This window comes from Scyliorhinus torazame, chromosome 4 (assembly GCF_047496885.1).
Source record: "Scyliorhinus torazame isolate Kashiwa2021f chromosome 4, sScyTor2.1, whole genome shotgun sequence".
NCBI lineage: Eukaryota > Metazoa > Chordata > Chondrichthyes > Carcharhiniformes > Scyliorhinidae > Scyliorhinus > Scyliorhinus torazame.
In genome coordinates, this window is record NC_092710.1 from 163450012 (window position 1) to 163522100 (window position 72089).

The window sequence follows — 72089 nt, forward strand, 5'->3', positions numbered from 1 at the left end:
ATATGAACATAGGTGAGGCGTACTTCACAGCCGTCTGTAGAATTCACATATTTCACTGTTTTAGGATAGGTCAATGTTTAAAAACAATCGAGCTTCCAGACTGCCTGTCTTGATTTTTCTTACTGGACAGCAGGGAAGATCAAAACTCAATGACCACTATCAAGTTCCCATAGTATCACAATGACCTGCCCCATCCAAACTAGCTGGTCTCAGAAGTATTTTTCCAGTGGTCATGTGAGTGAAGCTAGTTTCAGGGACTGTACCCTTATTACTCCAAGGCCGATCGTAATCAACAGTCATCAGCCAGTCTGAGAGCCAGACTCTGAAACTAGCTGCTCATCAACAAGCAGTCAAAGTACTTAACCTGTTCCAGTTTCAAAGTTCACCTGAGAACCAACCTTCTAGGTATAAAAAAAACCTGGTAACCTGCTGTGTACTGTTTGCTTTAAAACAACACTCACTTGAACTTTAAACCATCAAATCCATGTAGGAAACCACAGACCAGAGAAACCAGAAATCATAAACTAGAGAGAATCAATTGAAATCTGTAAAACTGAAATATCTTTATTTGTATTTAATCGTTGTGTGTGTTTGCGTCCATTGCTATGTGTGTGTGTATGTGTCTATGTGCATGTGAAAAAGAGAGAGAGACTGAGGGCTGGATTCTCCAACCACCGATGCCGAAATTGCATACGGCGCCGGGGCGGAGAATCCAGTTTCACACATGGAATCGAGACCAGCGTGTCCACCACCTGCAGTCATTGCCAGAGGCCCACCCCACTATTCTCTGCCCCCGACCGGCCAAAGTCGCAAAACCTTATTTCTAATAGAGTCCTTCCGGTCGGGATACTCGCGTGGCAGCTGCGGACTCAGTCCACGGCCGCCATGGTCGGGGTGGGCCAATTGGAGGTCAGGGAGGGCCTCATACGGTACTGGGCCTTTATTTTGCAGGCTGTCGAGGTCGGGCACGCGGCCAATCGGGGGCACTATTTCCACGGTCCAGGTCCGTCAACTGAGTCCGTCATGGAGCATGGCTCGGCCGCTGGAGGCCGCCGCCGCGCGCATGCACAGCCTCTGACCCGGAAAGCGGGGAGCCGTATCTGCAGTTGGAGCTGCGAGCTCCACGACGGCACCCCACTAGACCCCTACAGGGCTGTGAATCTGTGGCCTTTTGACACCAGTTTTTCTGGCGTAAAAGACCACGGTTTTCACGACGGCGTGGGGACATAGTCCCTGAAACGGAGAATCCAGCCCAGAGTGTTTGATGTAATGTTAATTCAGGGTAAGTGTGTGAGAATAAATAACCTCTTTATTTTAAATTCATGAAGGCTTGCTGCTGAATAGTTTAATTGGAGTGCACATTCCAAAAGTAAGTAAAGAGAGGTATGTTTGCATAGAAAACATACTGATTACAGATAGTGAGAGAGCAATACATTTTGCCCGTGACAAATGCAATCTTTCTGTGCATTATATTTTTGTTCGTAATGAAATCGATCATCAAGTTTTTTCATTACTGTGTTACACTTCTGAATCATCCATGAATTTCAATGATGCAAAATATCCTTTGCTCTGTCACTCATCAGATATATAAGTGTTTTTATTTCTCTAATTTTAATTCCATGTACTAGTCTTGACATGATATATTAGCTTTCCCAATATTTTATTTCAGCTTCACCAGTACATTCATTAATTGTTTAAACATCAGAGCCATGAACCCTGGACCAAAAATTTAATCTGGGAAATTCTCTGCCAAAGGCAATCAAAACATCCCAGTGATTTTCCACACGGATCTATAAATAGTCAAAGATTCCACTCTCTGTAGAGAAGTTAACGTAATTGTCAGAAGAGCTAGAGGGGAGATGAGGAGAATTATTTTATGCAGCAAGCTGTTATGGTCTGCAATGCCTTGCCTAAAATGATGGTAGCCATGATGTGGAGCTGCCGGCGTTGGACTGGGGTGAACACAGTAAGAAGTCTTACAACACCAGGTTAAAGTCCAACAGGTTTGTTTTGAATCACTAGCTTTCGGAGCACTGAGGAAGGAGCAGTGCTCCGAAAGCTAGTGATTCGAAACAAACCTGTTGGACTTTAACCTGGTGTTTTAAGACTTCTTAAAATGATGGTGGAAGCAAAATCAACAATAACTTTCAACAGGAAATTGAATAAATATCTGGAAAGGAAAACAATTCCACTGTCAAAGGGAAAGAAAAGGGGAGTGGACTAAAGTAACAACTCTTTCAAAGAGCCAGCATTGGCAGGGTGGGATGTATATCTTCCTTCCCTGTTGTATCATTTTAAAATTCTAATCAGCTGTTTCACAACTTCCTATCACACTCAGGATATCTTTTTTCACCATTTTCTCCATTTTGCTTGTGAATATTTTTAGTCATGTTTAACCATAATTAATGAAGAAAAAACAATTATCGATTACACACAGATAGGCAAATATGTTAAAGATCAGTGTCCACCATGTTATAAGTAGAAGCAGATTGGTTAGTTGTTAACTTAATTGCCTGAATTACTTTCAGATGTTGAAATGGCACCAGATGATACTTATGGGGGCGATTCTTCCCAAACGTTTCCAAGTCTGGTAGTGAACGGGAACTGCCGCAAGCTTCCCAGCACTCAGCCTTACAAGACCGTCACCGCAATACAACATTAATTGGTCCACTGAAGGAGGCCCCACAGGTTTCACGCTGCAAAAAACGCCAGCTGATTCGAAGGGACTGTGCTCACCAGCCAGCCCGCTAACAAGGTAGAGCAGCACTTAAACAGGTGTTGCACATCCAACCCCACAAGGTTCGCAGCCATGGCGCCAAGACGACAGGCCTCACGGTTCAGGGATGCAGATTTGCCAAGGCTCCTCGAGGTGGTCAAGACCAGGAGGGATGTCCTGTTCCCCAAGGGTACTGGAGGGTCAGCCACAGGGCAGCCCATGCCACCTGGCAGGAAGTGGCATAGGCTCCCAGCTCAGGCAGTGTCACCAGGAGGACCGGCACCCAGTACCACAAAAGGGTCAATGACCTACACCGGGCCGCACGGGTGAATTGCCCCCCCCCCCCCCCCTCCACCATGAGATTGCACCTGGTACCGCTTCCACCCAGCATCATGACCTGTCCTGGCCCACCCATGCTGCCCACGCTGCCCACTCCCCAAATCCCTCCCCAAAATCTTCTCCCCCCTCCCACCACAATCCCCACCCCAACCACCCCTCCCAGAATCAGCCCCTCCCACCCACACTGAACCACGCGTGCAGCTAATGATGCCCTCCCTGTATCCCCACAGGGATATCTGTGGCACATTCTGGTGAGCACCACACAGTTGCTGATACACGATGGCAGCAGTAATGCCCAGGCGAGACAGCAGTCGGAGGTGTGCTGGATCCTCTACCCAGCTGTGTCCCAGTCAGGTTCTGAACCTCTTGAACATGTTTACCCAGAGTTGATACAGGCGTGATGGTGCGGCTGTGACATTCAGAGGGGGATGTCAGTGACCCGCCAGCAGGCCCATAGCCGATTGGAGGACTCCCAGAGCCTACGAGCGCAGGAGATGGCGCCAGCAGTATGTGGCACCGAGGCCAACACCACGAGGGTGACAACCGCAGTGGAGAGCCTGGTGCACAACATCAACAGCATGAATGGAGATGTCCAAGGCGTCGCGCATGGCTGAGGGCCTTGGTAGACTGTCCAACTCAGTGGGGGTCGTGACCCAGTACCAGACTGACCTTGATGTGCCACTACAGGACATGTCCCAGTCTCAAATGGGAATAGCCGAGGCGCAGTGGAGCTTGTCCCAGTCACAGGTGGGTATTGCTGAGTCACTACAAAGCCTGTCGCAGTCACTGACGAGCCGAGGGCGTTGACACCATGGTGAAGACATTGGGGAGCTGCTAGGACTGGCAGAGCCAAATAGTGCAGGGGCAGCCGAGGCTCGATCCAGCTGCCCCGTCATCCCAAGGTGAACCCCAGGGCCCTATGGGCACCGACAAGGGGAAGGGGGTACCAGGTGCCAATCCGGACCGCCCCATGGAGTGGCGACAGTGGCCACCAGCTCCCCCGTGTTCCACCCGTCTGACGACGCCACATCTCGCAATGAGCACCCGGGACAGGGTGGCATGGCTGTGCATGTGCTGCCGTCAGGTGCACCGGCCCTCGACCCCCAGAGGATGCCCTCCAGGGGCATCGAAGGCCGTGGGACATGGTACGCAGCAGGCTGCCTCCACCTCTAATGTGCATCCAGGGGAAAGACCTAGACACGTTAGAGCAAGGAAGACTAAGGATCACTGAGGGAACTGAGGAAAGGGGGGAGATGGAGGTAGGTTGGTAGGGAGTGGGGGGAGCGAGGTGGGTGGTGCAGAGAGTGGGGTGGTACTATTGGGAGAGTGGGGCAGTGTTGGACGTGATACATTAAAAACCCTTCGCCACAACCAGTATGTCGCCTCTGTCACTTTTTTCTGCAATGCGGGCCAACCTCCAAACCCTTGCCCCATCTCCCCAGGCATGGGTGTCTTGCCCCCTCACCTCATGACACACCGCGCACAGGTGATGGGTGTGAGCGAGCGCTCAGCAGACAGGCAGGGGTCAGACAATGGTATAGACTGAGGAGTCCCAATGGTCAGCTCTCTGCGGGTTATCATCACCATCATGCCCTCGACAATGACCCGTTGACGGTGCAGACATACTCCCAGCAGCCTGGATTAATGTAACAGAGAGCCTGGGAGGGAGGGAAATGGGGGGAGTGTTGATGGACCAGGCCACAATCGGCTTCCCTGGCACTCCAGGCTTGTTGGACCCTCGCCAATGCCGCTGTACTGCAGCAATCGGCTTATCCATCGGTCCCTCCCCAGGATCATCCTCCAGACCCTGCTGGTCCGATGCACCCTGCCATGCTCGTCATCCTCCTCCTCCTCGGAGGTGGCCACATGTTCCTCATCCTCCAGCTCCAGCATGTTGCCCCGACGCGAGGTGGAAGACACAGCAGATCACCACAAAGCGGCGCCCTCCAGGTGGTGTACTGCAGGGCACCACCAGAGCGGCCGAGGCATCGGAACCACATTTTGAGCAGTCCGATGCGCCACTCAATCACAGCCCGTGCGGCCACATGGGCCTCATTGTATCGGGTCTCCACTTCGGTCTCCGGCCTCTGTATTGGCGTCATTTGCCAGGTCCTCAGCGGGTACCCTCATCCCCCAAGAGTCAGCCGTCCATCCTGGGGTGGTCCTCGAAGAGGCTGCGGATGTCTGACTGTCCCCGGATCTAGTCATCGTACACACTCCCTGGGAAGCGTGCACACAAAGCACACAAGCTGGATATTCAGGGAGTGGAACCCCTTCCTGTTAATGTCGGGCACTCCCAGTTGGCCTCCATTCCCCATTGATTTTGCACCCTCTCCATCCGGAACTGCCAGAGCGAGGGCCACTGCTCACTGGACCCCAGACCCTGTACCCCTGACACCCGGACATAACGTTACCTGGACCGGGTGCTAGCCCCTCCACATTGCACTCACCTATCCTCTGGCCATGGACCTGTCTCTGGAGCTGGGGCCCCTTCCCTGGGTGTTCAGATGTTGGCTGCTGCATCCGTGGTGTTGTCTTATGGAATCTCCAGGCATGGTGTCCAGTCATCACAGTCTGATTGGGATGCTAGGCAATAACCTCTACATGCTGCATGGCCCACTCACCCACGGGAATCCATTTAGGATATGTGAAGTGCTCACTTAACTACGATTCGCAATTCCTTCTTCACAATAGCCTTCAGCCGCAAGACCAAGGCCTCCACAGTCAGTGGGGGTTATGGGTCATCAGTCGGGCAGGCAGTCAGGGTTGGCCCCGGAACGAGTACAGGCAATCCAGGGGTTGACATGGTGGAGCCGTATGCGGTTGCCCCCCGCCCCCCATGGCGGACCACCCCAGCCAAGGTTGGACAGAACCCCCACCCCCCACCCCACCCTCCCCCAGTGTCCCCGGGCTCATTGCCTGTGAGCGAAGATGGCTGTTCACCTCCTCAGCTCTCCACCGACGCCCTTCAGCAAGTTGGCATTTTTAAAAAGGAGCATTAATCGGCGCCAGCGTGACCACTGGCTGGGGAGGCCGCTGGATCTCGGGAAACCATTGGACATGGGGTGGCTCCCATTAATTGTATGGGAATGGGGGTCAAGTGATGATTGTTGGTTCCTTGCAATGCTACAGCGGGATCCCTACGGGAGCAGGCCAGTTGCATTGTAAACAGTTTGGCGCCCGGCGCGGTTCTGCTATTTGGCCTCTCCCGCTATTTACTGGCCTGATCGTGCTCTCGCTCAAGCGCAACGAGGCCACTGAATCGCGCCCTTTGTAAAATAGAAAGAAAAAGCTTCTTTGAATGAATAAAATAATCTACTTCACACTCCAGTGGACACTTCACACAGCATCAAAATCATGAGATCAGTTTTCACTCAATAGATACAAAGGCCAACTCTTTCATCTCTTAATGTTAAGAAAGCTAAATGCAGAAATCGCAATAAAAATATTCAAAGACTGCCACTATCCTCATTTAGTCCAGCTCCCACTGTTATGTTGCAGCCCAGCTATACAGGTACCCATTATCTTCTTTCACATCCTGTCTATGAGTTTTTGATGCCTCTGCCAAAATCCTTTCAGAGCCTTCAGTGCTGGAGTTATTTTAAAGAATCACTCTCTCTTTATGCTCACCTGTTACCTCCTCCTCCTCCTCCTGCTGTTCTATATTGCAATTTTTTCTTTTGCTTTCCTGACTCACTTTCTTACTCTCGACCACCAGCTTGGCTACTCTCTTCAGTCTGAGGCCAACTTTCGGAACTAGCAAGGGCTCACAAATTCAATTCCATCCCGTTTCAAATATCCTGGTTCCCTGGGGGAGTGGTCCTTTTTGAACTTAAAAATCGCCACAGTCACATTCACAGCAGCGCCCTATAGCAGCAGTCATTCATCGAGACAGTCTAAAGGAGTATTGGTAACAAACCTGAGAACACCAATAGAGCCAAAACCATCCACATGCAAAAAATTGAGCGAAAGCCAACTCAAAATCATACACAGAATTGAAAGGCATTCAGAACACATGTCAAACATCGATGTGTACAATACCACTGAACACAATATACACTGACTTAACCTTCTGTGGAGCCAGCCATTAAAGCTTTCTGTTTTGCTTCAAACAAGAATTAATTGGCGCTTTCAAAAAAATCTTTAACTTTCCACAGTGATTGTCACAATGAATGGCAGCATGACTCCCACACCTCCTTGCGGGAATTGGAATTTCGGGGATTATTTTTGTTCCATGCCTTGAGGTAATGGATGAGGAAATTATACATCTGTAGAAAGCTATCACTCAAATAGTTTGAGAATAGAAGTGGTGGAGGCAATGAGGGGGAGGCGCGTTTTCAGATGTAAGAGATGAATGACAACATTGGGAGGCAGTTATCTTCTCTTATTTGGTGGACCATCATTTTACCTATATGAATGCCATCTCAGAATAAAACCAGAGTATTAATTGAAGTTACACTTGTGCCATAAGACAATACTAAGATATTTGTCACTATGCACAAGGAATGATATATGGCTATTTGAATTAGTAAGTAAAAATTGACATAATTGGAAGGCAAATGCATTTGCATTTTAATCTTTTCATGGGTTTATTGGTAAAATGACAAGATGCAGAGCAGCGTGCATGAGTGACTTTTGATCATTTTGGGCTAGTTTCTCCCACGCCGCCCACCACACGATCGCCACAGGTGGGACGCGGACCATGTAAAGGTCCATTGACCTCGGGCAGGAACTTCCAGTCGCCGGGCAGGCGCAGCCAGAGAATCCCGCCCCTTGTTTTTTACTTGCTTAGTCATTGTTTATTGCTTATCTGCATTACAATTATGAGTTTACAAGTTTATTATATTTCAGGACTGATGCACGGTCAATGACCACTAAAGCGAGGTTGTAGTCCAACTGAAGGCTTTAATAAGCTAGATGTTTCCCCCAGCAGCTCAGGTACAGAATGAAGGCTGCTGGGGCGGCATGGGCTCTTATACCCCGCCTTGCAGGGCGGAGCTACCATACAGCTTGACCAATAAGAAACATACAATATCTCCCAATGGTGTTCCAGCAATACCAGGTACCGTAATACCTCTACACAGACTACCACATTCATCCCCTGTTAAAAAAGAATCTGGCGGGTGTGGTGGCCTGATATTACAACATGGTAACGTGGTAGAAATTATAGTTATGGAGGTACCATAATACCTCCGTACAGCGTTTTGTAACTATTTACAATTCTATTTACTATTTACCATTTATGATTCACAATTAACTATACACTTTAAAATGAAGCAATCAGTCAATCGGGGGTCCTGGTCGTCCTCTGTGATTGTCGGAGCTTCGGTGGTGACTCCGGTGGAGGCTTGGGCGTCTGTGACTCCGGGAGCAAGGCCTCGATCCCTGTGGCAGCTTCAACACCCCTAGACGGCATTGGTGGGGAAAATGGTTGACCTGGGAAGGGAGCGTCTGCGGGTGCGTCGGTGGGTGGGGGGGCCTAGATGGGGCCGGCGGAAGGTCCGATCCTCCTGTAAGGTGCACTGGTGAGAGGGAGGGTGGGACTGGTGGCTGGGGTGTGTGTGGGGCTCCGGCGGGCGCCAGGTCTCGTAGGGAGACCATATCTTCTCGGCCGTCAGGGTACGCCACGTAGGCGTACTGGGGGTTAGGGTGGAGAAGATGGACCCTCTCAACGAACGGGCCCGACTTGGGCACCCGCACGTGTTTTCGGAGCAGGATGGGTCCGGGAGCTGCCAGCCAGGTCGGGGGCGAGGTCCCAGAGGAGGACTTCCTGGGGAAGACAAGGAGACATTCGTGAGGTGTTTGGTTGGTTGTGGTACAAAGCAGTGACCGGATGGAGTGGAGGGCATCCGGGAGGACTTCCTGCCAGCGAGAGACTGGGAGATTCCTGGACCATAGGGCCAGTAGGACGGTCTTCCAGTCCGTTCCATTCTCCCTCTCTACCTGTCCGTTACCCCGGGGGTTGTAACTGGTCGTCCTGCTCGAGGCCATGCCCTTGCTGAGCAGGAATTGACGCAGTTCGTCGCTCATAAAGGAGGATCCCCTATCACTATGTATGTAAGCGGGGAACCCGAACAGTGCAAAGATGCTGTGGAGGGCCTTGGTGACGGTGGTTGCGGTCATGTCGGGGCAGGGAATGGCGAATGGGAACCGGGAGTACTCGTCAATCACGTTCAGGAAGTACGTGTTGCAGTCGGTGGAGGGGAGGGGGCCTTTGAAGTCATTGCTGAGGCGTTCAAAGGGACGGGAAGCCTTTATCAGGTACGCTTTCTCTGGCCGGTAGAAGTGTCGCGGGACAGGGCATCAGGAGGCTCGGTTAGTTTCCCGGGACGATACAAGATCTCGTAGTTGTAGGTGGAGAGTTCGATCCTCCACCGCAAGATCTTATCGTTTTTTATCTTGCCCCGCTGTGCATTATCGAACATGATAGCAACCTACCGTTGGTCAGTGAGGAGAGTGAATCTTCTGCTGGCCAGGTAATGCCTCCAATGTCGCACAGCTTCTACTATGGCTTGGGCCTCCTTTTTGACTGAGGAGTGGCGGATTTCGGAAGCATGAAGGGTACATAAGAAGTAGGCCACGGGTCTGCCCGCTTGGTTGAGGGTGGCCGCCAGAGCTACGTCAGACGCGTCACTCTCGACCTGGAAGGGGAGGGACTCGTCAATGTTCTAGCATTACCAGGTACCATAATACCTCTACACAGACTACCACAAGGACTGAAGCTTTAAATTTAGGGTAAATGGAGGGGGTCATATGACCTGTTCAGCAGTCTGTCTGACAGTAAGTCTGGATGGTTTGATTGTGAGAGCTCAGATTGTTTAACTGAGAATAAGAGCATGATATTTTTTGGCTGTCAGCTGTGTGCTCTCAGTGTGTCCGGAAGCAGGTGTGAAACGCACGCCTGGTCGCAATCTGAATGGAGCGCAATTTCACACTGACTGGCCAATTAATGGCTATCCAGGAGGGCAGCGTTGCCAGGAAGCCAGGAAGAGGGTAGGTGCTAAGAAGATAGAGCATGTGGGTTGGCTCCCTCAGAGGACAGTTGCTGAGGACCTGTAAAAATTAAGTTGCAACAGGAAAACAATGCAAAAAGTGTCATGGCGGCACATTCAAACACACCTCTGTCCCGCCCTGGGTCGAGTTGAAGCTGAAACGTAAAGGCTGTCTCTGGCCAATTGGCCTGCCCACCAACAGTCAGCTATCGGCCATATAAAACTACATTCAATAGGCTCGTTATGGGCTAAATTTTCAGCTTGATTGTTGGCCTATGCACTTCCGACTCTCATGTTGGCACGCCGACCGAAACATTATGCAAATGCATGATGATGTCGAGAAACGCACCCAACGTGTTCTCGAGCAATTTCACGTGCTTCCAGCTTGGGAACACACCTGCCCAAGCAACATAAAATTCTGGCCTTGGAGACTATTTGCAGCAGTGTCTGAGTTCACAATGAATGGACTCTGAGACTTCCAAATTCCCCAAAAGATGTTGAAGGTACTAGGTTGTAAACAATTGTGCTGCAAACTGTCCGTTTATTTCAAGATGAGAGAAAATTGAGTCAAGAATGACTAATTAGAATTTCTAGCTGAATGCAAGGTTAACATGTTTCACATTACCATGGTGAAGAGAGCAAAGGAAGTCATTTTTTTTAGATCAGGTTCAGCCTTCCCCACAAATCAATGGATCTCAAAGATAGATGGCTACCAATGTGGTCAATTGAGAGTGTATGTTGTCGATGGTACACACTGTTGCTTCTGTACATTGGTGGTGGAGGAAATGATTGTTTAGGTTTGTGGATGGGGTGCCAGTCAAGTGGGCTGCATTGTTCTGGATGGTGTCGAGCTTCTTGAGTGTTGAGCTGCGCTCATCCAGGCAAGTGGGGAACATTCCATCACACTCCTGACTTGTGTCTTGCAGATAATGGACATGCTTTGAGGAATCAGGAGGTGAATTTCTTGTCTCTTAATTCCCAGCCTCTGACCTGCTATTGTAGCCCCAGTACTTATTTGGCTAATCCAGTTCAGTTTCTGGTCAATAATAATCCCCAGGATGTTTATCGTGCAGGATTCAATAATGGTAATGCCATTGAAAGTCATGGCGAGATGGTTAGATTCTTGGTTGTTGTAGTTGGTCATTACCTGCCACTTGTATGACACAAATAGAACTTGCCACTTATTAGCCCATGCCTGACAGTCGTACTAGTCTATGGACACTGGCTGCCTCAGTAACTGGGAAGTCACAAATGGTGCTGGACATTGCATAAAGACCTTCAAACATCTCAATTTCTGACCTTATGATGGAGAGAAAGTAGATAGTTGGGCCAAAGACAGGACACTGAGGAACTCCTGTAGTCAAGTCCTGGAACTGAGATCATTGATCTCCAACCACCACAACCATCTTTCTTTGTGCCAGTATGACTCCAACCAATGAACAGTTTTCCCTTAATTCCCATTCCCTTCAGCTTTGCCATGATTCCTTGAAACCAGACCCGGTAAAATGCTGCCTTGATATTGAGGGCAGTCACTCCCACCTCACTTTCGAGTTCAGCTCTTATGTCCATGTTTGGACCAAGGCGGTAATGAGGTCAGGAGCCAAGGTGTTGGGGTGTGGTGCTTGTGGTGGTGGTGGTGGGAGGGGGGGGGGGGTCCAGAGGTCGGGGAACCATTTAAAAATGACACCCCTACCTATTCTTGCACTGGCGAGCTAAGCTCGTTATTGCAGGAAATGAGCCTAAATTCAGCCTCGCCAGGGCATTCCTCACTAAGTCCCATAAATGAAGAAGAAGCCCGCTTAATAGCGGGGTAGTTCTCAGCTCTGCAAGCGCCGGGAAACAATTCGCAAAACGTGCCCAAAACGGGACTCTGTTTCATTTCCATTACATTGCGCCCATGTTTATAGTTGCTTAAACTTGTTCGATCTCTAACTTCCTCCAGTCACAGGTCTTAAACATTAAATCTATTTTTCTCCCCACTGGCACTGTCTGACTGGCTGAGTATTTCCAGTAATTTCTGGTTCTAATTAGATTTCCGGCAGCCAGGGTATTTTTTTGCATTTGAATTTAAGTTATCCTGTGATCAAACACTTTGACCACAAAATTCAGCTCCATAGAGATGGTAGATTCAGAGCTATGGGTACAAATTGGAGAGCTCCTAACCACCTCCAACATCCATTGACTGCAAAGTTGTAGAGGGTGATAGTGGGGACTTTACGTTCTTGTACCAGAAGTATGCAGACTAGGCAGTCTGTGATGTCAGTCAGCGTTTTAACACTGATTTGACATATGGCCTACCACTTTTGACACTTCCGCTCTCGTTAACATCCTGAGTTAAACAGGCACAGCTGTGAGCATGCATTCAGCTGCCCCAGTGGCTTCCCAGTCTCACAGCACTTCAAAGGGACCCACCCAACGTGCAGTTTTGCTGCTTACGACTATCTTCTGGTCCTAACAGAGTATATAGGAATGCTGGGTTGTTGGTAGAATCAGAAACATTATTAAAGTCTGCAGGGAGTATTGCTAGACATTGGAAAGACGTTGGTTGGTATTGTGAGGCCTCTGAGTACAGCTGCTGAGCAAAAATGACCATCCATTGTACAGTATGCTGGAGACCCCCCTCTACAACCGCACCATACAATGACAACCATGTTGTTAACAGGAATGTTATCGAGCGGACTATCTGGCTGTTAAAGCACAGGACTGATACCTGGCCCACTGAGGAGGAGTCCTCCAGTACTCAACAGAGCAGGAGTCCCGATTCATGGTGTTCTGTTGAACCGTCCACAGCTTAAGAATCATGAGGGCATGTCCCTCGCTATCACAAGTACAATGACCACTTCATGAGTATGAGAACGCTATGAAGGGACAGCCATCACAGCCATGCCCTGGACCGTAAACTCATTATCAGACTCTGATTCTCCAAACTAAAACCCCATATATTTGTTTTTCAACAATTGCCCACCTTCTTATCCTTTTGATGCGCTATCACAGCAATCATAGAACCATTGAAGAAACATAGAATTCCTACAGTGCAGAAGCAAGCCATTTGGCCCATCGAGCCTGCACCAACCCTTTGAAACAGCACCCTACCTAGGCCCACTTTCCCGCCCTATCCCCGTAACCCCACCTAACCCGCACATCTTTGGACTGTGGGAGGAAACAGGAGGAGCACCAGGAGGAGTCCTGCAGACACGGGGAGAAAGTGTAAACTCCGCACAATCACCCAAGGCTGTAATTGAACCTGGGTCCCTAGCGCTGTGAGGAAGCAATGCTAACCACTGTGCCACTGTTGGGGGACAGTTTGCAGATTCCAGCTTGAGCATGGCTATCTACAGCTGTTATGGATGCAGTCTGAGTCTACATGGCAGCAGGGCTGGACTTGCATGGCAACAGGCTGAAATTGTATGACCTTTGTCTGAGCTTCCACTGCAGCACTCAGAAGCTAGGTTGTTTCCACCTGTGCAAGAACTGGGGTTCAGGTATCAGCCATCAGATGCTGCAAGATGGTTTGGTCCACAAGTGTTCTAGTTAAGTTGGTTTCCACTTCTGTGTTACAAAGTACATTATGCAAACTCACATTGGAGCCAGATTCTTCCATTCAACTTGGCAATGATTGTAAACTTTCTGACCGGCTTCCCAATGTGCCAAATATTTCTGTGTACCTTCTTATCAGCCTTCCTCTTGTTCAGTTGAAGCCCTTATCTGAGTCTCATGGAGCAGCACCTGCTCTCCAGTGAGCTGGCATGTACACTATCCTTTCCTTCCAGTCTGACTGCAGCAACTCAGGCCCAGTGATTGATCACAAGTGGATCCTCTCTCTATACTACTCTTGAAGGTACACACAATGCCAGTATCTGATTAATTGTTGGTGTTTCTTCTTCGTCAGTCTGCTTTTTTTCTGGCCTTCAATCTCGGGCACCACTGACAGACCAGGCTACAGTCCTTGCTCATCTGAAAGTAAATATGTCCAAAATTTGGGGTTAGAGAAGCAAGGTGCTGGGGGAAGGCAAGAGCTGTATAGTCACACCATCTGCAGCTCGCACTTCACACCAGATTGCATGATGAGGATACAGTAGGATTTGATAAGGTTCAGTTGGCCAGAACCTTAACAACCTGGTTGACTTCAGCAACAGTGGTGGTCACTCCAATTATCCCCATCACCATTTGCCTCCTCTGTGGGAGTCAGCACTTGCAGATATTCCTGGCACTACCAGTTTGTTGCTGCTGCCATCGATTAATAGCTTCCTGGTCCTGAAAGAGAGAGGTGAGTATGTCAATCAGTGTGGTCCAATGTATTTGAATGATGTGCCTGACATGGTTGAATAGCTGATAGTTTGTGCAAGATGTGATAAGTGGGTGTGCAGCATGCAGCACTGCTGAATGTATGAGGGTGAGGTTAGAAGCAAATGAATGGTTCGAGTCATGGTTATGGTGGCACTACATTCTGGCCCTCAGTACTAGACTGGTGGTGTTGGCTGCCACGGCCACCTGCTTCCAATACCTCTGACCATTTGCCTGGGCAGCCTCTTGGTCCCCTGAGAAAAGGGAACATCTCTCGTCCAGTCAACTCCCTGCATCAGGAATTCCAGTGTGGCAACCAAAAAGATCCATGGGGAAACTTTCTTGCCGTTTGAATTATTTCAGGTCCTTCCTGAACCTCTTGAAATCTTGTCCAAGCAGTTACCACTCTTTCCATTAAGAGGTGCAGTCTCAGGGGCAGCACGGTGGCGCAGTGGTTAGCATTGAGGTCTCAGGTTCGATCCCGGCGCTGGGTCACTGTCTGCGTGGAGTTTGCACATTCTCCCCGTGTTTGCGTGGGTTTCGCCCCCACAACCCAAAAGATGTGCAGGGTAGGTGGATTGGTCACACTAAATTGCCCCTTAATTGGAAAAAAAAATTATTGGGTACTCTAAAAATGAAAAAGAAAGAGGTGCAGTCTCGTTTCAAGCGGTGTAGGTTAGCTTTAAGTGATGTGAGCTTTGGAGGAACTTGGGTCACCTGCTGAAGTATGAAGTCACTGTGCTCAGCACTATGCTGCACATCACAATCGTAGAGTTTACATGCTGCTTGCATCACTTTGAATGGGCTTAGGATGATCGCACATGGCATCCCCAAGCCTGATGTTGGCACTATACAGTTTAGCCTATTTTATCTATGTGGAGGGATTGTTATTAGTCAATGATGAGAATCTTGTTCTAGTGAGTAGGAAACTATATGAAATTAATCTTATCAGGATATTAGTCCAGTCTAATTCACAGATATGGCCATTTCTGGAAAGACTGATTTGCTTTTATAGTTGAATTCAACTGAGTTTTGAAATCAGAAACAAAAAGGGAATTATATTAAAAATTGTTTACAGTGTACGGGAAATTAAATTTGAGTTCTTTGTCTGGCATTTCTTTGCACTTTAATTTAAATATTCCAAGTTTCATATATCAGGTTTCTTATGAGGAAGAATGAAATGTGTAGCTGAGCAGAGCATTGGCAGTTTCAAGTATTTACTGTCCAGCTTTTGAAAGTACTTCTGAACTGGACATTTCTTTCCTGGCTGAAGTACCGACGAGCACTGAAGTTAAAGGTAGGATTCGGTTGGTTTGTATTACCCATGGAAGGAAACTTGCAACAAAGGAAACTTGCCCCAGAGTAACAGTAATGACAGTCTAGTGGCTGGGATCAACAGAAACTGGATAGAATACAGTTTATGTCAACATCTCGACATCACAATGTTCATTGAAACCACTCTACGTCTAACACAATTCCAAGCCTCTTTGGATCACGAGGCATAAATCAATATGTACAGTTAAGGATACTCCAAGGAGGAAATGTAGTGTCCATTATGATTTTCTCTAAAACTCAGCACATGCACATGTGTATCAGAATTCCAAGCATAATTCAACACAAGTGCCTTAACTGAGCCAGCATGTTCTTCAATTACACCAGTACGAGGTGATTGCAACATCACAGCTGCCCTAGTCAAATTTGTCAATGATATCCTCTGTGACCATGACATTGAAGGTGGCAAGACAGGTGGAGAAAGCAGTTAATACAACATATATATTCTGGGCTTATTAATAGGGTTATAAGTACAAGAGCAAGGAGGCTATGCTAAACCTGTGTAGGACACTAGGTAGACCTCAGCTGAAATATTGTGTACAGTTCAGGGCGCCTCACTATAGGAAGGATGTAAACGCATTGGAGAGAGTGCAGAAGAGGTTTACAAGAATGATTCCGGGGATGAGAAACTTCAGTTATGAAGATGCATTGGAAAAATTGGGACTGTTCTCCTTGGGGGGAAGAAGACTAGAGGAGATTTGATTAAAATGTTCAAAATCATGAGGGGGCTAGATTAAAAAGAATCATGAATGAAAGGGCACAAATTTATAATGATTTGCAAAAGAAGCAAGTGTGATGTGAGAAAAACTTCACACAACGTGCAGTTTGGATCTGGAATGCACTGCCTGGAAGTGGGTTGGAGGCAAGTTCAATCGAAGCATTCAAGAGGGAATTAGATAATTACTTGACTATAAATAATGTGCAGGGTACAGGGAAAAGGCAGGGGAATGGCACAAAATCATGATGCTCGTTTTGAGAGCCAGTACGGGCACGATGGGCCAAATGGCCTCCTTCTGCACCGTAACGATTCTGTGATAGGAACATCTTTATGGCCTCACACACTCTAACTTCTTCAGCATAATGTATCTTCCCCTATCCACTGGCACTAAGCACAGAATGCACAGGAGGATCTCTGACTCTGTCTGCACTGCCTTTCTCATTCACCTGAGCCCCCCTTTCTGAATCTTCTTCCTCATACCAATCCCCATCTCCTTCCTCACTTTCAAAAGTTCTTGGACTCAGTTCTCAGTCATGACTTATAACTCCCACGGTCTAAGCACAAGCTTCCAAAATGGGAGTGTTGTTTTGTATGTTAGACATGGTAAACAAATCGAATGGTTGTTATTGTTGGATAACTCTGCTGTTTTTTAATTATTTTTTTCAAAATTCATTCCTGGGATCTGAGCAACAGTGCCAAGGCCAGCATTTATTGCCCATCCCTAGTTACCCTTGAGAAGGTGGTGGTGAGCTGCCTTCTTGAAGCACTGCAGTCTGCGAGGTGTAGGTATACCCACAGTGCTGTTAGTGATGGAACTCCAGGACTTTGACCCAGCGACAGTCAAGGAGCAACGGAAAATTTTCTAAGTCAGGCTGGTGAGTGGCTTGGAGGGCAACCTCCAGTGAAATTGTGTAGAAGTTTATTTTATTCCGTCTCAGAAAGAGATCACATCGCTGCCAGTTTCTCCTCACCCCACTTGACCTTCAGGGGAACTGATTTTAAATTATTCTTTCTCTCGGGATCTGGGGATTGGTAGGAAACCGGCATTTAGATTTCTCATATATAACTGAGTGATCGCTGAGCCATTTCAGAGGGCTGTTATGTAGTTAAGCTAAAATCCTTCACTGTTATCATGGTGATTTGTTTTGCTGCAATGCAGCATCACAGTCAGCACTCTGCTCATCCACCCTGGCAACAGGAATGGGATCAAAGAAAAGGACGGAGCAGGAGAGAGAAGGGGCACTTGATGGTTATTATTAATGAAGAATTTTGCAATAATGAACTATTATTCCACATGGATTATTTAAGGTTATATAACAATAAGTGGATCAGTCAGTTTTAAATTTTGTTTATCCACAGAAACACACCGATGACTGTCTTCATTAGGTTCAATCAGGATAACATATTGAAAATCTCACATTTGCTTTCAGATTTTCGATAAATTCTCATATCCACATTAATATTGGCAAATGCATATAAACCTATCATGCAGGAATTATACCTAATTCCTGTAGGACATGTTTGCATTTATTTTTTCCCATTATAAATTAGAACATAGGGATTATTTTTTCCCATTATAAATTAGAACATAGGGATTATTTTTTCCCATTATAAATTAGAACATAGGGATTGTTTTTTCCCATTATAAATTAGAACATAGGGATTATTTTTTCCCATTATAAATTAGAACATAGGGATTTATAGTGTGAATGAACAAATTGGGACTGAAGTAGATCTGCACACCCTGGGAAGAATTCCCGTGGCAGGGGATTGTTTCCTGCTGCGGAGGCTGACAGGATGTCATGCCATACCTTCCGCCCCTGCTGTAATCCATTATGCACCTGGGGGTTTTGTGCCATCTTCCATGGCGGGGCGAGCTTGATGGCATGAGTCCTGCCATCATACTCGGGCGCTGCATATAAAAGATGCCCAGCAACACTGACCCACCGTTGAAGTAAGAAGATGGATTTCCATCTCTGAGACTGGGAGGGGGACCTCCTCGAAGAGACTGAAACTGGAAGGTTCACCTGATTGTTGTCCACCCACTACTGTGGTGTTCTAGGGTCTGAGGTCACTGGCAGCCTCCATCCCGAACTCCAGAGGCAGCCCCAGATTTTTGCACGCCTTCACCACATCCCATTAGCAGGATGCAAATCAGTTTCACAAAAGCCACCAGTGGGATTCCCGAACTGCCATGGTGGACATATTCAGAATTTCACGCCGGCGTGAAACAAATTTTGGGCCTCCTGACAAATTCCCCCCGCCATCAATCCCACCAGCAGGGGCTTGGAAGAATTCCACCCCTGGTCCAATTATCCTTCGCCCTCTAACCTCACTTCATCTTAAACCTATCTTAGTCTATACTGGTCATGTGCAACACTAACGGAGATCAAATAATATTTTAATTTATTCTTATGTTGACAATTCAATTTTAAAATTTCTGTCTTTTTTTCAATTGAATCTGTTAGATTTCTTGTTGTATCTTCGACTTTGACTTCAGAAAACCACAGTTCAAAAGTACAGAATAATTACTGAAAAAAGAAATATGCTAGTGAAGCTTTTTGACTTGCATTCATCAGGACATCTACACAAGATAAACCAACAGTAAAGGGAAAAACAATTTATACCACATGAGAAAAGAGTGCTGATTGGTTGGCAAGTGGACAATTTACAGACAGAAGAGGGGCAGCATGGCAGCACAGTGCTTAGCACTGTTGCTTCACAGCGCCAGGGCCCCAGGTTTGATTCCCGCCTTGGATCACTGTCTGTGCGGAGTCTGCACATTCTCTCCGTGTCTGCTCCGGTTTCCTCCGGGTGCTCCGGTTTCCTCTCACTTGTCCCGAAAGATGTGCTGTTAGGTAATTTGGACATTCTGAATTCTCCCTCTGTGTACCCAAACAGGTGCTGAAATGTGGCTTCCAGGGGCTTTTCACAGTAACTTCATTGCAATATAAACCTATTTGTGACAATAAAGATTATTATAATTATATCTTTGAAACATCCAACAAACAAAAGCTTAGAGGACCACCATTCCCAGGCTCACATCTCATGGAAGTTCCCTGACCGATCAAAATCAACCTGCTTGATTTGAATTTGAAACAAAAGCTTAGCAGTTAACTGTTCTCTGCTGCATTCTCTAGGGCAGCACATCTATAAGCAGTGTCAACTTGCCAATGAATCAGCATTCTCTTCTCATGCAGTGTAAATTGTGGGTCCCTTCACTGTCATTTTATCATGCGTAGTGTCCTGTTGAGTGCAAGACACAAAGCTTCAATAGCATGTCTCTTTTCCAGCAATGTTTAAGTTCTGTACTACCAAATGACTATTTGTACAGATTAATGTTCCTTTGTATTGGTGTAGCACTGAATCAAATAGACCAGAATCCTGATCTGAAATGAGTGTCCAAATTTCAACCAGATGTAGGAATCTAGGTTTGGCCTCTTTGGCTCCAATTCATGGACAGGTCAAAATAAATATTTCTCTGACATGAAACCTAAATTATGGAGACTAAGTGCTCCCATCATAATACAATTGCTCCTGGTCTCTTCTGGCGCTAGGAGCGGCACCAGGAGTGACCCTCTCTTCTTTTCCATGCAAATATATGCATGCAGGGGAGCTCACATTTTGTGAGGGCTACTCAATCTGAGGTCCGGCACCTGGCCCTCTTCCCTCCCCACAGTACAAACTCTCAACCCCCCACCCTGACAGGTAAGGGTACCTTCCCCAAACAGGCGCCGGAATGTGGCGACTAGGGGCTTTTCACAGTAACTTCATTTGAAGCCTACTTGTGACAATAAGCGATTTTCATTTCATTTTTCACCATAGGAATAATGGGTCACTCCCCCACCACACCACACACGCGTGAGGGTGTCCCGACCCTGCCCCCACACAGACCCCCCATCAGAACCATCTTTCAGACAGCAAATGGAGACCCCCATTGCACCCAACAAACAGAAACCCCCAACAGGAAACTCCATCAGACCTCCAACCCCTCCATCAAACACCCCATCAGACACCCCCATTAGACATTCTTGCCTGAAAGTTGAAGTCTGTCAAGTGAAAAATTACTGCATTTCACTTACCCTTTCCTAACATCTGCAGCCTCAGACAAAATGTGTTTCAAGCAGCAGCCGTTAGAACTGTCAGAAGCTTCCATGAAAATCCAGAATACTTCAAAGGGCTTTAAATCCCTTGAAAGCCTTTGAAATGCAGATCTTCCATTCAAAGTTGTAGCCATCTCAGATGGCCACCTGCAAAGGACCATGGCAATTTCGGCCAACCCAGGACTCAGACCGACTCAGAGCTTGTGTGTGTATTTGCAACCCAGATAGCTAGACGCGATCAAAACCCACGCGCGTTTGCATTCTAATGGCCCATTTCCCCAGAACAAAAGAACTGTGCTCAGGTAACCAATACAGATAGACAAATCGACGCCACTCCCTTTACTCAGGGACCCAAACAGCCAAGGTCAATGACCGCTAAGGACACACCCAGCCATCAAGGCACCCGCCCCTTTATTGGCCAAAATCGAAGGCAGTGATCGAAGCCTGTCGAATTATTGGGTCCAAGTTAAGGACCACCCCAATGAGCGCGAAATCCCAGAGGGATAAGAAGAGACACAGCCGTGTGCTCAGTCTCTCTTGGATCCGGCCTATGCCAACCCAAGTGCAGCATAACAACAAGACAGACAAGTTCAAGACCAACGATCGCCACCAGACAGATGCGACCAGCAGAAACAGAGCCACTTCTTCCACTCAGCCACGCAAGATCTGGACAAAGGCCTTGTCCATCTGCATAGAGCCGGCTGCCCTGAAGTTAAGTATAGGTTATTGTAGTTGCTAGGTGTAGTTTAACTTGTAGTGTTTTGTGTTGCATGTCAAAGTAATCCTTGTGTGTAAATAAACCATCTTTGAACTTGAACTGACTAACTGGTGGTGTGGTCCTTTGATCGATATCCGGTAAAGTCTTGTGGTGGTATCATTTGATACCTGGCGACTCTAAAGAGCATCATTATTAATTGGCAACATTATTGGCGTCTCCGGTGCTGATTGGCAATATTATTGGCGATGCTCGTGGGATAGTATTCCCTTAAATTGGCAACATTATTGGCGACATCTGACGGGACTCGAATTAGAAGTGATTTTGTCACTCCGAGAGAACCCACAAACTTTGAAATCTAATTGCGTGAAAGAGAAAAAACAAGTGCAAACCCCTATCGACCAAATCACTGAATTTCAGAAGTGTGTACTAACCTGCATGCATACTAACAGGGATATAAGGTAAACTCGTTAGATTGTGTCAAAACTATCGAGGGAATTGTGAACCGGAAAATAGCTTAGGCCATACCCGCAGTTCAAATCGCCGCCTTATCCCCCTGTCCCAAATTAAAGGTAGGGAAAGAGAAATCAAAGTAGTGCAAGAGAGATTAACGGTAGGAAACAGAGATTAACGATAGGAAACAGACATTAACAGTAGGAAACGGAGATTAAAAGTAGAGCAAGAGAGATTAGAAGCAATGACCACAAAAGCGATGGAACGTTTTATGAACCCACAGGAACCCTAGGTTGCAGCGACCAACAGAGCAGAGCAGTGCCCCACATGGGAAGAAGAGTTGAGGAAGTATTGAAAGGGGAAAGGATGGCCCCTTTGGTCCAATTTTTATTCTAATGAAGAGTCAGGTCCAGGAAGCATTGGACAAACTTGGCGGGACAACCTAACCGAGGTGCATAAGAAAAATGCAGAAAAAGTGCGAAAGCCGATGGCAATAGTGTCCTGTTTGGCACAGTTGCGAGGCACAGAGGAGATCGGGAGGACGCTCCGCAGACAGCTAGTTGAGAAAGAAGAGAAGAATGAGGGAAACAATAGTGAAAGGGAAAAGATTATTGAGCACCTCCGGGATCAGTTGGCAGCTAAAGATAAAGAGATGGCTTATGTCAAACGGGCACACCAATCTTGTTTAGTTCACCTTAGCAGCTTTCAGACCCAGTACGATAAAGCCTACCAAGATACACAGTGCAGTCTTGGTACGAGAAGAGACAGAACAGCAGGTAGCACAGTTAACGAGTCAATGCGCAGATTTAAAGGCAGCTTTACGAGCGCTCCATAGCTCCACTACAGAACAAAGACAGAGCACAGTAGACCACGCGAAAAGCTGCCAACAAATAGAGAAGTTGCAGTCACTGCTTTCAGTGCAAAACGGATCTAGAAGTATCTTTGGACAAAATTGAGATGAGGAAGGTGCCCCCAATTGGCAAGAACTAAATGAAACCACCCAGAGATATGTGGAGAACACAGAAAATCACAATAGAGCCCCCCATGCCCCGAAAAGGAAAGCACCCGCACCACTGACTGCACAGGCAGCACACACCCCCATGAATCCGGTTACCACACAGCGCAAGTCATCGGATCGGGAGGAGCCCGATTGCGTTTACACCACCCCATTATCCATCACCCAAGTGAGAGAAGCCTGCGCTAAAATTGATCCATTCGAACCCACCGCAGACCTGCATAATTTCTTTGAGAGAGTACGCCAGCAAAAGGTTATATACGGTCAAGACGAAAGGGAGGAAGTTAAACTTATAGTAATGAGCCTTGACCAGTCCGTCAGCTCAGCTTTACCAGAACCCCAGAATGAACATAAGAACATAAGAACTAGAAGCAGGAGTAGGCCACCTGGCCCCTCGAGCCTGCTCCACCATTCAATGAGATCATGGCTGATCTTTTGTGGACACAGCTCCAGTTTCCGGCCTGAATACCATAACCCTTAATCCCTTTATTCTTCAAAAAAACTATCTATCTTTATCTTAAAAACATATAATGAAGGAGCCTCTACTGCTTCACTGGACAAGGAATTCCATAGTTTCACAACCCTTTGGGTGAAGAAGTTCCTCCTAAACTCAGTCCTAAATCTACTTCCCCTTATTTTGAGGCTATACTGCCTAGTTCTGCTTTCACCCGCCAGTGGAAACAACCTGCCCACATCTATCCTATCTATTCCCTTCATAATTTTATATGTTTCTATAAGATCCCCCCTCATCCTTCTAAATTCCAACGAGTACAGTCCCACTCTACTCAACCTCTCCTCGTAATCCAACCACTTCAGCTCTGGGATTAACCTAGTGAATCTCCTCTGCACACCCTCCAGTGCCAGTACGTCCTTTCTCAAGTAAGGAGACCAAAACTGAACACAATACTCCAGGTGTGGCCTCACTAACACCTTATACAATTGCAGCATAACCTCCGTAGTCTTAAACTCCATCCCTCTAGCAATGAAGGACAGAATTCCATTTGCCTTCTTAATCACCTGTTGCATCTGTAAACCAACTTTTTACGACTCATGCACTAGCACACCCAGGTCTCTCTGCACAGCAGCGTGTTTTAATATTTTATCATTTAAATAATAATCCCTATTGCTGTTATTCCTACCAAAATGGATAACCTCACATTTGTCAACATTGTATTCCATCTTCCAGACCCTAGCCCATTCACTTAGCCTATCCAAATCCCTCTGCAGACTTCCAGTATCCTCTGCACTTCTTGCTTTACCACTTATCTTAGTATCGTCTTCAAACTTGGACACATTGCCCTTGGTACCCAACTCCAAATCATCTATGTAAATTGTGAACAGTTGTGGGCCCAACACTGATCCCTGAGGGACACCACTATCTCCTGATTGCCAACCAGAGAAACACCAATTAATCCCCACTCTTTGCTTTCTATTAATTAACCAATCCTCTATCCATGCTACTACTTTCCCCTTAATGCCATGCATCTTTATCTTATGCAGCAACCTTTTGTGTGGCACCTTGCCAAAGGCTTTCTGGAAATCCAGATATACCACATCCATTGGCTCCCCGTTATCTACCGCACTGGTAATGTCCTCGAAGAATTGCACTAAATTAGTTAGGCACAACCTGCCCTTTATGAGCCCATGCTGCGTCTGCCCAATGGGACAATTTCCATCCAGGTGCCTCGCTATTTCTTCCTTGATGATAGATTCCAGCATCTTACCTACTACCGAAGTTAAGCTCACTGGCCTATAATTACCCTCTTTCTGCCTACCTCCTTTTTTAAACAGTGGTGTCACGTTTGCTAATTTCCAATCCACCGGGACCACCCCAGAGTCTCGTGAATTTTGGTAAATTATCACTAGTGCATTTGCAATTTCCCTAGCCATCTCTTTTAGCACTCTGGGATGCATTCCATCAGGTCCAGGAGACTTGTCTACCTTTAGCCCCATTAGCTTGCCCATCACTACCTCCTTGGTGATAACAATCCTCTCAAGGTCTTCACCTGTCATAGCCTCATTTCCATCAGTCACTGGCATGTTATTTGTGTCTTCCACTGTGAAGACCGACCCAAAAAACCTGTTCAGTTCCTCAGCCATTTCCTCATCTCCCATTATTCAATCTCCCTTCTCATCCTCTAAAGGACCAATATTTACCTAAGCCACTCTTTTTTGTTTTATATATTTGTAGAAACTTTAACTGTCTGTTTTTATATTCTGAGCAAGTTTACTCTCATAATCTATCTTACTCTTCTTTATAGCTTTTTTAGTAGCTTTCTGTTGCCCCCTAAAGATTTCCCAGTCCTCTAGTCTCCCACTAATCTTTGCTACTTTGTCTGCTTTTTCCTTCAATTTGATACTCTCCCTTATTTCCTTAGATATCCACGGTCGATTTTCCCTCTTTTTACCGTCCTTCCTTTTTGTTGGTATAAACCTTTGCTGAGCACTGTGAAAAATCGCTTGGAAGGTTCTCCACTGTTCCTCAACTGTTTCACCATAAAGTCTTTGCTCCCAGTCTACCTTAGCTAGTTCTTCTCTCATCCCATTGTAATCTCCTTTGTTTTTGCACAAAACACTCGTGCTTGATTTTACCTTCTCACCCTCCATCTGTATTTTAAATTCCACCATATTGTGATCGCTCCTTCCGAGAGGATCCCTAACTATGAGATCCTGAATCAATCCTGTCTCATTACACAGGACCAGATCTAGGACCGCTTGTTCCCTCGTAGGTTCCATTGTACTGTTCTAGGAAACTATCGCGGATACATTCTATAAACTCCTCCTCAAGGCTGCCTTGACCGACCTGGTTAAACCAATCGATATGTAGATTAAAATCCCCCATGATAACTGCTGTACCATTTCTACATGCATCAGTTATTTCTTTGTTTATTGCCTGCCCCACCATAATGTTACTATTTGGTGGCCTATAGATTACTCCTATCAGTGACTTTTTCGCCTTACTAGTCCTGATTTCCACCCAAATGGATTCAACCTCATCCTCCATAGCACCGATGTCATCCCTTACTGTTGCCCGGATGTCATCCTTAAATAACAGAGCCAAACCACCTCCCTTACCATCCACTCTGTCCTTCCGAATACCCTCGGATATTTAACTCCCAGTCATGACCATCCTTTAACCATGTTTCAGTAATGGCCACCAAATCATAGTCATTCACGATGATTTGCGTCATCAACTCATTTACCTTATTCCGAATACTACGAGCATTCAGGTAAAGTACACTTATGTTGGCTTTTTTACCTCTGTTCTGAATCTTAACACCTCGATCAGTAACCTCGCCTAAGTTATATTTCCTCTTAACCTTTCTCCTAATTTTCCTTGTCGTTGAACCCATATCTTCATGTAACAACCTGCCGCGTCGCTTACCATTAATGTTTTCATTTCCCGTGTTATTCCTTTTAGTATTCCTGGTCCTATTCACTGAGCTCCCCTCAGTCACTGTACCTTGTACTGTCGCCCTTTTTGATTTTTGACTATGGCTTCTCTGCCTTATACTTTCCCTCTTACTGCCTTTTGTTTCTGTCCCTGTTTTACTACCTTCCAACTTCATGCATCAGTTCCCATCCCCCTTCCACATTAGTTTTAACTCTCCCCAACAGCTCTAGCAAACAACCCTCCTAGGACATCGGTTCCAGTCCTGCCCAGGCGCAGACCGTCCGGTTTGTACTGGTCCCACCTCCCCCAGAACTGGTTCCAATGCCCCAGGAATTTGAATCCCTCCCTCTTGCACCATCTCTCGAGCCACGCATTCATCCTATCTAGGAGGAGGAGGAAGCCGACAGGAGATGAAAATAGCCATTTTAGATGCAATCGGGTATAACTAGGGAGACCCCGTAGAAGGTTTGAACCATTGTAGGCAAAAGAAGGGAGAGCATCCGACCGCATTTGGAGGTCACCTTTGGATCCATTTTACAGCAGTATTTGGGGATTTGAACCGCGCACACTTAGTCTCCCACGCCACAGAAGCAGGTCAAAAGGCTTGTGTGAATTACGACCCCGCAGACTCCACACACACAATGAAGTGTGGGTATTAAAGAGACTCTCCAGCGTTGGGAACAATCCCTACACAGGAAGGCAGATCAGAAACAGATCAAAGCAAATATGCACCCTGTGAGGTCTAACCAGGACCCAGCATGGATAAATGAGGGTAGACATGAAGGACAGCACCCCAGAGCACAGGCGCCCCGAGGTTGCTATAATTTTGGACACATGGGACATTACTCCCGCGAATGCCGACAAAACCCCCCAAACCAGCAACGCCACCAACAACCAGGCCCCCCACTTAGGAACAATGTTAGGCCCATACATAGTGTTAGCGCCCGTTCAGAGAATTCAGCAATCAACACCACAGATCAACAGTGTTTGGACTCCCCAACTTGGGTCTGCAACACCCTCTGGGACAAATCAGGCAGACCAGTTGTCACAGGCACAGTCCGGGGACATCCAGTAGAATTTATTTGGGACACAGGAGGGTCCCGCACCATTTTAAACTCCTCCACAATGTTCCAGCGTGACAAATGGCCCACCACAGACACCATCACCCTTAGTGGATTTACCGGACATGTACATAGATATTCAGATAGGAACCATAAGCAACAGGCACCCCGTTGTTTTAGTCGACTTGCCCCAAACTGCCGAGCACATTCTAGGAATCGATTTTATGAGCTCCCACAACCTTTCCTTTGATCCCGTGAATCGATGTGTATGGAAAATGGCCAAAACAGCGAGAGCCCCCGCTACGCTCACAGTAGGGGACTATGAACATAGGATTTGCTCAGTAGGAGACTATTGGTTTGATCCGCAAACAATTAGTGCAGACCAGACAATTAGCTAGGTCCTCAGAAAACATAAAGCTTCCTTCGCCCAACACAAACATGATTGTGGGAAGATCCCAGGAATGGTCCCAATTTCAGGTCACGATCCTAAACCACAGAAGCAATACAGTTTCCCACAGCAAGCTGAGGGTGAGATTTCAAAAGTCATCAATAGCTTATTAGATCAAGGAGTAATTCGGCTGGTAGCCTTAACAAATACTGCCCCAATTTGGCCCGTGAAAAAACCCGATGCTTCTTGGCGACTGACAATCGACTACCGAGAACTTAACAAGGTCACCCCTTTAGCAGCCCCCACCGTTGCCACGAGTCCCGAGACCATGCTCAAGCAGGGAGTACAGGCAAAGTACTTCACAGTGCTGGAAATCAGCAATGGCTTTTGGTCCATCCCACTGACAAGACCTATCAATATAAATTCGCGTTCACATTTCAAGGGCAGCAGTATACGTGGACATGCCTCCCGCAAGGATTCCACAACTCCCCCTCCATTTTCCACCGACAATTGGCCTACGGACTTTCCAAATTATCCCGCCTCGAATGCCTTATACAGTATGTGGACGACTTACTCCGACAGACGGACACAAAGGAAGAACATGTAAAGCTTCTTCCGGAATTACTAGGTCTTTTGCAATCCATTGGATGGAACGTCAACCCCAAAAAAGGCCAGATCTTAAAAGAAAAAGTTCTTTATTTAGGCACCATTACCACCCACGGGAAGAGCGAGATCGAACAGAAGCAAACTGAGTCAATAATTAAATTGCCCTTGCCCCACAATATCACTGCACTCCGGTCATTCTTAGGATTAGTTGGATATTGTAGGGACCACCAAAGCAGCCTCACTCTCAGAGCTCCTTAAAAAGACCGCTCCATGGGAATGGCTTCCTCAGCACACAGATGTCATTGAAGATTTAAAACGCGCCCTAGGCACAGTCCCCGCTTTGCAAGTTCCAGACCCACACTCTCCCTATGCCATAGAAGTAGCAACCGCCGACCGAACCCTATCAGCAGTACTCCTACAGGAAAGACATGACTGCTTAGGACCCGTAGCCTATGCCTCACAAATTTTGGATCCCGTAGAGCAAGGATTTACAGCCTGTGAACGGCACTTGCTTGCAGTCTTTTGGGCAGTGCAGTATTTTGCATACATCACAGGCCTTAACCCAGTAAAAAGTTTAACCGAGCACACCCCAACGCAGCTATTCTTAGATGGTAAGCGAAAGGACGGTTCAGTCAGCCAGATCAGAGCAGCTCGCTGGACACTGCTGTTACAAGGAAGGGACATGACAGTCAAATCTACAAAAACCCACACATTTCTAGCAGATAACCTTCAGTATGCAGGGACCCCACATGAGTGCCAGATCATAGCAGCCCAACACCACACAGGACCCTTTATTCATGCACACACGAGAAGGCAGTAAAACGCAGAACCCACACACTATAGACAACGCTTTAAAGATTTACGTAGACGGTTCCTCCACCATAGAAAATGGAAAGAGAATAACAGGTTGTGGAATTTATGTGGAAGACACACAGGGACGCGCATGAGAAGAAATATCTTTAAAATTGCCCGGCCATCTAGGATCACAAGCAGCAGAACTAGCAGCCATAGCATATGTAGTGCAGCACCCCGATTCCTTTCCACCCCCGCAGACATACATTCGGACAGTTTATATGTCTGCAATAGCTTGACAGAATTCCTGCCCCTGTGGGAATCTCGAGGATTTGTATCCGCTGATGGTAAACCCCTACCCTCAGCCCCATTGTTGAAACACATTCTTCGGACAGCTAAAGACCGCACGTATGGTATAATCAAAGTGAGAAGCCATCATCATTCCTCCCCACCCAGTAACGTAAAGGCAGGCGCCTTAGCTAAGTCAGGATCACACCACGGTCATTTTTGACAACCCCCCGAAAGTGAACCGATACACGCCGTCCAGGTTTCTCAGACCAATATCGAGGATCTATCCCAGGCCCAAAAGGCAGATGACACTCTCAAACAAGTTTTAGATGGTAACTTCCCAGCCCCCGACAACAAATGCAAGGATCACTGACGGTACAGGACAGTATAGTTTTGAGAAATGGAATTTATGTGGTCCCCACCCAGGACGGAAACCAGATAATTTACCAATTTCATGATGGACATGGACATCAGGGGATAGACAATACCATTACCCATTTAAAACCTTTATGTTGGTGGCCCGATTTAAAAGCAGATGTCATGCATTATGTTGAGAATTGTTTAATTAATGCACAGAACAATCCTGAAAGGTACTCCAAGAAAGGATAATTGAGACACACCCGACCTGTTAATGGCCCTTGGGCAAATTTGCAACTCGACTACATTGGCCTCCTCCCCCCTTGCAGGAATGGTTTCAAATACGTATTAGTGGTAATCGGCACCTTTACAAAATGGATAGAAGCATTTCCCTCACGGAAAAATACTGCAAAGGCCACAGCTAAGATTTTGACCCAACAGATATTTACACGCTGGGGACTCCCCCGCAGCATTGAGTCAGACCAAGGTTCCCACTTCACCGGCAGAGTCATGCAAAATGTCCTAACGATTTTCGGAATCAAACAAAAGTTCCACATAGCATATCACCCCCAATCCAGCGGCATTGTCGAGAGAATGAATCGCACTTTAAAAGCGACCATTATAAAGATGGTACAACAGAATAATACCACATGGGAAACAGTTCTCCCATTTGCCCTCCTGTTTATTCGGAACACCGTTTCCAGTTCCACAGGTTTCACCCCCCACACTCTCATGACCAGAAGGCCCATGAAAGAAATTGAATATTTATTAGGTCTCGATTTGGGAAGCCCCACAGTCACCCATGAAAAAGCAGTCCAACATGTCACGGAAAATATTAAAGCAGCACACCTCGCTGCAGCTGTCCGACTAGGCGCTAGGAAAAAGCAGAGTAAGGCCTGCTTTGACAAAACCATCCACCCCCGTAGAGTACACAGTCGGTCAGCAAGTAATGGTTTCCCTTTACAATCCCAGTTCCTTCCTCTCCCCCAAATTTGCAGGACTCTACTCCATTTCGGACAAAGTAAGCCCCTCTATGTACGAGATAATGTACCTCAATGGTAAAACTGGTTGTTTCCACATCAACCAGCTCAAAGTCTATAGAACCCAATGTAGCCACTCCCACCACATCTCCCTCGCAATAGCAGACGATTCCGCCCCACCATCGACAACCTCGTGCAACCCTCCCCCAGCCCTGACAGCACATCCACGCCCACGGACCCGACCTTGTCTCCACCCACATGTATGACCTTCCACCCTGAGCTTGACTCCGACGACAGCGCCAGCCTCCCCGAATTGACCACGATCACTGACCACTGGTACAACCTCCCGGCCCCAGTACCACGACCAAGACATGTTTGGCCCCCTATACGCCCCTCCACAGCCACAGCCAGAGCCACCGCCACCACCTGACAACAGTAACTTGCCCTTCAATGCCACCGCCCCTACGCCTCATGACAAACTAATCCCTTTTTGACACAGCAACAACTCTTGTAGACAGGTTAGACATGACGATTCGGATTCCACGATGGCCCACGCAGCCACGGCCCAAAAACGGCAGACACGAGTCTGGCAACTGGGAGATGGTGATGATTCAGATTCTGACTCTGGTTATGGTAATCCTTTTACAATGCTTTTTGATACAGAACCCTGAGGTGTCCAGATTGTGAGGACAAGGAGCCGCATATGAATTACGGTGTCCTACTTCCTGATGGAGCCTGTCCGTCTTTTTATTTTTCTTCTTTCTTTCTTCTTGTTACATGGTTTTAATTAATGTCTGCCTGACACCCAATTTCTTGATACAGTCATAGTTACTCAGATGCCATTTACCAACCAATGGCCATTAAAGGAACAATTGTTGGATCTCACATGTGTTACAAATTCTTTCCGTTCGTTTAGGTCACCCGGGTAGGGAATAACGGCACTAATCCCCGCCCTGCCTGAGGACCCCAAATGCATCCCGAGTTAAGCTCGGGTAGTGGAGCAACAGCACTGATCACCGCCCTACCCGAGGATTCCACCCATTCTTGTCCTGCCGTGGCCCACACGCACCTCATGTTCACATCACTTTGAGTACTCTGGAATGGTTCTTTACACTTTTCACTGTCGTTGGCAGGTCTTAGTTTTCCCTTCTCTGCTCTCTCATTGTGGTTTAAAGAATGCCCTTTGCCACAGTCTATACACTCATCCCTTTACCTTCCGTGACCCTATGGTCATTCCCCACCTGCTATTTACACATATGACACACTTGGTTGCCCCATATGCTGCTACAGGCGAACTACCTCTGGATCCGGGACGATGAAACTCTATAAAACTGACCGCCCTAAAATTCGGTTAGTTAAGATGAGCCTCAGCCATCACTCATTGCAGTAAAGGAAAGACTGGACGGAGAAATTGTTGCCCACTCCCCGCATCGACCACCAGCTGCGAGAATCTCTGCACTTACAAAGAAATTTTTTTTTGGCAATGTCTTGTCTCTCAAAATGGTATTTCAAAAAAAAAAAATGAGGGAGTCACACATGGTGTCGATTCTAATGGGTAATTGAAGTTAAGGAGAGAAGACCAACAAATGAGATATTAACCGAAGATAATAACAGATATTATGCTTACTATACGGAAAACGGAAGACAGAAGGCAAGATGAAGCAAGGACTGATGATCTACATTGTGATCATCGCTGGACACCTACAACTGCGCGCGTTACAAGCCTCTGTACCACACACCACACCAGCCCCGAACACCACCACACAACATGACACCCCTAGCCAGGACACCACATCACACATAGAGATAAACACTGATACCCCCACTTGGTGCGAAAACATTGCCAAATAGTACCCCCTTTCATACACAGTAGAGGCCCTTCTGGTAATTGCAATAATCTGCAGTGTCATCCAGACACTTAGACTCCGCAAATGGCAAAAAAGAGCCTCCAGCTCCCCTATATATACACTCCGAGCCCCCCTTCTTTGGAATTCACCCAACTCAACAAACACTGTCATCGCTGATAACAATAAAGACCCTGTACCTCTGTAACTTTGATAAGATTAAGTAGAAATGTGATGCTGCTGTTTTGAAATTTTGTATTGTACATAAGTTCTTTTTGATATTTGCCAGCAGCATGAGAGTAGCTTAGATAGTGATAGTTAGATGTCCCCTTGTGCGATTAAGCTAAATATGTAATAGTGAAATGTTTATAGTGACCCGTTAGAAATTATGAATGTATGATGTGTTAATAAAAATGCTAGGTAAATGTTCCAAAAACATAGGACAGAGTAGTGTAGAACCTGTCCTTGACCAAGGGTAACCAGCACATCAGGGATGGATAAGGGATCAACAGTGTCATCCACCACGCTTCGCGTTCAGGATCAAGAGGACGGGATGTAGCCATCTCAGATGGCCACCTGCAAAGGATGTTGGGAATTATGGCCAACCCAGGACTCAGACAGACTCAGAGCTTGTGTGTGCATTTGTAACACAGATAGCTAGACGCGATCGAAACCCCCGCTCGTTTGCATTATAATGGCCCATTTCCCCAGAATAAAGAACTGTGCTCAGGTAACCGATACAGATACAGACTAATCGGCGCCACTCCCTTTACTCAGGCAGCCCAAACAGCCAAGGTCAATGACCGCTAAGGACATGCCCAGCCATCAAGGCACCCGCCCCTTTATTGGCCAAAATTGAAGGCAGTGATCGAAGCCTGTCGAATTATTGGGTCCAAGTTAAGGACCACCCCAAAGAGCGCAAAATCCCAGAGGGATAAGAAGAGACACAGCTATGTGCTCGGTCTCTCTTGGATCCGGCCTATGCCAACCCAAGTGCAGCATAACGACAAGACAGACAAGTTCAAGATCACTGCCAGACGGATGAGTCCAGCAGAAACAGAGCCACTTCTTTTAATGAGGGGGGTTCTGATGGGAGGTTTGGTGAGGGTCTCTGTTTAGGGTCAGATGGGGGTTTTTGTTCAGGGAGTCTGATGGGGGATTCGCTGGGGGCCTCTGCTGGGGATCTGATGGGGTGTCTGATGGGGGCTTAAAGGGGGGGTTTGGGGAGTCGGTCAGGTGGGGGGCAGGATTTGCATTGTCGGTGAGAGGGTGCCTTCCGATGGACTTTGGGGGTCACTTCTGTGATGCTCTGAGCCCCTTGACCCACCGCACCTGGGCCACGCTTGAAAATACCTGCACCAATCCACGCCCACATGCATCCTGGCCTGGTGCATCGCTAGGGCTTGGAGAATCAGTCTTTCAGCCCGTTAATCGGATGCAAATGGGTGTAAATGACCCATTTGTATCTTCCCACCAGCGCAGGGCATGTAGCCCGCGTCCGCCGTCAGCAGGGAACCAGAGCATCGGAACGGCGTTGATTCCATTTTTAGCCCGACGCTCGATTCTCCACCGGATTGGGAACCTCATTACCGGCAGCAGGCGGCAGAGAGTCCATCCCATGTTTTGTTACCTAACATGGAGGGAACCTTGATGTTTAAGATGTCACCTGATCAAACAATTACTCTTCGTGTACGTCATCATTCTGTTTGTTATTTAACCCAGGTGTTAGCCTATCATTCTAAATGGATGAAGTAACAGACTGAAAGACATCAAGTGGATGTGCCAACGTTTACCCTCAAGCAATAATTACTGGGTTTCTGTGCTTTAATTTACGGTATACACAGATTTGGCACAATTTGTACCTGTTTGTTGCTTGGTACTAAAACTTGTGCATGACACTGTTTGTTCTATTGTGTAATTCTTTTTCACAGTGGGTGGCTTAGCAAGCACCTGTAACTGCTCCTACACCCATTTAATGTAGCAATGTTAATGTTTATTTTTTAAACAATTAAAATAAAATTCCTCACGTAAGATTTTAGATTCTCTGCAGTCTATTGGGAGAGGGGGATAATGGGCGTCATTCTCCGGCCCCCTGCCGGGTCGGAGAATGGCCGTTGGCCGCCGTGAATCCCGCCCCCGCCGAAGTCTCCGGTACCGGAGATTGGGCAGGGGCGGGAATCGGGCCGCGCCGGTTGGCGGGAATCGGGCCGCGCCGGTTGGCGGGACCCCCTGCTGGATTCTCCGGCCCGGATGGACCGAAGTCCCGCCCAGAAATTGCCTGTCCCGCCGGCGTGAATCAAACCTGGTATTTACCGGCGGGACCAGGCGGCGTGGGCGGGCTCCGGGGTCCTGGGGAGGGCGCGGGGCGATCTGACCCCGCGGGCGGGCCTGTGCCGTGGGGGCACTCTTTCCCTTCCGCCTCCGCCACGGCCTCCACCATGGCGGAGGCGGAAGAGACTCTCCCCACTGCGCATGCGCGGGAAACTGACAGCGGCAGCTGACGCTCCCGCGCATGCGCCGGGAAACTGTCAGCGGCCGCTAATGCTCCCGCGCATGCGCCACATTTCCGCGCCAGCTGGCGGGGCAACAAACGCCATTTCCGCCAGCTGGCGGGGCGGAAATCCCTCCGGCGTCGGCCTAGCCCCTCAATGTTGGGGCTAGGCCGCCAAAGATGCGGAGCATTCCGCACCTTTGGGCCGGCGCGATGCCCGTCTGATTGGCGCCGTGTTTGGCGCCAGTCGGCGGACATCGTGCAGTTGGGGGAGGATTTCGCCCCAGATCTGGGTTTCCAGTGTTAGGTCTGCATTCCAAGGGGACCTTCAGTAGACCTGTAATCCATGTTCCTCAGGCGGTGTGAACAGCCAAATGTATAAACATGGGCTTCTGTTCTATCTCTTGATGAAGTAAAATATAAAGGCCGGAATTCTCCGGCTTTTGGGATTCATTGTTTCCACTGGCAGTGCACCCCTACCCATCGGTTTCCCGGCAGCGTTGGTTGGCTTCAATGGGAAATCCCATTGCCAAGCGACGGGATTAGGGAATCTTGCGCCAGCGAACCGTGCACCGTTGAAAAACACGTGGCTGAAGAACCCAGCCCAATCGTAAAGCACAAGTTCCCACCTACTGAAGGTCACCTTGGAACGCAAACCTAACACTGTGTCATGTGAGAGTACCTTTAAGACATGGATGTTTAAGAAATGTACCTTTAAGAAAACAGTGATGTCAGAGAGTGGGTGGAGCTGAGCAGTTCAGCCATTTTGAAGTTTCAGTTTGGAGGAAAAGAGCTTGGGGAGTGTCTGTGTTGTGCAGTGGGCTGGATTTGCTGTGATCTCTGCCATGAAAGACTATCTCTGGATCATTTGGGTGATTTAAACTCATAATAGTAAAGCCTTTAACCTGATGTGACTCTGTTTAAAGGTGTTAAGTCTCTTTGAAGTTTGAAGGAACATTTTGAGGAATTATTTACTGTTGTAATATTTTCAGAGTTATCTTTGAAGTAAGGGGTGTTAAGAGATCCAATGTTTATTTAAGATGTGAAGTTGAGTTCATGGAATAAACATTGTTTTGTGTTTAAAAACCCACGTGTCCATAATTGTAATCCCACAAGCCGTGTGCTAGGAAAAGCAACAGATACATTAAAGGGGAAGGTTGGTTGAACTCCATGATACATTTTGGGGTTCTGAAAACGCCTCACCAATAACAATTGGAAAACCATGATAGTACTTGTTGGGCCTATTAAAATCCAACCCTTCTCCATTTGTTTCTAAATGTCTTTCTAAGGTCGTACTGCCACATCCAATTCCAAATTACTGCTGCAACTCTTCTTTGTAAACTCAGTCACAAACAAGCTCACGCAAGACCAAATTGATGCTCAAAACATATAAAAGTATATATACATGGTACAGGTTGTTTAGCTCAGTTGGCGAGTTGTCAAGAGTGTGGTGCAGAATGGTACCAACAGTGTGGGTTAGATTCCCATACCAGCTGTGGCCATTCATGGAGGCCTGCCTCCTTGCTTTGCCCCATGCTTCATGTGGAATGGTGCCCCTCAAGCGATACAATTAATTCTCTGTCTCCCTCTCTGTAATAGTGAGAGAAGTCTATTGGTCATGGCTAATACCCTCGCCTATTCATGGATACATAAATGTTGCGGTTAAGGGGTGGGATTTTACCATCAGATTGGCTTCCCCTGGAAGGCCTGGTCCATTCTGAGGGCAGATCCTCATTAACATACTACCTGTGAGATACCTGGCAACTGAATGTGCATTGCTCACTGAAGTACACTGTCTCCTGGCCGCTGTAATATCAGGAAGACTGGAGGAAGCTCGGCCTGTAGGAAGCTTGGGGAGGGGATGGGGCACAGGGGTTGGGAGAAGGGTTGGCTGGCAGTGATTGAGTCAGGCAGCAGCAGGTCACATTCTTTTTGTGTAGACTGGAGGAGAATAGCTTTATTTTAGAGGCCTTTTTCTCCTAGTGTCCAGATTGCCCTAAGTGGAGCGTACGGCATGGTAGCATAGTGGTTAGCACTGTTGCTTCACAGCCGCCAGGTACCTGGATTCGATTCCTGGCTTGGGACACTGTCTGTGCGAATTCTGCACGTTCTCCCCGCGTCTGTTTGAGTTTCCTCCGGGTGCTCCGGTTTCCTCCCACAAGTCCCGAAAGACATGCTTTTTAGGTGAATTGTGTACCCGGACAGGTGCCGGAATGTGGCAACCAGGGGTTTTCCCAGTACTTTGTTGTAGTGTTAATGTAAGCCGACTTGTGACACTAATAAAGATTATTATTATCCTTCTAACAGCATCGGGGACTTACGACTTTTTAAAAAAATTTAGATTGCTTTATTAATTTAAAATATAGTTAAACTTTAGATGTTTCTCTGAAACTTCACCGTGCTTACTTCAGCATTATCTAATTAATACACATATGATCCCCATAATTAAATCTTGACCTGTGCTTTTGCCATGACAGTAAAATTGTTCCTTTTAGTTCTGTAATTTGCATAGTGCTTGACCCCATCTCCCACTGTAATTTGGGCCATAAGATCAGCAAAAACCCTGAAGGAATATTTTGTTGTTTATTCCTCCTTTTTCAACCAGTGAGACACAAGCAGGCCATAGGCCACATAGGGTTAGGTGGATTGGCCATGATAAAATTGCCCAAAAAAGGTTAGGAGGGGTTATTGGATTACGGGGATAGGGTGGAAGTGAGGGCTTATGTAGGTCGGTGCAGACTCGATGGACCGAATGGCCTCCTTCAGCACTGTATGTTCTATGTTCACATGCAGGCCCATTCAACAGACTTCAAATGGACGCTTAATCCCAGATGAGCTAAAGTCTTCTAAGCTGATTCTCAGCAAAGATCAAAGCCTATAGGGAGCCTATATGGAGAGAAAGGCCTTGTTCCCCCACGCCCTGTCCTTAGAATCACTCAGCTCCTACCTTCACTCATCTTCATCTTTCATATGGAAATCCCAGAATGTGATAGTAACTGCGACGTATAAGACAGAAACAGACTTAAGGCCCTGCGCCCATTTCCCCATCGAAATATGCATAGGGTGCAGAGGCAGAAGGGCGCGTGGAAGAGATGGTCACTGACATTCCTGGTGTTGGCAAATGGGAGTAAATTAAAGGTTGGTTGGTGAGGTGACTAGGCTGAAAGGCCTCAGTGCCAGCTGTTGCCTCTTTTCCCATACTACCCTGTCAGTCTGGATTACGGTTAAAAATCCAGTCCTATGCCTTAATATGAAAGGAAAAGACTGCAGTTGTTGGAAATCTGAAATTAAATGGAAAATGCTGAAAAAACTCAGCAGGTCTGGCAGCATCTGAGGAGAGAAAAACAGAGTTGAAATGTTTTGAATCTATATGATTTTTCTTCAGAGTCATCCTATACCTTCTCAATGTTGATGTTCTTGTGCGATATTGAAGTAGCTTCCTTGGTTGCGCATAGCACTCACTTGTAAATATTGAGATCATAATTGTAGGAACAATAGAAAGCCATTTGGTCCACCAAATACTTTTGGATTGATTTTAACCACACGTTTCCCCATATTTACTTGTCCCTTCTTTCCTCATAAAACGCCCACTTCTCCTTGAACTAACATTTGCTGCAAGGAGCCTCTTCAGTAATTTATCCCTTTCTCCAGGAAATGATAGCTGCAAAAGTCTTGGAGCTTTCCTGATAGCTTAGCGAGCTTCACCATGGCATAACTCAATTATATAGGCCCTGCAGGAAAATTTGGGCCAGAATTCTCCTGCCGTCGGGAGTCTCTTTTCCCATTGGCAGTGCACCCCAGTCCACGGATTTTCCGGCAGCCTGGGATGACTTCAATGGGAAATCCCATTGACAAGCAACAGGGGTAGAGAATATCGCCACCACCGAGAAACACGCAGCTGGGGGCCCGGAGAACCCATCTTTCATCCGTGCTGTGATGATATTATTAGCTTCAGAATTCCAGGGTTAAGCATGAGAAAAGTAATTCATGATTCTCCTACGTGCTAACTCGGAAAAGCTGAAAAAAGTGTTCACCAGGTAACAACAAAGGCAGGCCTGGCATTGACACCTCCCATGAGAACATCCAGTGAATGTGCACACACAAATGGCTGCCCGGACAAGCGCCTGAGGGCAACTTGTGCCCAGGGAGTCTACCCCAGCAAAAGGTCAACAATACCTTTAAGACAGAAGGACAGAAAGATATAAACATCTTCTCAGCAGTGTGTCACTCTGAATATAAATGATCTTAGAGTGTTGTTTTCCTGTTCTATTTTAAAACAAGAAATTTGAATGAGAAGGAGCAAAAGCAAAACTCTCCTAAATCTCATTTCTAAAATGATTGAGCTGTGTACAGATTTGATCATCCAAATGATTGCAGTCTGCAATGGCTATTTTGTTGTTCCGACAATGCCTCAGACATTACTAGTCTCTGACATAATTGCACTTTGTATAAATGGAAAACGGTAATTATTTTATTGACAATAAGCACTGTAAAAATCTGGCATACCAAACATAAATATGACCCCTATTTTTGATGCCTTTGAAAAAAATTAATGTTTCTTCTACAATGGGAAAGGGGTGAACTGCACAAGTTTCTATTTTTCAAACACCCTTTTCTCATCTAGAATTTCAAATTTCAATTAATGTATAAGACAATACAAAGTGAAACAGAAATACAATGTTCAACAATAGCACTGTGCGGATTTTGTATTCCCTTTGCCTGTGTACTTGTCTTCTTATAAAGTATTAATGTAGATCACTCAAAAATAGAAAGAAACCTAAGAGCACATGCTATACCTACAGTGACTTACCCTTGAATGTCCGAATAACCTAAGGACGTCAAACAATCATCATCCAGACGGGAACTATGCTGAACAATCAACTCATCAACAACAACAGAGATGTGATTTGAAATTCACAAATAGTTTGTACCTGTGGTATCCAGTTTAGCTCAGTTTTTTTAACAGATGGGCTTTTATCAAATATTTTCAGCCTTAATTTTAACATTTGGTAACGTGAGGGGGCATGTGAGCAGAAAGCTTGATTGGTTTCAGGGGTATGAAGTCCAGACCATTTTAATTCCTGGACTTCATTTCAACTAATGAATTAATTTGCATGTATTTGTTCAATGGATGTGGGCAGATAGTATCCACATTCCTAATTATCCTTGAGAACATGATGGTGAGTAACCTTCTTGAACAACTATAGCCCTTTGGTATATATAGTTACAGCTATGGTGCTGTTAAAGAAGGAGATCCAGGGGCAAAACGGTGACGCAGTGGGTTAGCCCTGCTGTCTCACGGTGCCGAGGTCCCAGGTTCGATCCCGGCTCTGGGTGATGTCCATGTGGAGTTTGTACATTCTCCCCGTGTTTGCGTGGGTTTCGCCCTCACAACCCAAAAGATGTGCAGGGTAGGTGGATTGGACATGCTAAATTGTCCATTATTTGGAAAATATAATAATTGGGTACTCTAAATTTTTTTTAAAAGGAGGCAGATCCAGGCTTTTGACTTGGTGACAGTGAAAGAGTAGCAATATATTTCCAGATCAGGATGGTGTTTGATTTTGAGGGGCAAGTTGCACTTACTGGTGTTCTCGTACCTGCAAGCTATTGTTCTTATAGGTGGCATAGGTTGCGGGTTTGGAAGATGCTGTTGAAACAGCCATGGAGAGTTGTACATGGTATATACTGTTACCACTGTGCACTGGAGTGAATATTTACTGTCGAGCATGGGGTGACAATCAAGTGGACTTCTACATGGTGTCAAGCTCCTTGAGTGTCGTTCGAGCAGGACACACCGAGGCAAGTGGCTTGTGCCTTATAAATGGTGGTCGGGTTTTGGGGAATTGGGAAATGAGTTACTGCAGAGTTCCTAGCCTCTGAACTGCTATTCTACCCAGCACTTTTATACGGCTGATCCAGCTAAGTTTCTGATCCGTACTAACCCCCTTTGACTGTGGGAAATTCGGAGATGGTAATGTTGTGAATGACAAGGGGATATATATTGATTCCAGCTTGTTGGTCATTGCCTGGCATTTTTATCGCATGGGAGTTACTTGTAATTTATCAGTTTAAGCCTGAAAGCCAGGGGCGGGATTCTATGATCCTGAGGCTCAGTGTTAATGCCGTCGTAAACGCCATCAACAATCCTGCGCCCTACAGGGGGCCAGCACGGCACTAGAGTGACTCATGCAGCTCCAGCTGCCGATACAGGTGTCAAACAGGCGCCGTGGATCTGCTCATGAGCGCTATGACCGGTGCAAACCTGCGCATGCGTGCTGCGACCGACGCAAACTCGAGCATGCGCGCTAGCTTCCTTCTCCGCGCCGGCCCCGACGCAACATGGCGGACAGGGGCAGGCGCAGAGTAAAAGAGGCCCCCACCAGGAAAGGCCGGCCCGCCGATCGATTGACCCCGATCGCGGGCCAGTCCATGGTGGAGGCTCCCCCGGAGACGGATCCGCCCTCCCCCACCAGGCTGCACCCTGCAGGATGGATGCCGAGGTCCCGCCGGGTAAGACCACATGTGAATGGCGCCAGAGGGACTCGGGCTATCTTGGCGGCCACTGGGCCCATCCCGCACGAAGAATCGCCGGGGCAGTGCTGACCGTGCCGGCGCCAATGGCCCCGATTCTCCAGTCACCGGAGAATTGGCAGACTGGCATCGGGGCGTCTCACGTGAATTGTGCTCGGCCCAGCGATTCTCAGACCCGGCCCCGGGGTCAAAGAATCCCGCCCAGGTGTTTGTGCATGTCAGCAACAGCTGTTTCAGTATCGGCGGAATTAAGAATGTGCCCATAATTGCTGATCACAATGATCAATTGACACAGCACTGCTGTTGAATGCGTTCAACCCCGTCATCTATTTGTCTCTTTGCAATGTCTTGACATGTAAGTGAAGCTTGTTCCATAGTTGGTAACACTTTTGTCTCTGAGTCAAAAAAGTTATGGGCTGGATTCTCCGATTTCCGGAGGAAGCGTCTTGTCTTACGACCAAAAAGTCACCGCCGCCCCCGCACCGATGCTCTGCCTGGTGGGGGGCTAGCAGCCGCACCACGTCAGGCTTTACCTGCAGACACGGACGGAGAATAGTCGGGTCCCTGGCCGTGCATGCACACGGCGGCAACCTGCAATGGCCGTGCCATCCAACATGGCGCCGGCCCCACGAGGAACCGGCATGCCAGATAATGCCCCCCTGTAACCCACCTCGCCATCCCCGGACCACCCCCCACCAGTCCTCCCAGCCCCCAACGAAGCCCCTCCCGCCCGCATAACAACCCCCCCCCCCCCCCACTACAACTGTGGCGGCACTGGACACAGTCCGCAGCTGCCACGTGAGGTCCCCGAAAACTGAGAGGACACGCGACTGACGCTGTCGGGAAGTCGGCCCATCGGGGGCGGAGCATCAGGGGAGGGCCTCAGGTGATGTCCTGAGGCCGTCGCAACGGTGTGCGGCGTACTCATTAAAAACAGATTATGCTGCTTTTGAGGGGGCGGAGCATTTCGGCGTCAGAATCAGAGAATCCAGCCCTATCCAGTCCCACTTAAGGGCTGACACTCCAGTGCAATATTAAAGGAGTGCTGCACTATCAGAGGTACTGGCTGGAATTATCTGGCTGTTGGGAATCTCTCTTCCCGCTGGCAGTGAACCCCCACCCGCGGTTTCCCGGCGGCATTGGGTGGCTTCAATAGGAAGCCCCTTTGACAAGCGATGGAAATAGAGAATCCCGCCGCCAGCGAATGGCATGTGGCTGGGGACTGAAGAATCCTGCCAACCTTTCAGCTGAAATCTTTAACTGGAGCCCCATTAGTCTCTCAAGTGGACGGAAAAGTTCCCAGCACACAATATCAAAGTAGAGCGGGAGAGCTATTCCTGATGTCTTGGCCAATATTTGTCCCCCAATCAACATCACTAAATCATCTGGTCATGAACACATTGCTGTTTGTGGGAGCTTGGTTTGTGCACACTGACAGCCACGGATTCTATATGTAGTGACTACAAGGCTGTCAAATGCCTTGCTACATTCATAATCTTGAAAGACGTTCTTTGTTTTCTGTTGAAACAAGTCAATAGAGCATTTTAAAGATTTGAGTCCAGCAGTATTTTAGTAGCAGCATGAACATTGAGAAGAGATGCTTTACTGTATCCTGCTTGTGCCCCTAATGCCTCCACTGCAGATGGTACAGGAGCTGTAACTTACTAGCTAGCAAACTGCAATGCAGACAACCATCTATCCATAACTGCACTGACATGGGGCTGCACTCCTCCTAAATTCTTTCCCATAATATGCAGCATATTTTAAATGGATACAAGTTACTCTCATATAAACAGCACTGCTCACATTGCAAAATCTATTAGCCAGCTCTGTGAGCTCTGAATCTCTAGACACTGTAGCAGTAGACTGTTCTGAATCATTACCAAATTGTTTCCAGGCCTGATCGACGTTTGCCACCAATCATGCACATACTGTGAGTTGCGATGTACTTCCCGCCCCCAGCGTTCCCTTTCTACATTCTGTGAAATGTGTATAGTTGGGCTGAATTCTCGTTTGGAAGATTAAGGGTGCAATTCAATGGAACAAAATCGATGTTAGATTTTGGGTGCATTTAGCGGGCGGTTTCTCAGCGGGTCGGGCCCAGCAGGGAAGGCTCCTTGAAGATTGGGGCGGCATTTTGTCTGGCTGCCCTGATCCTTCCCACTCTTTCAGCAACAGCGCCCCCCCCCCCCGCCATTTTTGATTTCCCCCTCCCTCCACCAACCTCCAGAAGGCCCCCAGGAATGACCCATCACCCCCTCCGCCTCGTCAGGAATCCATGTCTAATCCCTGTCAGTGCCAACCTGGCAGTGCACCTTCCAGCCTGGCAATGCCACCCTGGTACCCTGTCAGTGCCAGGTTGCAGTGCTAAGGTGCGCAGGTGCCAGAGGAAGTGACAGTGTGCAATCCTGTCCTGTCCTCGACTACCCGGAGGGCTCTAATGGCCTGAGAGACCCCCCCTGGTGCCATTATGACTGGTCCAGGTTTATGCAAAGCAGTATTAAATGGTGCCCTGGCAAGATCTCCCGGACGCGGCCGTTAGGCTGTGGGCGTCGGAAGAATCCTGCAAACGCATATTTAATTGAGCCTAATTGATCATGGGTGGATGGTCCTGTGGGAGGAGGTGGTTACTGGGGTGGTGAGCGGCGATGGGTCACTCACCGGGTAGGCCCTACCACATGGCAACCCCACATCACCGGCCGGTCACATGCCATCCCCCACGCCACGTCCCCCACAACCTCCCACCCAGCACAATCTCTGCGCCCAGCACAGCCCATTCCTCGGATAGAAGACAGAGACAGTTTGGAACGTTGGTGAGCGATGTTTATTTGTGACAATGTTATGTACAATAACTGAGCCTTAGCCCCTAACACTATCCTATGTGCTGCGCCCGTGCCAACGTATCTGGTGTCTACCTTTCTAACCTTATGTGTCCTAATGCTTGATCTAGGTGTGTCCCCAGGAGGTACATCAGAAGTGGAGGCGGCCTGCTGCGTTTCCTGCCCTGTGACCTGGTCCCGTTTGGCAGCCGCCCTTTGGAGTGACCGGGCTGAATGGGCCCGGCAGATGGTGCCACAGATGGCTGACCACCTGATGCACCAGGGACAGGTGGGGTATTCAGAGGTGCTGCGGTATTCCAGGAGCTCCTCTGCGGGAGTCACTGGCACTTGCCCCAGTACCTCCTCCTCCCTCGGGGTGCCCGATGACAACCAGGCTACTCCTTGAGTTGGGGGTGCGGCTGGAATGAGCTCTGGGGGGCTGCACCGTCACCTGGCACTGCCAATTCTGGAAGCCCACTTATGTCTCGAGATAGGTCTCCATGCTCGCGGCCATGGAGCACAGGGACTGTGCCACATCTCTCTGGGACTGTGCCATGTCACTCAGCGACTGTGCCAGGTCCCTCTATGAGTGACTCAGGTCAACCAGTTCCAGGCCAATGCTCCCAATGCCGCAGCAGTGTCCACGTTGCTCTGATACATGGCTGCCTGTGACAGGGCTACCCTGTCCTGCACATCAGCCATCGACCCTACACTGTGTCCCAGGTGTGACCCATGACCGTGACCCTCGCACCCAAGGCCTCTACCATGGATGCCACCCATGTGGTGTTGGCCTAGGCGGTACGGATTGTCACTCCTGCAGGTGGTTAGATTCCAACTGACCCTGCAGGTGCTAGATGGTTGCTGACAACCCCTCATCCATTCCCCGGCTCTGCGACTGCATCTCCAACACTGATGTGACCGTCCTTTCCAGAAGCACTCGACTTGCCAGGAAGGCAGCTCGTCCCTGGGGTTGGGCCACCCTCTGATCCTCCGCCCCCTCGAGGGTTCCTACCTCCACCTGATGCACTGCTTCATGTATGTTGTGTGCAGCAGATGGTACCCCAGGAGCCTCTTCACTAAAGTGCCCAGCTGAGGTGAGCTTCTCTCGGATGGTGGAGGGTGCCAGTGGCAGCAGTGATGAGAAGTTGGTGTCATTCCTGGATGTGTGCCGGAATCCGGGGTGTTGCAGGGTTGCAGTGTGGGGCATGGGATCCTGGACAGTCCTGCCTCGTCGCCAGGTGAGTCACGGGGTTGCAGCGGGGGGAGAGAGACCCCAGACGGTCCTGCCTCATCGGCAGGTGACCCACCTCTACGACTGCCAGCTCTCTCATCCCGCTATTCAGGTCCATCAATTCTGCTCCACGTCGGTGAGGTGCCGCAAGTCCTACTTCTCCCACTCCCATCTTCTCCCGGGGGAACAGATAATGCACAGTGTGAGACACTCAGACGCAGTCCTATATCTGCAGGGCACCTGCCCATGGTGGGCAGTATGGGTGTTGGGATCTGGTGCAAGCTGGGGTGCACAGACTGCGAGGGGTGAGGTTCGGTCACCCTCTAGGAAGGGGTGGGAGTTGGGTGTAGGGGAGTGTGGGATGCGGGTGGTGCCAGGGGCTCACCCAGGTGCCGTGAGGAGGTCATGCACCTTCTTTCTGCTCTGCTGTCCAGTCCTCACGGTGGGCACACGGTGCTCATGGCCGCTGCCACCTCTGCCCAAGCCAGTTGATGTTGGCGAGTGGTACCTCCTTCCCACCATAGGGAACAGGGTGCCCTGCCTCTCCTCCATGCTGCCAGCAATATCTCAAGCTCTGCGTCCACGAATCTCGGGGCTTCTCTCTTGGCACCTTCTTGGCTGGAATGACAATGTTTGAAGAGGAGTGCCTATATGCAGCTGTAGCTTGTCAGGCTCTCGAGTGACGTTCCCTATCCCAGTGAATCTCATGCCGGCGTGGGTTGCAATTGCACGAGTTCCACGTGGCGCGAGTGCTGGCCCATGATTGGCTCTGGCAGTCGCGCCCCCATTGGGACCGTAGAACACCCACCATTCAGTCCCGACGTCAGCACTTAGTCTCACAAATGGAGAATCCAGCTCGTTAAGTGCGTTCTTTGCAGCTGTCTTTACAAAGGAAGAATATGCTACCCAGGCGAGGTGAGAGGAAGAGTTCACAATTGATAAGGAGGAGGTGTTAGAAAGGCTGGCCAAGATTCTCCATTTATGTTCTCCTACCAGTGCTGAATTGCACCGGGGAGTGCAAATCAGGAAGCAATTCCCAATTCTTAGTCATGGAAATGTTTGCATGGCGACTATTGCGAGTGATTCCTGAGGGAATCTCCATATGGTTCTTGAAGTTTGTCCATCGTGGATACTGGTTAAATGGCTATGAAGGTGGCATGGGGAATATGACGGGGAATGGAAGTGGATGGAAGAGTCAGGAGCTAGGGTGAGAGAGTCTCACAGTCTTTTATGGATCTGGGCTGAATTCTCAGAGAACTGAGGTGGGCCTTCAAATCCAGTCTGCCTTGGCATTTACCTCCATGGCCTCTTCTGAACTGCCCCCTCAAGACAGTATACCCATTTTGATCACATCACTGCCACCCCACCTGTCTCCCCAACCCCTCTGCAAAATATAAATCATGCCTGTAGCGGTCATTTCCATGAAGATGGATCTGCCAAGTCGGGAGATTTTCCAACTTGAGCATCACGTCCATGGTAAAAATCTGGAAGGTAAATGGCCTGGTGTCCTTTATTGCAAGGTCTTGAATACAAGAATAAGTAAGTTTGGCTACAATTGTACTGAGCTTTAAGGAGACCACACCTGGAGTGCTGTATGCAATTTTGTCTCCACATCTAAGGGAGGGTATCCTTGCCTTGGAGGGAGTACAATGAAGATTCACTAGGTTGGCTCCTGAGATGAGAGGATTGAGTTTTGTCCTATGATTAGAGGCTTTTTTTTCTTTATTCTTTCATGGGATCTATGTGTCGCTAGTACGACCAGCATTTGTTGCCCGTCTCTATTTGCCATTGAACTGAATAGCTTGCTGGGCCACAGAAGAGGAGAGTTAAGCGTCAACCACATTGCTGAGTAAATCAGGTCTATATTCTCTGGAGTTTAGAATAATGAGAGGTGATTTCAGAGAGTCGTGAACACCGCCCAGTCCATCACACAAACCTGCCTCCCATCCATTGACTCCATCTACACCTCCCACTGCCTTGGGAAAGCGGGCAGCATAATCAAAAGACCCCTCCCACCCAGGTTTTTCATTCTTCCAACATCTTCCATCGGGCAGGAGATACAAAAGTCTGAGAACAAGCACGAACAGATTCAAAAACAGCTTCTTCCCTGCTGTTACCAGACTCCTAAACGACCCTCTTATGGACTGACCTGATTAATACTACACCCCTGTATGCTTCACCCGATGCCTGTGTCTACGTATTTACATTGTGTCCCTTGTGTTGCCCTATTATGTATTTTTTCTTTTCTTTTCATGTACTTAATGATCTGTTGAGCTGCTCGCAGAAAAATGCTTTTCACTGTACCTCGGTACACGTGACAATAAACAAATCCAAATCCAAATTTAATTGAAGCATTCAAGATTTTAAGAGGTTTCGCAGGGTCGACCCTGAGAGACTGTTTCCCTGGCTGGAGAATCTAACATATAGGGGCACAGTGTCTGGCTAGGATGGAGGAGGGGTGGTCATTTAGGACTGAGGTGAGGAAAGGTTTTCTCACTCACAAGTTGCGAATCTTTGAAACTGACTACCCCAGAAGATTGTGGATGCTCCATCATTGAGTTTATTAAAGACTGGTATAGCATCTTATTGCATGAAAATAATTTCTAACCAATTCTAAATGGTGGTAGACCATGAGGATCAGTGCTTGAGATTCAGCTATCAAGAACCTATGCCCATAACTTTGATCACAGTGAGAAGTCTTACAACACCAGGTTTAAGTCCACCCGGTTTGTTTCGAATCACTAGCTTTCGGAGCACAGCTCCTTCATTAACCTGAGGAAGGAGCTGCGTTCTGAAAGCTAGTGATTCAAAACAAACCTGTTGGATTCTAACCTGGTGTTGTAAGACTTCTCACTGTTCCCACCCCAGTCCAACACCGGCATCTCCACATCATAACTTTGATGAGGGGACAGAGTACAATGTATCCAAGTTTGCCGATGATACAAAGCAGGATGGGTAAGCAAATTGAGGGGCACTCAAAGCGGTTCTGATATAAGCAGTTTAAGTCAATGGACATGGTCATGGCAGATAATAATAATCTTTATTATTGTCACAAGTAGACTTACATTAAAACTACAATGAAGTCACTGTGAAAATCCCCTGAAAATTGTGAAATCTATTTTGGTAGGATTAAACATTGAGAAGCAAGAAAATGTTGGTATTCAGAGGGAATTACACCTGCAGATAAATCATCAGATGTTAACATGCATGTACAGCAAGTGACTAATAACACAAATTGTTTATTAGCCTTTATAACAAGAGGATTGAAGTGGAAAGAAATCTTACTGCGATTATAGAACCTTGGTGAGACCATACCTGGAGTAGTGCGCACTCTTTTAGTCTGTTAATCCAAGGAAGGATATACTTGCCTTCAATAAAGTGCAACATATGTTCACTTGGCCAACTCTTGCAATGAGAGGATTGTCTTCTGAAGAAAATTGAGTAGTGTAAGTCAGGATCTAGGCAGAAAGGATTTCAACAAGTTGGTGTTTATCATGACTGGAGGTGACAAAGCATAGGTAAGGATTTCAGTAGCGGAGCGGATGAGGTTAGTTTGGAACTAAGCAATACAAAAGAGATGGAAATGGAAGCCTTGTTGATGGATGTGCATGAGGAGTGTTCAAAACGTTGTTTCCTGCCAAACTGCATTTGTCCATGAAGGTAAATAACTCTGTGGTTCCTATACGTAATACAAATACCTCACTGGTTTTAATAACGGAAGGTAAAGAAAATGGAGTAAAGCAGGTCTACCCATTGCCACAAGACAGCTTGGTTTAGCTATTGCTGGCTTGTTGCCAATGAGTTAAGAGAGGGTCATTCAGGATTCCAGCAGTCAATAATGGAACTGCCTCTTAGAAATCCCTTGTGCCTGACTGATAAGCATACATTGCAGCACTGAAGCCTCTGCTGAATCTGTCTGAGTCAGCTTATCTGCAAGCAGCCTGCTGAGCAATTAATATTCAAACATTAAAGAAATTCTTGCCTTAGAGAATTGAATAGATAGGAATAATTTGGAGTGATTTTGTTAGTGCTGTTAAATTCTTTCCTAATCTAAAAGAACCGTCAGTTTAGCTTGAAGCTTGTTTTTGTTTGGCCTGTGTGCCATTCAACCAGAACAGATACATTTGGTAAATTATCTTACCTATTTCAAGGAACCTGCCTGAAGGTCATTTCCTTCCAAGTCTCGACTGACGCCTAAATATGAGCATAATGAGAGATCACAACATCTTGTATTTACGCAGTGCATTTCACTTCCTCAGGGCATCCCCAGTATTTCCAGTGCTTTTGAAACGTATTCAGTGTGGTAATGCAGGAAACACAACAGCCAGCAGGATCCTACAAAGAGCAATGCAGCACAGGAAGACGCCAAGGGCATTTAGTGATCAACACCAAATGCTGGCCTGCCCAAGGATGGTCCACATGCCAAGGAAGGATAAATAAAAACATCCCCAATTTCTTTCCACTGAAATATATCTCCAATTCTCTTTTGAAAGCTAATATTGAATGTGTATGCGCCATCCTGTCAGGTACTGAATTCCAAATCTTGAACAGTCATTGTGCAAAAAAGGTTTTCTTCAACTTTCCTCTGGTTCTCTTATTAATCACCAGAGACGTGGGCGGCATGGTGGCATAGTGGTTAGCACTGCTACCTCACAACACTGAGGACCCGGGTTCGATCCCGGCCCCGGGTCACTGTCCCTGTGGAGTTTGCACATTCTCCCTGTGCCTGTGTAGTCTCACCCCCACAACCCAAAGGTGTGCAGTGTAGGTGAATTAGCCACGCTAAATTGCCCCTTAATTGGAAAAAGAACATAATTGGATACTCTACGTTTATTTTTATTTTTTTAATTAATCACCTGAGACCTGTGCCATTTTGTTATCAAGCCTTCAGCCTTTGGAAACAGTTCCTCTTAAATTATTCTTTTTTTTAAACTACCTGTACATAAGACATAACCTGAATGCCTCATTCCTCGAACCATTCTGGTCGATCTTTTCTGCAGCAGCTCCGAAGCCTTCATTTCCTTCCTTAAAGTGCGGTGCTCAGAACTGGACACAATACACCAGCTGGGGTCAAAGTAATGCTTCATAGAGGCTCAGCATAACTTTTTGGCTGTTGTACTCTGTGTTTCGATTTATAAAGCCCAGGATGATTTGTGCTGTATTAGCTGCTTTGTTAATTTGCTCGGTCATTTTTGAAGATTTGTGCACAAACATCCCCAAGTGTCTTCCTTCTCGCAACCCTTTACATTTTTTACCATGCTGCTTGTATTGTCTCTCATCATCCTCCTCACTGAACTATATTACCTCACACTTTTCTGCATTCAATTACATCTGTCAGGTGTCCACCCATTCCATCAGCCTGTCTATCTCCTCTTGTAGTCTATTACTACCTTTCTCGCTGTTTCGTGCAATTCCTAGTTTTGTGTAATCCTCCAAATTTCAAAATTGTGCCCTGTACCCCTGCGCTCAAGGCATCCACACACATCAGAAACAGCAGTGCAGTAAACAGTGAAGAAGATAGTCATAGCCTTCAAGAGGATGTAGACAGGTTGGTGGAATACGCGGACAAATGGCAGATGAATTTCAGTGCAGAGAAGTGAGATGGGTCCAGGCAATACTGTGTTATTTGTTTTAGGTTACACGTCAGATCTTGAGACTAGCTTACTGTAAACTACCTGATCTACAAAATACTTGAGAGTAAACTGCATCACATTTGTCAGTTGTGTGTGTGAAAAATTCTTCTTTTCAGCCTTTTTCAGCTGTATCTTTGTGTTCTTTTTTGCATCCTGCTGTGCTACTTCTCAGCAATGATTACACAACAGTTTGGATAATCCAGCATGATGGTCATCAGGCCAATCTGTGATTCTCATGAGAGCTGTGGATCAAATGTTCTAACTCCCTCTCTTGATTGTTCTGGAGCAAGGGTCTGCGCTCGGAGCATCAGATCAGATGGCCAACGTTCAGCATTAACTGGTTACTCAGTTATGTGAAGTGTTACATTTGGGAAGAATCCCAGTCCTTAGCCAATAACTAACTGCATGTTTATTTTCCAGCAGAGGTTGTGATCAGAAGGGGGAGCTGAGATGGATTTTGGCCATCTTCCTCTGAGGACAAGTTTTTACAGCCCTTATATATTCCTCTGAGCAAATTCATCAACTAAGATTAGAACTGGGATTTCCTGAGTCTATAAGGCTCAGGAGTACATTAGGTAATGCTTTAATACACTAAGCCAACAATGGAGTGTGGTGATATGCATACACACATAAATGTATATAATTATGTAAATGTATAAAGTTGCATATCAGTGCATGTATTCACACGTATGACCTCTGGCCAGCATCAGACATGCATCACGTGACTGAAGTCACCGGGCAGTTGGTGATAGGACGTACTGAAAGTGCAACGACCTTTTGTGCTGAATCTAGCAGAAGAACTGGGGTGCAAACCTAAGATTGAAGAAGACACAAACCACCTAGCAGAGTCAGTGATCAACGACACCTCCGCTGCGGTGCATGTGGAATGACCAGCAACAGATATAATGGGCCACAACTCAGCCATCACTCAGGAGGTCGACCAGAGTAAGGCGCAAGCCTGACAGACTGAACTTGTAACAACAGGTGTTCAAACCATCAGGCATATCACGTTATTTAAAAAGCAGTTATATTTGTAAATATTAATGCCTCCAAAGGAAGGGGGATGTGGTGATATGCATGCACACATAAATGTATATAATTGTATAAATGTAAAAAGTTACATATCTGCATGTATTCACAGATATAACCTCTGGCCAGCAGGTAGTGTCAGATATGCATCACATGATTGAAGCAACTTGGCAGTAGGTGGTAGGACATACAACAGGATAGTCGCTTTTAGAGTAGCTCCCTAAAAATTTGAGTAACTTTGTCTGTATATAAAACTGTCAGCTATCTTTCCACATGCGTTATAATGAATCACCATTCAGGTTGAACACATATATGTTCTGTGTGCATCTTCATCATTGGTGGTACCACAGAACGCAACATGGAGCTGTCAGATTTGTAACTGTTAAAATTGCTGTATTAGCAGAATAATGCATCAGTAACAAACTTTGCTGCTTGGTACTTGGTAATATTTCCCTCTGTGGTGGCGCAGCCCCTTTAGGGGGAAAGCCCTTGCGGTCCACATGACCCGGACCGGCTTGGTGCCTATCGCACAAGAGAAAGCAAACCCCGACCAATGGGAAGAAAGCGTGGGGCCCTGGGAGCAGTGTGGACCCTGTTGCCACAGAGTTAATACCTAAGTATTGCCGTTCTGTGCCTGTACACAGTTGGCTTTGCTTGTTGTTAATAAACCCCTTTGTTCATTACTAGAAACCTCCAATGTATTGTCTCAAGCCACCACACCCTCTTTAGTCTTCCACCAGAGAATTTTCACAGGACATGTATAATGAGTGTAGCTGACGGGTACATTAATTTTTAGAAGTTCAACAGATTTTCCTTATATGATTCCGAAGAGGGCATTGAGATTAAAGTTTGTGGAAGATTGTTCCAGTCTTGAATTGTTCTTGAAAAAAACGGAATTTACAAAGAATCCATGTTAAGGACGAACTCACATCCTGACTCCATAAAGCCTGTCCACCATTTACAAGGCACAAGTCAGGAGTGTGATGGAATACTCTCCACTTTCCTGGATGAGTGCAGCTCCATCAAAACTCAGGGAGCTGGACACTATCCAGGGCAAAGCAGCCCACTTGATTGGCACCTCATCCATTTAAAAAAAATAAAATTTAGAGCACCCAATTATGTTTTTCCAATTAAGGAGCAATTTAACGTGGTCAAGTCACCTGCTCTGCACATCTTTGGGTTGTGGGGGTGAGACCCACGCAGACACGGGGAGAATGTGCAAACTCCACATGAACAGTGACCCGGGGCCGGAATCAAATCCGGATCCTCAGCGCCATGAGGCAGCAGTCCGAACCACTGCGCCACCGTGCCACCCCTGGCACCTCATCCATAAACATGCACTCTCTCCACCACCAACGCACAGTGGCAGCCGTGTGTACCATCTACAAGATGCACTGCATCAACTCACCAAGGCTCTTCCAACAGCACCTACCAAACCCACAACCTCAAATGTTTAGAACGACAAGGGCAGCAGACGTATGGGAACACCACTACCTGCAAGTTCCCCTCCAAGCCACCCACCATCCTGGCCTGGAAATGTATTGCCCTTCCCTCACTGTCACTGGGTCAAAATGCTGACACTCCCTTCCTCACAGCATTGTGGGTGTACCTACACCACATGGACTGCAGTAGTTCAAGAAGGCAGCTCACCACCACCTTCTCAAGGACAATAAAGGATGGGTAATAAAAATGCTGGCCTAACCAGCGATGCTCACATCCCATGAAGACATAAACAAAAAATACAGTTAGAGCTGTTTATTATGAACTCTTCAAGCTTGGCCAATTTTAAGATTAATATACGCTTAAATATTTAATTGTTCATTCAAAAGTTCATAGAGGCATATTAACTCATGGACTTTTCTTCGGTTTTCACAGTGACCAACTGAGAGACGCAAAGATTTCTCAAGTCATTGTCTCTGACAGAATGAGTTGCCTCGTGTTGAATTTTCCCAAGGAGGACAATGTTTTTAACAGCTTTTGCGCCCCAAGTGGCCATACTTTAAGTATGGTCTAACAGTGTGTTAGCACTGTCAGCGGGTCACTATACAAGGCAGGAGAGTGATAGGGGCTGGTTTAGCACAGTGGGTTAAACAGCTGTCTTGCAATGCAGAACAAGGCAGCAGCGCGGGTTCAAATCCCATACCGGCCTCCCTGAACTGGCGCCAGAATGTGGCGACTAGGGGCTTTTCACAGTAACTTCATTGAAGCCTACTTATGACAATAAGCCATTATTCTATTCTATTATTATTATAATGTCTGGTATAGCATTTCCTTATTTGAAGAGTGATGCAAGTTCCTTTCATGAACTCAAGCATTTTGGATTATTTACAGGATGCGTATTGACACTGTACATTCCACAAAATTATTTTCGATTTGGCTTTCTAAGTAACAGCATTTTATATTAACCTCAAGGGGGAAATCTTGCACTTTGTAGTTGAGCACTAATGGACATTGAGTATTACTAATTTGCATGATCTTACATTTCTCTATATTATTGGTCCATTAGTTGGACATTTTTGAAGGCTAACCTTACCTGTTGCTTGAGTCACAACTCTATGAACCAGAAAGTAATCTGCAAAGAGTGTGATATGGCTTGATATTCCATCTTGGATGTCATTTAGAAAGAGGAGGAACAGGGTGGACACAGGGCCATATGTTGGGGCATACCACTTAATAATGGGTATCCAGTTTGAGGTTTCCCCATTAACTGTGACTCTTTGGAAATGTTTTTCCCACCACATTGCGCGCAGCATCGATCTCATTATGCCGGGTGAATAGCAGAAGTGGTCAAAATCGAGATTCGGGATGGGAGTGAACCATTTTGCAATACACCCGCCCACTTCCGATGGCGAGATACGGATTCTGCCCAAAAATGGCAAGAAAGTCATTAAGCCTAATTTGCATTCATTTCAATGTCATTAGCGAGATTGAAGTTGAATGCAGCAGTGTCCTGGGAGTCACCCGACTCCGCAGCGAGAAGTCACGTGGGTGTCGATTCGTACTTCTCTACAAAAATGGTGACCTGGAGCAATCGCTAACAAGGAGAAGTGAGGAGGTGAATAGCCTCTCCATTTTCTGACATGCAGCTCAAGGTGAGTGGAGTTTCTGCCCAGTGCTCTGTTGGGGGTGAGGACCCTTCAGGGGGGTTGGGGATGTTCGGGAGGCTGAGGGGTCTAGGTCAGGAATCACCCCTTGGCCGGGAGGGGGGTTGGGGATTTCGACTGTGAGGCCTACAGGTCTTCTTTATATTTTAGTTAAATTCATTTTACGAGATGTGGACGTCACTAGCTAGGCCAACATTTATTGCCCATCCATAGTTGTCTTCCAGAAGGTGGTGGTGAGCTGCCTTCTTGAACACTGCAATTCCTGAGATATACACCCATAGTGCTGTTAGGGAGGGGGCTCCAGGATTTTTACACAGTAATGGTGAAGCAATGGCGATATATTTCCAAGTCAGGCTGGTGAGTGACTTGGAGAGAACCTCCAGGTGGTGGGGTTCCCAGGTATCTGCTGCTCTTGTCCTTCTAGATGATAGTTGTTGTGGGTTTGGGAGATGCTGCTGAAGGAACCTTGGCGAGTTACTGGAATGCATTTTGTAGATGGGACACATGACTGCCACTATTCGTCGGTGGTGGAGGGTTTGAATGTTTGTGGAAGGGCTAACAATCAAGCGGGCTGCTTTGTCCTGGATGGTGGTGACCTTCTTGAGTGTTGATGTGGAGATGACTGCATTGGACTGGCATGGGCACAGTAAGAAGTCTTACAAAACCAGGTTAAAGTCCAACAGATTTGTTTGGAATCACTAGCTTTCGGAGCGCAGCTCCTTGAAGGAACTACACTCCAAAATTTAGTGATTCCAAACAAACCTATTGGACTTTAACCTGATGTTGTAAGACCTCTTCTTGAGTGTTGTTGAAGCTTCATTCACCCAGACAAGTGGAGAGTATTCCATTACACTCCTGACTTGTGCCTTGTAGACGGTGGACAGGATTTGGGGGATCAGGAGGTGAGTTACTCGACATGCGATTCCTAACCTTTGACCTGCTCTGGAAGCCACAGTATTAATATGGCTCGTCCAGTTCAGTTTCTGATCAATGGTAACCCCCAGGATGTTGATTGTGGGGGATTCAGTAATATAATGCCACTGAATGTCAAGGGGCGATGGTTGGATATTCTCTTGTTGGAGATGGTCATTGACTGGCACTTGTGTGGGGCAAATGTAATTTGCCACTTGTCAGCCCAAGCCTGGATATTGTCCAGACCTTGCTGCATTTTGGACATGGACTGCTTCAGTATCTGAGGAATCGCAAATGGTACTGAACATTGTGCAGCCATCCGCAAACATCTGCACTTCTGATCTTATAACGGTTGGGAGGTCATTGATGAAGTAGCTGAAGATGGTTGGCCCTGTTACCCATAATTATAATAACCTTTATTGTCACAAGTGTTTTGTTATGCTCTTGACGTGGCATAAGGTGCTTCCTTGATGTACACTCTGACAAAGGAAGGTTCAGGCTTGGAGATAGCTTTAACACGTTTATTAAACTATTAACAATTATCCTACTTCGATTCAACACTACTGTTAATCCTGCTATAGCTACTCAGACTGACTAACCAGTCTGCTACAATCCACGTGGTGGGAGTGATGTGTTTCAATAAACCCTGTGTACACACTGAGTGTCTCCACTGGAAAGAGACTGAGCATGTGTGATGTGTCCTTTTATATGGGTTGGTGTAATGCCCTCTTGTGGTAGTGTCACCTCTGTGTGTATCGTGACTGCTCATTGGTCGTGTCCTATCTGACTGACCTATTGGTTGACTGCCTGTGTATCATGTCTCTGATGTTCCCTCTAGTGTCTAGCTAGATGTAGTGTATGTGCATTAACCCTTTGTGTACTTACAGTGATGTTTTTCACCACATCATTTTTAACCCCTTTTTCGTGTTACATATTTTCTGTACAGTGTTAAAGAAAATTGATCAAACTAGGTAGATGAGTGATACTCTGTCCAAGTTATGATAACAGTGATCATTAAACAATAAGTCCAAATCATATGCATGAGTCCAAAGTTCATTAATTATTATGGTCGAGTCGCTTTCTTATTTGGCTGGTGAGTTGGTGATGTTGATGGTGGCATTGCATTGTAAACGCCATCAGTGTCCCTGTGCTGAAGGAACCAAGAAGTGGTCAAATCACTTTGTTGTCTGATTTGGACTCTTTTTTTCTTTCGATGCTTGTGGTGGTAATTCTTGATGGCATTTGTCCTGAAAGCCAGGGTGCCTGTTGATAGTGCAGCAAACGTGAATTGGTAAGATGCATCATCCTGCCATGACATGTCATTGTACTGAGCTGAGCAGTAACAGTGTCCCTCATTTGCAGAGTTGTACCATGTCGTACCAGTCGTAGTTTCATTGGTGTTGTTTTTGGTGTGCTTGTTGTCGACGTTGTTGCCTTTGGTACGCTTCTTGCTATTGTTGTTGTTGTTGATGTTGATTGTTGTGGTGGTTGGTTTTGTTGCCGTGTTTGCTGCGCTCAAGGACCAGACTCTGTGGATAAAACGAGTCCTTCACACAGTTACTCGTGTTAGCGTGCTTTGTGGCATCCGCTATCTCCTTGAACAGCAAACTGAGTTTGCGGCGCTCCCCATCTGGGGTCATGTCCGGCTTACTTGAATTAGCTTTGGCTTGTCGATGCTCCCCGTCTGGCTTCTGGTCTGTTTCACCTGAGTCAGTTTTGGTTTGTCGATGCTCCCCGTCTGGAGCCCTTTCTGGTTCATCTGAATCAGCTTTGGTTTCTTGACGCGCCCCGTCCGGAGTCACTGCAGGTTCACTTGAGTCAGCTTAGATTTCTTGATGCTCCACGTCCGGAGTCATTTTAGGTTCACTTGAATTGTTTGAAGTTTCGTGATGCTCCCTGTCTGGGGTCAAAACAGTCAGGAATGCATTTACTTGCGGAGAGGCTCGAGCAAGTGAGGTTTGAAGTAATATGGTGTCACCGGGCTCACCAGTAGTCTCACTGTGATTGTCGAATGCCTCTGTACACACTAGCTGAGGTCTGTCATGTTGCACATCTGGTATGGGAAGTGGGATGCCATCGTCACTTGTCTCACATACAGTGGGTAGAGCCGCAGTGTCTTCTTGTCGTTCACTTGAGCTGGGAAGACCGTCAGAGTCTTCTTCTGGTGGCTCAAATAATCTGGGTGGACTGTCATAGTCTCTTTGCTGTACACTTGAGCGTGGTAGACTGTCATAGTCTTTCTGTTGTTCACTTGAGCGTGGCAGACTTGCATCGTCTGCTGCTGGTTGCTCAGAGGAGGTTGCTAGACCCTCATGGTCTTGTTCATTCAAGGACTGCGCTTTGGAGTCTTGCATTGCTTCTATCATGGAGGCTGTCCACGAGCTCGCTGTGGAGGCTTGTGTCACTCCCTCTGTGGAGTCTTGCAGTGTTCCTTGTGTGGAATCGTGCATTGGTCTCTCTGTGGAAACTGTCATCCCTTCTTGTTCATGCAAGGACTGCGCTCTGGAGCCTTGCGTTGCTTCTATCGTGGAGTCTGTCCACGAGCTCGCTGTGGAGGCTTGTGTCACTGGAGTCACTTCTTGTGTGGAGCCGTGCAGTTGTCTCGCTGTGGCTGGGACCCTTCGTGGTGCGTGGACCACTCTCTGTGTGACAGCAGGCCGCTCTCTGTGTGCTTGTACCACTCTCCGCAGCATAATCCTGCTCTCACGAGTCGAGATGTCGTATATGCTGGGCTGAAGATCCTCAAATCCGAAGAACACATCGTCATCGGGGTCGTCAATGTGCAACACGTCTAGATGCGGTTCGGATTTGGTACTGGGGTAGCCTCGTAAGGTGAAAGCTTTGTCTGAGTCATTGTCTTCCAAGACCATATCATCACGTTTTATGTCGGAGCTGGCAATGGGCTCGCAATGTCCAAAGAAGAATTCAAGGTCTGAGTCATAGTCTTCAAGGACTATACCATCTCTTTGGGCGGTGCTTACTGCTTGTTGCAGGGTTCTGCGGAGGTTACTTTCAATTACTGTTCGAATTTCAGGCACTGTGCTGTCGTTCCAGGTGAAAGAATCTGGTTTTGAGGCTTTAAATTTTTTTTCCCGTGTTTTGGGACATTTCCCCTTTAGGTGGGCGTGGTCCGGGGCCTCTGACGTCAGGAAGCGTGTGACGTAGTGCGTAGGAAATGATTGCGCATGCGCAGATCGCTGTTCCTTTACTTGGGATCTTTTTCACAATTGCGCATGTGCGGTTTCTCGCGCATGCGCAAACGGACCTTCCTGTTCTGTGCGCTCTTCGCCCAACTGCGCATGTGCAACACCTTTTCCAAGATGGCTGCAATTCAAAACTGACGTTCGTTGCTGCAAGCCTACCTCGCGGTGAGTTTTGGTGACTCTTTTACCTTTTCTTCTTGTATGTTTCTCGCAGAATTCTTGGAATTTGTCCAGGACTGTCTGGAAGTCGCTCTTGTTTTGCCCCTTTGAGTATTTGAAGGTCTGGAAGATTTCAGCTGCTTCTGGCCCAGTGATTGTAAGTAGAAGCTTTATTTTCTCTGCATCTGCCACGCCACCTAAGTCGGACGCTACCAGGTAGATCTCGAATCTTTGCCTGAACCAACACCAGTTTTCACAAAGATTTCCTTGGCACCTGAGCTGCTGTGGGACCGGAATCGCGAACATCATCTTGCCTGGCTGCTGTTGCTGGTAGTCACTGTTTGCTCAGTTTTAACTATGTGGATTGAAACAGTTCACTCCTGGAACCATGTTTTGTTATGCTCTTGATGTAGCATAAGGTGCTTCCTTGATGTGCACTCTGACAAAGGAAGGTTCGGGCTTGGACATAGTTTTAACACGTTTATTAAATTATTAACAATTCTCCCACTTGGATTCGACGCTACTGTTAATCCTGCTATAGCTACTCAGACTGACTAACCAGTCTGCTACAATCCACGTGGTGGGAGTGATGTGTTTCAATCAGCCCTGTCTGTACTCACTGAGTGTCTCCACTGGAAAGAGACTGAGCATGTGTGATGTGTCCTTTTATATGGGTTGGTGTAATGCCCTCCTGTGGTAGTGTCACCTCTGTGTGTATCGTGACTGCCCATTGGTCGTGTCCTATCTGACTGACCTATTGGTTGACTGTCTGTGTGTCATGTCTCTTCTGTTCCCTCTAGTGTCTAGCTAGGTGTAGTGTATGTACATTAACCCTTTGTGTCCTTACAGTGATGTATATCACCACAACAAGTAGGCTTACATTAACACTGAAATAAAGTTACTGTGAAGAGCCCCTAGTCGCCACAGTCCAGCGCCTGTTTGGGTTCACTGAGCGAGAATTCAGAATGATCAAATTACCTAACAGCACGTCTTTCGGGACTTGTGGGAGGAAACCGGAGCACCAGAACAGAGCCAACCACACACAAATGCCACCTGTCTGTCCTGTGAACCTATCCCAGTACAGAGCCATGCTGCAGCTTCTCTTTGCATGTGAGCAGATTCCAGCTTCACAGATCAAGGCTATTTCAAATGAGGGACAGGTGTCATGTCTGAGAGCATGATTAGAGGACTGGATGCACAGTGGGCGGGATTCTCCGAAATGGAGGCAGACTGTTTGCGCCGTCGTGAACGCCGTCGAGGTTCACAACGGCGCGAAACGGCCCCTATCCTGACCGATTCAGGGCCCGAAAATGGGCTAGGAGCGGCGCCGCGTCATTTACGCGCGCCAGGTCTTGGCGCCACGTAAAGGCGGTGCCGCATACATGACGCGGCCGGCGCCGCATAACTGGCGTCACCCGCGCATGTGCAGGTTGGCCAGCGCCAACCCACGCATGCGTGGTTGCTGTCCTCTCCGAGTCCGCCCCGCAAGAAGATGTCAGACGGATCTTGCGGGGCTGCGGAAGAAAGGAGGTCCTCCTTCAGAGAGGACGGCCCGACGATCAGTGGGCACCGGATGCGGGCCACACCCCATTTGAGGCCCTCCTCCGGTGCAGGGTCCCCCCTCCCCCCCCCCCCCCCAGCGTTCTCACGCTGTTCACGCCGGCAGCGACCAGGTGTGGACGGCGCCGGGGGGAACCCGCCGTTTTGGGCTGGCCGCTCGGCCCATCCGGGCCTGAGAATAGCCGGGGTGCCGGAGAATCGCCATTTTGGGTGTCTCGGGCGATTCTCCGGCCTGCGCCGCGCGGAACTCGACGGGGCCGTTCTCGCCGCTTGGGAGAATCGCGGGAGGGCGTCGGACCGGCGTCGCGGGAAACTGTGGCGACCCAGGCGATTCTCCCAACCGGCGCGGGAGCGGAGAATCGAGCCCAGTATGCCTGAACTCTGGGAGCATCCGCACCATAGTAGCAGCTGCCAACAATCAAACAGTAACGAGCAAGGCTTCTCCACTGAGGACCCTCTCACGGCCAAAGGGTCTGGATGTCTGGGTGAGCGGGGGATAACTGAGCATGGCCTCCCTAATGTTGCTGGTAGAGGTCTGGGACCCAGAGGTTCCTGATTTGGTAACGAGTAAGTGTGCAGAGTGAAATCTGCCAGCACAACTGGTTCGCTGGATGGCCCTCTGAAAGAAGGCGGAACAGTCATGGTAAAGGTGGAGAGGTTTGGGAGATATCAAGGTTCTGGACACGAAGACCTAACTGATTTGTTGCTTTCTCCCTTTTTCTAATTCCTTCCAGATACAAAATAATTGCTGGTGTCGAACCCGTGGAGGCTGCCGTCATTGCGCTTGTTGTAACCATGATGGGCAGACGCTGAAGAAGGCAACAAGTCCAACACAGGCTAGATGCAGCACTCCATGTGCAGGGAGCTGCCGCACACCCTGAAGACCCGGCCTCCCATCAGACTGAGGAAGGGCCCAGAAAGGGTGTCCAGCGATGTGCCAGGGTGTACAGGAATCGTTGGTCTTTCAGTGAGCTGATGGACAGCATAGGCCACAGAAGGCTGCAACTCAACAGAGAGACAGTGCGGCACCTATGCCACTTCCTCACGGACATGGCACGCCATGGAGGAGAAGGACACCTGCTCCAAGTGGCCATGACGTCCACTGCAGCCCTTTGCCACCGGGTCATTCCAGGGCTCGAGCGGGGACTTGTGTGGCATTTAACAGTCATTAGTCCACAAGTGCATCCATGAGGTGGCAGATGCTCTGTATGCCCAGGCATCAAAAGTTATCACCTTCAACTTGGACCAAGTACACTAAGATGCCCGGGCAGCAGGGTTCGCCGCCAATGTCGGGATGCCCCGGGTCCCCAGATCCAGGGGTCCATAGATGGCAAGCAGCGGGGCATCAGGAAGTAGCCTATATTAACAGGAAGGGGTTCCACTCCCTGAATGTTCAAATCGTGTGCAACCAGCACCTTAGGATCATGCATGTGCATGCCTGCTATCCTGGGAGTGTGCATGACAGCTTCATTCTGGGGCAATCGGAAATCTCCGGTGTCTTCAAGGACCACCTCAAGATGACGGGTTGGCTCTTGGGGGAGAAGGGATACCCGCTGAGGCCAGTGCGGAGGCCTGAGACCAAGGCGGAGCCCCGATACAATGAGGCTCACACTGCAACCCGTGCTGTCATTGAGCGGTGCATCAGGCTGCTCAAAATATGGTTGCACTGCCTGGACCACACTGGTGCAGCTCTACCGTATAGCTCCCCCGCTTTGTGATGGTCTGCTGTTCCCTTCAGAATCTGACACAGCAGCGGGGCAATATGCAGGACGAGGAGCAGAAGGGGAAGGGTGAAATGGAGGAGGAGGAATATGCGGCCTAGTCTGAGGACGAGGAGGATCAGGAGAGGCTGGAGGATGAACCTGAAGAGGAGCCGGAGGATGGAGGACAGGCAGCGGGAAGGATGGCCAGGAGGCCTGCGTCGTCTCGAGATTCTCGTGAAACGAGGCTGCATCCGTCAGCTCAACAGTCCCCTTCCCCCCACCATCCCCCCCAACCCACCCACCCCCCCCCCAACATCACACTGCCTCTTCACAGACCACCCCCTCAATGGTCAGTGTAACATCACTCCAGGATGCTGGGCCTGTATTGGCACTGTCAACGGGTCACTATACAAGGCAGGAGACTGATGACCACTCGCTGTGAGGAAAGCTCTGGGACTCCTCAGGTCCTGATTAAATCTGACAAACAACGTGTTCACAGTCACCTTCATGACAAAATCTGCATCAGGGCATTTGGGCTGGATGACTGTGCCCAGGAGGTGGGGGAGGATGGGGAGCAGTGGAACAGGGGGTGAGGGTTCGGGAGGCCCGCTGTGAAGATTAAAGTGACGGAGGCTTCATATGTATCAAGTGTGAGGTATTTTAATGCTGAACAGTTTAAGGTGTGTTCCCAGGATGCACATCAGAGGTGGAGGCAACCAATTTCTTTCCATGCCCTGCAGCCTTTGATGCCTTTGGCGGTTGTCCTCCGGAGGGCCTGGAGCATGTAGCCATCTGACATGGCCACTTCCAACTAAGCACAGAGCAACTCTTAAAGACTGATGTGTAAAATGAACAAGCCAAGAGTCAGGCAGGTTCTGAGCCTGAAATGCATATTCGTCAGCAAGGTCCAGACAGTATCGAAATCCCATCCCATTAGCGTGTTGATCAGGCCGATGAGCAGGTGATGACCCATCTCCCCCAACACAAAGGATTGGTACTCCAGCTACTGGGACAGTCCCAGACATTTCGGCGCCACTTCCTGTCCAAGGGAAACACAAACAACAGGGTCAATGACCGCTTGAGACACGCCCAGTCATCCAGATCCCTGCCCACTTATTGGCTAAGGAATCGAATGGAGTGATCAGGTTCACCCAATTAGTAAGTCCCAAATCGAAGGACCGCCCAAAAGAGCATGAAAGCCCCCAAGTATAAAGGAAGAGTTTGCCATATGCTCGCTCTCTTTTGGCCTTGGTACCCCGGTCATGACCATTGGCAACTTCAGCAACACCAGAAGCAAATTCAAGTTCAACGCCCGCTACCAGACGGATGAGCCCAGCCGAGCAGCAGTTACCCCCTGCGAACCCACGAGATCCAGAATTGAACAGCAGCCACTGTTTCCTGACCTAAACTGGGTGCCCGAAGTTAAGTACAGGTTGTCTTAGTAATAGGTGTAGTTAACTAGTAGTGTTTATGTTGCATGATCGATTGTGTGTAAATAAAGTACCCTTGACCTTGAGCTAACTAACTGGTGTTTGGCTCTTTGATCGATAGCCGGTTGAAACTTGTGGTGGTATCATTCGATACCTGGCGACTCTAAGCATTCGGACAGAGACAATATAGAAAGAAGGCAAATTCACTGATTGCCCTAATTGGAACAAAGCCAGAGTAAAGAGCAAAGTAAAGAGATAAATCAACAACAAGCAGGAGTGCCTTGGCAATTTTCTCAGTGGCATAGGCATCGCTGTGTTTTATCTCCTTGGTGGAGGGCCCCAGGGTGGGCTCCAGTGCTCCCTCCCCACTGAGGTTTCCCGTACGGCGCTGGGTGACTCCATGAGATGGAGGGGCAGCTGGAGTGAACTCCAGAGGAATCTGAGTCAGCTCTGAAAGCTCCCCACTGTCTGCACCATGGTGTCGACGCCCCCAGCGATGGTCCTCACTGACTGGGCCACGCTCTAGAGTGCTTCAGCAATCTGATAGGCTGAACATAGATTATCATAGAATTTACAGTGCAGAAAGAGGCCATTCAGCCCATCGAGTCTGCACCGGCTCTTGGAAAGAGCACCCTACCCAAGGTCAACACCTCCACCCTATCCCCATAACCCAGTAACCCCACCAAACACTAACGGCAATTTTGGACACTAAGGGCAATTTATCATGGCCAATCCACCTCACCTGCACATCTTTGGACTGTGGGAGGAAACCAGAGTATCTGGAGGAAACCCACGCACACACAGGGAGGATGTGCAGACTCCGCACAGACAGTGACCCAAGCCGGAATCGAACCTGGTACCCTGGAGCTGTGAAGCAATTGTGCTATACACAATGCTACCGTGCTGCGGTTTTTATCTTTTTAGTTTGACAGCAGTATCCTGTCAGTGGTGAATATCACTCATGTTACTGCTGCATAGTAGCAGAGTACAGTAAGAAGTCTTACAACACCAGGTTAAAGTCCAACAGGGCTGTTTCGAATCACTAGATTTCGGAGCACTGCTCCTTCCTCAGGTGCAGTGCTCCGAAAAGCTAGTGCTCAGGAGCAGTGCTCCGAAAGGTAGTGATTCAAAACGAACCTGTTGGACTTTAAACTGGTGTTGTAAGACTTCTTACTGTGCTCACTCCAGTCCAACGCCGACATCTCCTCATCGTAGCAGAGTGAAATAGCTAGCCTCACCTGTTACTTAAGTTTTTGAGATGCCTCGCCCTTCCAGGGTAATCTGAAGTAGCCTGAACACTTTTCAGTGTTGAAATTGCCTTAGGCATGTTCATGAGTTTGCACAATATACAGTGTGAAATAATCTGATCAGGGGAGTCATTATCCCACAAGATGTCTTTGGTGTTCCCCATTTCAGCATACTGTATAGATTTATTGTTTTCCCTTATAAATTCCCTTGCAAATTGTCCTGACAAGCGCTAAATGTCTCTTTTTTTCAACACATGCTCAAGTTCTGTATTACATAACGACTATTCTTTCGCCAAAAGAGAAAATGCTGGAAAATCTCAGCAGGTCTGGCAGCATCTGTAGGTAGAGTCCAGGTGACCCTTTGCCAAAGTTAAAAGGCACAGAAAGTGGGAGATATTTATACTGTAGGGTGAGGGAATGAAAGATGAGTCATAGCCTAGACTATGACCAAGTTAGACTATTCGTTAGCTGTCTATTATGTTGTGATGTATTCTGGTGAATTACAGAAAACACGAGTAAAAAAAAATAGGTTTGCTGGATCAGAAGGGGGCCCTTTCTTGTAAATTGGAGGGACACTAGCTCACATAACCAGTCGACGGGTGGTTCACTTTTGTTTGTGAATGATTGAAAGATATATTTGTAACCTCGGTGCAAAGTCACTTGCTGCAGTTTTAAGTGCATGGTTTGGGATTCATCTAGGCCGCAAGCTTTAGATGGATCAATATTATGGAGGAGTTTGTCAACCTCATTAGTTGTAATTGTAACAGCAGGCATGGTTTTGTTAGGATGCCATCGTACTATTCAGGTGCCCTGATTCCTTCCTTGAAGACATTCTGAGACTGTGAGCTCAGCGCTCCAGTTTTTTCCTTATCATCCAACAGATGCTTGTTACCTTCTTCTATTCTATATTGCTACTGCTTCCTTGGAAGAAAATTTTCTTTGCTTTTTAACCTTTTTATGAGTGGAAAATAATGATAATCCTACTATTATTTGATAACGAAGATAATGAATTCTCTTTCCCCCCCCACAGCCCCTTGCCCCTCCTCGCCCCAATTGGAGTAAATATCGCACAATGGTCAAACTGCATTCAGAGAGAATTTTAGCAATTTTCCTGAGAATTTCTTGTCGACATTATCTAAATTTTCAATTCTAATGTAGAAATGATTATTTCAACAACATGTCTTTTTTTGAATCAATGATTTTGTTTGCAAAGTTTAGCACTTTAAAAATAAAAGGCCTCTAATTAAATCTTCCAATTAAATCAGCATAAGTCAATGAAGAATATTTTACATACACAAGTCAGGAAGTGGTTACTCATACAGAACGTAGGTAACCACAAAAACCTTCTCAATCCTGGAGTGTTGCGATCACCTCTAGGTGGTGGTGAGGTATATCAAACAATTAGTGGACCAACTATATGTGTGCAATCAATGTCTACCGCACCATTTAAAATAAAATCATTCTCAGAATGTGGCCAACATAATGGGCATTTAGCAAATCAATCAACATGGTCTTCCTGTCATAGTGGGATTTGAAATGATATTCTCTTAATTGTTAGTCTCCGGATAACTAATTCAGTAACAGAGCCACTGCACTATCATACCTTTTACCATTCTAACATGCTTGTCTTGTCCATTTTGTTTCCACTCCATTTTAAAATTAGATAATTTTTCAAGGAGAGGATCAATGTAGAACTATCTTTCCCAGATAGTTCCTGAAACGCAGCCATCATACTTCTGTACTATAAGTAATGTCAATCAGATATAGCTACATGGAACATACAGGGGGTCACTCCAGAGATTACATTTGTATCGGTATGCTTACAAAACCAAAATGATGTTTATCCAATTAATTTTTTCATCTGTTCCAATGGTTTAAAAATGTTTGTTTCTTATCTGTTTTCAATAAAGTACATCAAACCAAACTCCTGTTTTGCATTAATTTTATATTTCTAAGATGGAAATCTCTCAGGCATGAAGAGAGGTGTGTGAACAGAATAATAACTACTTGGGTGGACAATATGGTAGTATGAAAAGAACCACATTTTGAAGGGGAGTGGGGGCACCATAGATTAAGATAGAAATGAATTAATTGAATGCGTTTTGGTTAGCTCTGGAGTCCATTATTAATGCATTTGAGAAACATGTAACCTGGAGTGTTATACTGTCTGTGCAGAACACAATGTAATGCATCATTTCACCTGAAAAGGCAAGTTATTATCTTTCACAAATTAAATTCTAATGAAAACTCGTCATTGGCAACCAATATCTGCTGCAGGACATACTGTTACCCGAGTTAATCTGAGCTATATGAACAATAATGTTAAAGCACGTCTAAACCATCTGTTGATCGGCTTCCTCTTATTTTCTCATTTCAGGTCATTTTTGATGTTCAAAACATTTTATGGAATTTGATTGCACATAATGTACATGCATCATAATTAAGCAAACTATCACCGTGTCCCACATCTTCCAATCGCAGGATGTTTGCTATAGCATTGAAAGCTCTAGGGAGCTGCTTTACATTGGAACCAGGAACTTCTGATACCCCAGAAAGGGCCCACTGATGATCTCCCATGAGATCTGTAAACATGCAACATGGGCAGTTTGCTCCGATCGTACCCTGGTTTTTACGCTGACCTAGTGAGCGATGCTGCTGCAGGCATAAAGACAGCTCAGGAGCACAGCTCTACGTAAATCAGGTGGCGTGTCAAAGCATCCCCAGTGCAACAGCAAACCTGACACAGCTCACCCCCCTTCTAATAATACTGCCCACCTCCCCAACATAGCTCACGTGTTACAGTCAGCAGTGCTGGCCGATGTGGGATGTGTTTGTGGGGAGGGGGAATGAGGAGGCGGAACAGGGGGATAAGCATTATCGGGGGTGTGCGTATTGTTAGGAGGGGGGTGGTGAGCATTTCTTCAGAGGAGAGGAGGGGGAGTAATGAACGTTGTCAAGAGGAAGTGAGCGGAGGTGAGCAGGAGGGAAGCGGTGTCGAGAGCCAGAACAGAAAACTCCTAAAGCTTCAGTTAGATGAGATATGAGGCCAGTTTTAAACGTGGTCAGAAGCATGCGCTCCCCATACCACCACTGAGCATGAGATCTGATTCGATGTGTCGTACTCCATCAATAACCGTGCTAAGGTCACTTCACTGATTTATAGGGCGGAACGGTAGCACAGTGGTTAGCACTGTTGCTTCACAGCGCCAAGGTTCCAGGTTCGATTCCCGGCTTGGGTCACTGTCTGTGCGGAGTCTGCACGTTCTCCCCGTGTCTGCGTGGGTTTCCTCCGGGTGCTCCGGTTTCCCCCACAAGCACCGAAAGACATGCTGTTCGGTGAATTGGACATTCTGAATTCTCCCTCTGTGACGCGGACAGGCGCCGGAGTGTGGCGACTAGGGGATTTTCACAATAACTTCATTGCAGTGTTAATGTAAGCCTACTTGTGACAATAATAAAGATTATTATAAATTTTATAAAAATATAGTTGTATATTTATATGTTGTCACCAGCAATATCCAATCCTTAAGTTAGTAAAGTTTTGCACAAGTACCTGCTGTTATATTTTGGGATGGTGGGATTTATTTATTGCTATTATTTAAAATTTATTACAAAGCAACTAAGTTAAATTTTAGAAAACGATTATGGCCGGGATTTTTCATACCTGCATACGCCCCCCAACCCCTCCCCCACCTCCCCGCAATGACCGTTCATACCTACACACGCCCCCCACATGGCCATTCACACCTACACACTCCCCCCCATGCCCGCTCATACCTACACACGCTGACACCTGCCCACACATACCAGTACACACGCCTCCCACATGCCCGCTCATACCTACGCATGCCCCCCATGGCGATTCATACCTGCACATGCTAACCCCATGCCCGCTCATACCTACATACGCTAAACCCATGGCCATTCATACCTGCACATGCTAACCCCATGCCCGTTCATACCTACACACGCCCCCCCATGACCATTCATACCTGCACATGCTAACCCCATGCCCGCTCATACCTACATACGCTAAACCCATGGCCATTCATACCTGCACATGCTAACCCCATGCCCACTCACACCTATACACGCCCCCCCATGACCATTCATACCTGCACACGCTAACCCCATGCCTGCTCATAGATACATATGGGCCCTCACATGCCCACTCATACCTACACACACCACCCCATGGCCATTCATATCTGCACATGCACCCCCATAACAATTCATACATGCATATGCCCTCCCCATGGCTGTTCATATCTGCACATGCCCCCCCATGACCGTTCATACCTGCACATGCGCCCCATGACCATTCATACCTGCACACGCGCTCCTATGACCGGTCATACATGCAAACACATCCCATACCCATTCACACTTTCACATACTCCCATGTCCATTCACACTTTCACACACCCTATGCCCATTCACACTTTCACACACCCTATGCTCATTCACATTTGAATGCATTACCATGTCCATTCACAATTTCACACATGCCAAGCCGGTTCACTCTTTCATACACGCCCACTCCATTCACACTTGCACACACAGACCCATGCCCTTCTTCCAATCCTCCCGCTCCATGCCAACTCACAATCCATAGTGCCTGCAGCATCTTGCTCTCTCCCCTACAACAATCAACTTTCTCCCGCTTCCCTCTGAGCCTCCACACCTTCCCCATCTAGCCATTCCTCTCCTTCCCGTCTAATCTCCCTCCCGCGACTCCAAGCCCAGATGTTCGCTGCTCAATGATATCTCATGCAGCCAACCGCCCACAGCGCTATGGTTAACGTGGTGGATGCTCCACTCACCCATTGATGCTCATGCTATTTCAGGGTCCACAGTCCATGGAAGTCTTCATCTTCCAATCTCTGCAGCTACCTTAGGCTTTCCCCCAGGTGAGTCCCGCCAGGTTTCCTCCCACAGTCCAAAGACGTGCAGGTTAGGTGGATTGGCCATGATAAATTGCCCTTAGTGACCAAAAAGGTTAGGAGGGGTTATTGGGTTACAGGGATGGGGTGGAAGTGAGGGCTTAAGTGGGTCGGTGCAGGCTCGATGGGCCGAATGGCCTCCTTCTGCACTGTATGTTCTATGTTCTATGTTCTATGTCTACGCCAAGTTGGTCAGGACATGTTCCGGACCAGCATGATACCTCCCTGGTGGCATGAATAATTGGGACGGAGTGACAATTCCAGTTGGGGCTTCATCTGCATCCCATTGACCAATGGAAAATTGGTTTCACGCTGGCAACTGGTGGGAAGGTTGACCTACCATGGTGGGCACGAGTGCATGTTCGCACTGTGATTTCAAGTGAGTGGGAAACCAATTTTTCAGCTCTTATCGACATGCCCCTACCCATTGTGCCTGTCATCACTGTTGGGACTTGAAAATCCCAGCCTATATTATTGATGAAAATGTATTTTGCAAACACCCATCCCACACATTATGCAGAAGATATTCCATAAAAGAGAATTATAAGCATATTAGAAGACACTGGCAAAACATTTGTGGTGAAATTAGTATCTTTATTGCAACAATGCTTCTTTAAATCCCTATCCGAAACTTTCCATCATTCTGATGACATATCTCTCAGGAATGTTTAGGCAAATTGCAATCTCACCGAATTTATTTTGGTTGACAGAATACCATGCACAGCAAGGAAGTAATGCAGTCAGAACATAATGGAACGCAGTGTGCCTAGCTACAGGGCAGTGAGCCCATGATCTCCACATGTTAAATTATCAATCTACATCATCAGCTGGCACTGAGCCATGGGATTCCTCACGAGCGAGCACATTGAGTGTGAGGTTCAACCCGGAATCATTCTCACATATTTGCAATCAGCTAATTAAAAAGCAACACTGGTTTTTGCCTTAGTGTATCACAAGGAATAATCTGCCAAGTATGGATCTGAACCACAGGGCTCAGGTTTGATCCTGGTCTATGTTGTGTGACCTGACCTCAGCCAAGATAATACTGAGGATGGTACAATTGGCTTCCACGCTCCTCAGGTAGAAAAGGACAAAATGTAACTGGGGTTCCTCATCCTGATAACTTTTTTGTTAAATTTAGCTTCTTAATTGGCATCCTTTTGTTTCTTACCCTCCTGTCTACTCTAAATGTCAGAACATTATGAACATTGGATCCCAAATGTGCCATTACATCTACTTTTCTTATTGTGCCTTCTTCATTCATGAGAAACAGACCCCATGTGGATTCTTTGGCATGCTGGATTGGAAATTAGTTCCTCAGAATTTCAATGAATCAACTGAATGATTTTGTTAGACATAGAAAATCACCCAAAGCAGATACAAAGGACTTTGAATCATAACATTTCTACAGCGCAGAAGGAGGCCATTCAGCCCATCGAGTCTGCACTGACCCTCTGAAAGAGCACCCTACCTAGGCCCATGCCCCTGCCTTATCCCCGTAACCCCACATAACCTTTTGGACACCAAAGGGCATATTAGCATGGCCAATCTATCTAACCTGCACATCTTTGGACTGTGGGAGGAAACCCACGGAGACAGTGACCCGAGGCCGGAATTGAACCCAGGTCCCTGGCGCTGTGAGGCAGCAGTGCTAACTCTTTGCATTGATCCCTCCAACCTTATTTGACATTACTCTAGCAAATATTATAAGCTG